This window comes from Helianthus annuus, chromosome 11 (assembly GCF_002127325.2).
Source record: "Helianthus annuus cultivar XRQ/B chromosome 11, HanXRQr2.0-SUNRISE, whole genome shotgun sequence".
Taxonomy (NCBI): Eukaryota; Viridiplantae; Streptophyta; class Magnoliopsida; order Asterales; family Asteraceae; genus Helianthus; species Helianthus annuus.
In genome coordinates, this window is record NC_035443.2 from 66,648,563 (window position 1) to 66,720,651 (window position 72,089).

The 72,089-nt window shown below is 37.8% G+C and overlaps 1 protein-coding gene and 3 long non-coding RNA genes across 12 annotated transcripts; 2 read left to right on the top strand and 2 right to left on the bottom strand.

Annotated features, from left to right (window-relative positions):
- Positions 1–17,048: 17,048 nt before the first annotated feature.
- LOC110876718 (disease resistance protein RPV1-like) lies at positions 17,049–19,106 on the bottom strand. Its single transcript, XM_022124880.1, has 2 exons — positions 18,562–19,106; positions 17,049–17,559 (listed from the first exon to the last, which is right to left on the bottom strand). Exons 1-2 carry the CDS (start codon positions 19,104–19,106, stop codon positions 17,049–17,051), a joined length of 1,056 nt encoding a protein of 351 aa, XP_021980572.1.
- Positions 19,107–22,679: 3,573 nt separating this feature from the next.
- Positions 22,680–35,631, bottom strand: LOC110874912. Of its 2 annotated transcripts, XR_002556330.2 has the most exons (4): positions 35,596–35,631; positions 33,686–33,743; positions 23,340–23,397; positions 22,680–22,857 (listed from the first exon to the last, which is right to left on the bottom strand). It is a non-coding gene; the product is annotated as an uncharacterized LOC110874912 (long non-coding RNA). The 2 variants fall into 2 exon arrangements; XR_002556328.2 differs by lacking the exons at positions 33,686–33,743; positions 35,596–35,631 and adding an exon at positions 25,247–25,306.
- A 2,732-nt stretch (positions 35,632–38,363) lies between these two features.
- Positions 38,364–41,059, top strand: LOC110879483. Of its 2 annotated transcripts, none has more exons than XR_004871655.1 (3): positions 38,364–38,906; positions 38,990–40,454; positions 40,586–41,059. It is a non-coding gene; the product is annotated as an uncharacterized LOC110879483 (long non-coding RNA). The 2 variants fall into 2 exon arrangements; XR_002558708.2 differs by lacking the exon at positions 40,586–41,059 and having other exon boundaries at positions 38,383–38,745; positions 38,841–38,906; positions 38,990–39,786.
- Positions 41,060–42,029: 970 nt separating this feature from the next.
- LOC110879484 lies at positions 42,030–44,851 on the top strand. 7 transcript variants are annotated; one of them, XR_002558716.2, is made up of 9 exons: positions 42,033–42,283; positions 42,355–42,456; positions 42,564–42,607; positions 43,013–43,053; positions 43,150–43,355; positions 43,591–43,667; positions 43,769–43,874; positions 43,954–44,040; positions 44,613–44,851. It is a non-coding gene; the product is annotated as an uncharacterized LOC110879484 (long non-coding RNA). The 7 variants fall into 7 exon arrangements; XR_002558711.2 differs by having other exon boundaries at positions 42,034–42,283; positions 43,946–44,040; XR_002558712.2 differs by having other exon boundaries at positions 42,030–42,283; positions 42,545–42,607; positions 43,591–43,874; positions 43,946–44,040.
- The last annotated feature ends 27,238 nt before the right edge of the window (positions 44,852–72,089 follow it).

Below are 72,089 nucleotides of genomic sequence, written 5' to 3' on the forward strand. Positions count from 1 at the left end.
TTGGACGAACCACCGGTGAAACTGTTGCATTGTCACTCTCGAAAAACATCCTAGCCGCAGCATTTTCTTCAACGGCTTCAACATTGATCGAATTGAAGAAGTCATCATACTCAAACATCCAAGGTTGACCCGGATTTTTGACTGGCAAAGTGTGCCTCTGTACTCTGACCTCAGACCATTCCTCGACCCTTTTAGTCTCTAGATTCCAGACTCGTAAGTTAGGGGTGGCATACCCAAGAAAGTATCCATCAATTGCTCTTGCCCCAAACTTTCCGTTAGGATCGATGATTGTGCATGGAGCTCCAAACGGTTCTAGATAAGACAAATCTGGTTTCCGTTTTTGAAGAAGCTCAAAGCAGGTCTTGTTGTGCCTTTTGACTGTAAGAACTCTGTTCAATGTATAGCATGCAGAGGCCACAGCTTCAGTCCAGAATGGAATGGGTAACTGTGACTCTACCAACATTGTCCTAGCAGTCTCGATCAATGTGCGGTTCTTACGTTCAGCGACACCATTCTGTTGAGGAGTATAAGCTGCACTAAACTCATGAAGAATACCCTTTGAAGTGCAAAACTCCGTCATGGAATGATTTTTAAATTCAGTACCATTGTCGCTACGTATCCGCCTAACCTTCAACTTATACAAATTCTCAATCTGAATGATCAAGTTTTTGATAATGCCAAAGGTTTCACTCTTGTGTGCCATGAACGCAACCCAAGAAAATCTTGAATAATCATCAGTAACCACGAGGCAGTATTGATCACCCCGAATACTCTTGTGCTTAACAGGACCGAACAAATCCATGTGCAAGCGTTCAAGAGGAACTGCCACCGTGTTGATCTTCTTTGTAGGGTGCTTCTTCTTTGTTTGCTTTCCTTTCTGGCACGAAACACAGACGTCTTGAAGATGGAAATTTTTGAGGGGAACACCATTCACCAGTTCATTTGAAACCAAATGATTCATTTTTCGTAAGTGAATGTGACCCATTCGTCTGTGCCAAGAGATAGTGTCTTTTTCTGTGGCTTTGGAAACGAAACAAGTTGCTTGTGCAGACGTAGTAATAGCTTGGCTCATGTCAAGGACGTACAAATCATTTATCCTTGGAGCCGACAAGAGAATCCATTCTTTTGGAATTTTGAAGCCGGGCTTCAGCACATAACATCCATTAGCATCAAAGTGTACTGAGAACTGCTTGTCACAGATTTGAGAAACACTAAGAAGATTGTGATCAAGTTGTTGCACAAAATTGATCTTGTCAAAGCTGACAATCCCGTTAGATATCATCCCTTCACCCGTTATATATCCACCCTTATCTCCAGCAAAAGCAACATAACCTCCTCTAATAGATTTAACGTCGTAGAGAAGCTTCATGTCGCCTGTCATGTGCCTGGATGCCCCACTATCAACAATCCAATGACTACTGATAGTTCCTCCTGAAGCACCCTGCACATGAACTCAAATGAATTAGTTGGAGATGGGGACCCAAGCCATTGTGGTCTTGGGTCTTCCATTTTCATCAATGACAATAACTTCTTGTCTTTGATGGTTGGTGAATTGTGATGGTCCCCCTGATTCAGTAACCGATTTAGGTTTCCATGTCTGTTTTGTTTTACCAGTGTCTTTCTTTAAAACTTTAACTTCTTGATTGTTTGAAGTTGTAGAATTGTCTGGTTTTACAGCAACAGATTGTTTTTGAACCACATCGATTTTAATTGCTTTTTCAATTTTCTTGACCTGTTGCCTTTTCTGTTTCTTTTCCCTTTCTTTTACAAGTCGGGGATCTTGTTTTGTGGAAACAGTTGGCTTATGGTCAGTTTTGCCACGGGGATCATCAACCTTTCCTTTTTGTTTATGAAGATATGGACAATTACGAATAATATGTCCAATGGTTCCACATTCAAAACATGATCTTCGTTCTACAAACCCCGAAGTATCATGTGATCGCTTAGCCGATGATGTTGAACTTTGTGAACCCGAGGTACTAGGCTTTGAACTGCTTGGTTCATTTCTTTTCTCGACAATAGCTTTCTTGACAAAATCTAAGTTAGATTGATTTTCAAACTTTTCAATTTTGTCCGTTCCCGTCGATTTCACAAAGTTAACCTTTTTCTTCTTCTTTTGGTTCGGCTTCTTGTCAGCTTGAGCCGGTGCTTTACCTTTGGGTTTGGTGTGATTTTGCTGTGTTGGCACTGTTGGCAATTTCTTGTTGCCAAATTGCTTTCGGATTTCAGCTTTTGGGATAGGAGGACACTGTGTGACTGTAACTCGTGGTCCTGTCTTTCCCAAAAACTTACTTGTCGAATTTTCAAAGACTTTACAGATTAAGGATTGATTAACATTCTTAATGGGAAAATCTTTGTCTGAGTAAATTTTATCATCACCAACTAGAGTGTACAGCAAATTCACACTCTCCGGCTCTTCTGCAGATGAGGACTCAGTTGCAACAGTCTTAGCGGTTTGTACAGGGGGATCACATAGAATGTGATTCTCAAGAGGTATGTCCTCATTTTTGGCTACCGCATCAGACTTTGCTGGGACAGTATCATCAGATTCATCATCAGACAAATCAGCATCCTCAATCACAACTGGAGGATCTTGATTCTGTTCAGCACTTACAAATGTATCTGCTGACACATCTGAATCTGAGGATACTTCCTTTTGGTATCCGAGTCCTGCAGCAAATTCCTTAACATCTAGAGGCACAGACGGTTCAAAGACTACCCTGTCCTCTTCATCAGGCATGGCATCATAATTATGTCTCACTGGTGGTGGACATTTCTTGTAGCCTATGCATGTGACATCTCTCTTTTCCTTCTGAACATCAATGATGTGATCTAACACATAGCTAGAGCTCAAATAACTGTCTAGCTTGAGTTGGATAGCATCACTTTCGGTTTTCACACAAGCCATCTCTTTTTGCATAATCTCAAGGCGAGATATATACAAATTAATATCAGTTTGTTTTCTAGAAACCATTTTAGTCAGTTCAGTTTTATCTTTCTTTAATGTTTCAATTACTGACTTAAATTCTTTTTCATGGTTTTCATAAAACATGTTGGCTTCTGTGCATTTAGAGAGATCCACAGTCAACTTCTGATTGTGGATGAATGTCAAATCATATTTCTCTTGCAAAGCGTCATGCTTACTTTGCAAGTCACTCATATTCTCATTCACAGTAGTATGTTTGTCTTGCAAGTCAAACAAACTAGCTTGTAAAGCATCATGTTTGCCTTGCAACTCAGACATACTTTTCTCCATTTCAGCGCATCTAGCATGCAACCTAGTACATTCATCACAATTAACAGCAGTGGGTTCATCGACACATACCTGACTTGATGAACCGTCGACATTAGCCATAAAGGCTAAATGGAGAGAAGACGAAGTATAAGCAGCTTGATCCACCAAAATAGATCTTCTTTGAGTTTCTGCTGCAGCTTCCTCCAAAAGCTCATCAAAGTCAGCATCATCCGAAACATTAGATGTCTCACCCACATGATCATCACCAGAATTGGATGATTCTTCATCAACACTTCTGCTGTACCCAGAAGAGTCTTCATCTTCAGACGATTCACCACCACTGGCAGAAGATTCTCCACCACTGGTGTGAACTAGCTCCTTCACAATCTGAGCAAAACATGCTGTTCTATCAGGAGCATCACCACCCAACTGGATTGACCAGTCACAACCTTCATCTACCTGAACCGCAAGTGCCCGATTGGTTTGGTTGTTGACAGGTACCATGGCACGATCATTGTTTCTGTTCTGCCGGTTGCCTTGGTTTCTGAAGGGGTTTTGATTCCCGTGTTGAGCTGGCTTTGTGCATTCCCGTTTAAGGTGACCCCGTTCACCACAGTTGAAGCACTTTACAGCTTGCTTATCGAACCCATACTTGGTGTCTCGCTTACTTTCCAAGCTGGTTCTGCCAGTACTTTCCATCCAATCCTTTGCTCTTCTCACAGCACTCGCAAAGGCCCACTTGATGTCCATCAAGTCCATCTCTTCTTTATCAATCTGCCGGTAGTCTTCTTGTGTCAGATTAATATTGCCAATCTGACCTTCTATCAACCCACGGTACGCGCTCACTACAGTGTTAAGTAGCTCCATGTGTTCCTTAGCTATTTCTACACTGACTTTAGAAAAGCTTGAAGTGTCGAGTTGTACGGTACTTGGCTTTGATTTTTGACCTGCAGATGATGTTCCTCCATAACATGCACGTTGTTGTTGAGCAGGAGGAGGTGGAGGTGGTTGGATTGGATTTCCATACATGTCTGTGGTGGGAGGTGGCTTAACAGGAACTTGTATTGGGTTGCCAAAACAATCTGTGCTTGTGACAAACGCTGTTTGAAGTGGAGCATGTGAACCGGTTCTTGCAGACGAAGAATTGGAAGTTCCACAGTACATTTCTGGATTCTGTGGCAATGGAACTCTCTTCGCCTTCAATGTTTCCTCCTGATCCTTGTTTTCCAAAAGTTGCACGAATTCGTTGATATTAGTGGTTCTCAACACTCCGTTGTACTTCAGGATTTCCAAGAAACTACTCCATTGAGGAGGCAAAGCATCAGCAAACTTCTTCACAACTTCAGCTTGAGTTGTCACTACACTATAATTATCCAATTCCGTAAGCAGATGATAAAATCGGCTTGTCATATCTCCCAAGGACTCCTTATCCATACAAGTGAAACCTTCAAATTCTTTCTTGAGAAGATCATGACGCATTTGACGTGTTGCTGCATTTCCCACTCCTCTGTTTTTCAATCCGTCCCACAACTTCTTTGTTGTCTTGAAGCTGACAAACTGATGGTAGATATCCTTGCTCAACGCCTGAGTGAGAATGGCGTATGCCTTCTTTTCTAGATCATAGGTTTTCTTTTTATCTTCTGGAAGATCAGCAAACGTAGCAGAATCTGAAGCAGCAACCTCTATGGCTTGATCGAAATCTGTGGTGAAACGTATCCACAGTTCGGTATTTTGACCAAGAACATATGTTTTAAATCTCTCAACCCATCCTGGATATTCATTCAAATGCATCAACTTTGGAGGTCGATTCAAACTTCCTGTTTCACTTTCGCTTAGTAGAATACTTTGAATGCTCGGAGTTTGATTCGATACCAAAGCCCATTGATTTCCCTGAGAAGAAGTTGATACCGGCGACTCAGCCCATAAAGGAGATGACCTTGTATTCGTGTATTTTCCATCGTCTGGAGCCGGTGTACCCCACCATGAGGGAGTGACATTTGATCTTGTATATTCACCATTATCTGGAGTCGGATTCCACCAACTCGGATTCATGATAGATAAGCAAAATAAATGCTAAGTAAGAATTCCGAAAGATAACACAGCCGAAAGATCCTGGTCGAAAGATCTGAAATCACAGAAACTTGTTAACAATAAACTGACCACAATCGAAAGATCAACTATTGTTCGAAGGATCAACAGTACTCGAAAGATTACTGTTGAATCTCGAACAATAATTTCGAAAGATTCAAGAACTCGAAGGATTCCCTTTTGAAAGATCCTTATCTTTCGAGTTAAATCCTTATCTTTCGGACACTGTCTTTCGAATAGATTCCTTGGTCGAAAGATATGTTTCGGACTTCGAAGGATGTGTTGAAAGATGATGATCTATCGAGCCTTCCTTGATCGAAAGATGATCTTTCGATGTCGAAGGATATCTTTCGAAGTCGAAGGATATCTTTCGAATGTGCACTGACACACTGACACAGATGTGACGGGTTGGTGAAAAGATGATGGGTTGGTAAGTCAACTTTCGGCAAAAGGGTATGGCAGGCTGACAACTTTCCCACCAACTAAGATTTTGAAAGATAATTTACCCAAAAAGGAAAACCCTATCTGCAAACCAGTCACCGGAATATTTACCGGAATATGGCCGGAAATCACAAAGATACTTAAAAACAATTTTTAAGTTACCCAACCCACTTATGAACACTCCCGGTAAGTTTAAAACACGTTTTCCAGTTTAAAGGTGTAGAAAAACCAACAAAAACGGGTGTTAAACCAAATGTTCAAACACACACCAAGAACTTGAAAAACCCGGTTTTAAACAAGGTAAAGAGCCAAGCTCTGATACCACTTGTAGGTCCCTTTTTGTCGGAGGATGACGAACCTCAAACCTTGTTATACTAACCCACTAGCGAGTGCGGAATCCAAGCTAGCAAGCAAACCGGGATGAGACAAGTAAAAGAACAAACACACACGGGTTCACCGATTAACACAAATTGTATTAATGCAAATGAAGGTTTCGGTTACAAGCACAATGTTTACAAATCTAACATGTAAACTCTCAAAGTGTGTGTGTGAGTTCCGGACAGAATGCTCTCAAGAAACTCTCTATCTTTCGGTATCTTTCTGTCTGTGTGTCTCTAACAAATCTTATGAACTCAACACAATGCATGGGTATTTATACCCATACACAGCAGGTCATGTCCGAAGGATCCGATAGATGGTCCGAAGGATCATCTATCGATGACAAGATGTTCGAATGATCAGCAATGACCTCGAAGGATGATCCTTCGAGGTCTAACAATCGAAGCATATCTTTCGATTACCTCGAAGGATCAACAGTATCCTTCGAGGAGCTATCCTTCGAGACAGACAACTACTTTCTAACTGTTTGACCAAGTCAAACCGGAGGATGGTTGACTTGGTCAACTTACAGACTTAGAACATCGTTTATATACAGACCGAATACAGACAAAGTACAGACACAAGTGCACCAACATCAACCTCAAGGATATATCAAACCAGGAGAAGAAGCCAAGGTATGTCATCTAAAACGAGCTCTATACGGTCTAAAGCAGGCACCAAGAGCCTGGTACAGCAGAATAGATACATATTTCATACAGCATGAATTTAAAAAATGTACATACGAACATACATTGTACATCAGAGATGCCATTGACGGAAAGCTGGTAATATGTCTATATGTGGACGACTTAATCATAGCCAGTAACTCTATGAAGTTAATATCTGAGTTTAAAAATGAGATGAAGAAGGAATTTGAGATGACAGACATGGGAAAACTACATTACTTTCTTGGCATGGAAGTTTCGTATGAAGATGGCAATATAATCCTATCACAAAAGAAATATATGAAAACTTTACTTGAGAAATATAGAATGAGTCAATGCAATACAGTTTCGACTCCAATGGAATACGGGTTGAAATTATCAAAGGAAGATCCGGAAGAATTCATAGATGAAAGCATGTATAGAAGCCTAGTAGGGAGTCTGATGTATCTGACAAACACTAGACCAGACATAATGTTCGCAGTAAGTAAAGTAAGTAGGTTTATGGAAGCACCAAAACGAAGTCACTGGGAAGCAGCAAAGCGTATACTCAAATATGTGAAAGGAACTCTAGATCAAGGGGTTACATACTCTAAGGGTGGAAAGCAGAAACTGATAGGATTTAGTGATAGTGACTATGCAGGAAATGTGGATGATAGTAAAAGCACATCAGGATACATCTTTCATCTAGGATCAGGACCTGTATCGTGGCAATCAAAGAAACAAAAAGTAGTTGCTCTATCTTCAACAGAAGCAGAGTATATGGCTCTTACCTTAGCCGGATGTCAAGCAATATGGCTAAAAGGAATACTAGATGAATTACAAGGAAAAGGCAATTATCCAATACCTATTTATTGTGATAATAAGTCCACTATATGTCTGGCCAAGGATCCAGTATATCACGGCAAGAGCAAGCATATACGCGTCAAATATCACTTCATAAGAGACTTGATCAAGAGAGACGATGTAACAATAATGTTCTGTGCAACCAAAGATCAATTAGCAGATATTATGACCAAAGCACTGCAGCCAAAGGATTTCTTACGTTTAAAGACTTTACTGCGCATGATGCTCTGATGATCTAGCTTACGGGAGGGTGTTAGACAAGTATGGTTAAATATATATAAGCTAGATATAATACATATTTATGTTACATATTAGATTAAGTGTTAATTAGGGTAGTATGTTTTATTTATTAATTTGAGGGCGGTTAACACATGTACGCTCCAAACATATATATACTTCCGAATGTATCTGTTTATGATTATCAATTCATTTTATGAACAATCCAAGATCTACAGAACCCTAATTACGTTCGAACATCACAAGGAATTCCAACAGGTTGTTGGTGATTTTGCGGCCCAGGAACACCGGCACGGCTTCCACCTGGGTGCGGTTCCTGCTGACATGTCGGAACCATTGGCATGTAAAAGTTCGCCATTGGACCTCCATCTGAGCTCATACCTGGAACAAGAGCCTGACCATCAAACGTTTCTTGACCTAAACATTGTGGGAACATAGGCATGAAAGGAGCTTCAATAGGTGCCATTTCAGTTGGACTCGTTTGTGAACACTGTGAACACTGTGCCTACATGGATAAAATGTAAGAAATTCAATCTTTTTCGCATTGTGTGGTTTTAAATCATGTAATCAGAGAGGGGTTTAGGTGTTGAAATGCACCTGAGACCCAACTATTTCAGACTTCTCTGTGGAAAAAGCTTAAAAAATCACTTCCTTTTCTGAAAGAAAAAAAAAAAGATAATTTTTTTTTACATTATTTATTTTAGCTATGATCTTACAAAACATAGTAATACACAAGACTTGGCTAAATGTTATATAGAGAGACGACATTTACCCTTATTGCTGCCTTCTTCACCAATGAAAGGAGCATAAATTTCTTCATGGGAGTCCTGTGTAAATTTCCAGTTACCTAGGTAATATTCTCCTGTTGTAAGTTGAAAAGCAGAGAGGTCTCCACCAATGATGTGATTCCATGACTTGTAATAACTCAACACATCTTCTTCTTCTTCTTCTTCTTCTTCTTCTTCTTCTTCTTCTTCTTCTTCTTCTTCTTCTTCTTCTTCTTCTTCTTCTTCTTCTTCTTCTTCTTCTTCTTCTTCTTCTTCTTCTTCTTCTTCTTCTTCTTCTTCTTCTTCTTCTTCTTCCATACTACCATCATCATACACAACACCAACCCCACACTCCATTTTACGGTCACACTCTATTGTAATGTTATCACTAGCTTTCATCTCATTTGGCCCAAACATCCAATGGCTTAACCAACTAAAGCACTCCTTTCCACGTACCCAGGCGTGTCCACTATAATGATTATAAATCCTGGTTTGCTTTTTTGTAATATTACTAGTTTTGATCGTCGGCATGGAAAAAGAATCACTTGTAAATGGAGGCCAATTCACACAACAGAAATTCAATCCTCGGAGCTTCTTAGTAGATGATGGGATGATAAATGATATTGATGAGCCCCAACTTCTACACCTAATCCACTCCGGCATCCCTTTGCACCAATAAATGGTGTTGAATATTCCAAATTCATAATGCATCTGCAAAATAAATACAACATTAATCACCTTTCATAAAATACACCTGTACACACAAAAGAGACAATTAAATAGAGGATACCTGGATGTCATGAGTTAACAAGTGTCCTTCTTTAATAAAGTCTGACCTTTTCCAGCCCAAACTAGGTAATAACTTTTCCTCAATATCTGCCATTGGTTGAATTTTGATTATGCCTTCAATTTCAACCGGCAAATGTGATGCCAACAAGGGAATTCCTCCTAATTTGAGTGGAAGAAGTTCTGGATCAAATTTAATTTTCCTAGTTGCAGATCGAAGAATATTTGTGTACATGGAGAATACTCTTAGGGTACGTGGAAGATGCTCAACTGATATCACATCATTACAGCGGTTAATGCTAAGTTTCTCAATCCTTGGAAGGGTTCCCACACAATTCGGTAGTGAAACAATTGGATTTCCATCTAGATATAATTCTTTTAACATGGCTAGACAACTCAAATCCATGGGAAAGGATTCGTTTGACAAATTATTATCTACAAGTGACAAAATTCTCAACCAGCTTGGTAAAAAAGTCATAAAGAACTTGTAATCACTTGGTATAGCCTCCCTTATAATGGCTGATGAAGTGGTTTGTGAGCTTATGCTAAGATATGATGAATCCATAATGGCAGATTCAGATAAATTACAACCATTTAGCAATAGTGTTTGAACCTTTTGTAACTTGCCTAGGGATATTGGAAGCTTTTTAAGCTTGTAGCAGTAACTCAGATCTGTTGGTATCATCGTCATCGGAAACCCAGGACCAGTCAGAACGGATTGAGTTGTGACCACATACACAATCACTTTCGAACAAACCACAACCTTTACAATACTTCATCATGAATCAAACTAACAGAACTTGCTGAATGATAATAACACTAAGCGTAAACAAATCTGAACAAACTTGAACTTCTAACAAACATAAACTTGCATTACAGATATATTATAGAATGAGGATGGAGCCAAGTATTTATACCGAACGAATGGGTGTGAGTGAAAGGGTGCGACGATTAATAGAGGGGTACGTCTCTTCCCTCAATAACCGTATAAGCGGTTATACCTTCTCACTCACGCCGGTTCATGTAACATGGCCCAAACCTCATATGTCCCAAACCTTTAAACCTACTGGACTACTAATTGTTTGACCCATATACATCACGTGGCCTCCGGCCCAAGTTCTAAACACAAATAATAAAACAGTAAACTATTTTGACCCATTAAGCAAAAACTAATAAACATAAATAACTACCGGCCCGAAACCGGATTCATTCGGATGGACTTGATTATTCTTTGATCTTCATTCACCGCCCTAAGCAAGAACATCCGAATCTTCAGCCTTGATTACTCCTTGCAGTTGTTGGTGACCTCTATCTTGACCACCACTTCGTCATCACTTGAATCTTCGAGCCAACCGTTGTTGTTAGAATTTCCAGCCATGATGTTTGCCTTTTTCCCACGCTCTTTCCTCATGAAGTCGAAATACCATTCGACTAGTTCCAAGTAGTAAATGTTGGCAACCTTTACTTCGTATGCATCATCCGGCTCATAACCATACTTAGCCGCAATCACATCCCATAAATTCTTTTCCATTACTTCCTTGAATCCCCCGTTAAGCTTTACAATTCGATGTAACAAGATTAGACTAAGTTCACGGCCATCAATCAACTCGGGTGGCATTGCCTTTTTACATACGATTCCAAGAAAATCTGAAATGAACCAAATCAAAATCTCTTTGAATGGAGCATCGAAGAACCTTTGATGATTCTTTAATTCTTCGTGCAAAGTTATGAGATCTTTCGGTTCTACACAACTTTCAATGATCATGTTCTTTTCGATAACGTCTTCCTCGAGTTGTGAAAGAATTAACGCTCGTTCCCGGAGCGTTTCTTTTGACTCATACGGATTATCCTTTTCACCTTCGATGTATATTAAAAACGCCTTCTTTGCTTTCTTGGAGTAAACGATATCTTTCTTTCTTGCCCTCGAACTTTCACCGTACGCCTTTTTCTTGTTCCTTTCCTTTTCGAATTCCCTTTCGTAGTAGTCTTCCAAACATTCTTTAAATTCCTTCTTTTCTTTCTTGTACCCGTTATCAACACCAAGATTATCATAAAACGTGTTGAGATAATCTTGTTCTAAGTCGACCTCCGACTTATCTTCATAAATATCAAACCCTTTCGAGCGACTTCCAAACATCTTCTTTAGTAAACATGTATCCCCCATTGTAATTGTTTCAATTCCTTGAAACAACAGTTGTTCTAGACTTAACACGTTCTTGTCTAGACTAGGAGCGTAACTTACACATGGGATTGTTTTGTCTTTACCATCCACCGGGACTCTAACTTCTCCAATACCATGCACAAACGAGAAATCCTTCCTATTCTCGTTTGTCACTAACCCAAAATGCCTTTTGAAACATTTGAACACATTCCAGTTTCCCGTCATGTGTGTTTTGTATGTAGGATCAACAACCCAAATCGAATCCCATTTACTGCCACATGTATCCTTAACCATATAATCACTTTCAACCGGTAATGGCGATAAATTAACATACTTACTTGGGCAAATCGAGGCGATATGACCAAATTGCTTGCACTTGAAGCAACGGATTCCCGGTTTCCTTGGTCTTCCCACCGGTGCACTTGCCTTCATCCCGGACTTCTTCACAAACCCTTTTGGAACCATTTTCTTTGGAAACTTCTTCACCGGTGACTTCCCGGTTCGTATGGTTGGCTTCCCCTACGCGTACTCATTCATCTCTTCCGCCGCTCGGCCGCACTTTCCACTACGAACAACATCTACACCGTAGTCGGTCTCAACCGATTTTCCCTTGTCTCCTCGTAAATGGTTTCCATCATTGTCACAACCCTTTCCTGTTCCTGTTAAACCTTTGGCTCTGATAACAATGTTGGTATCATCGTCATCGGAAACCCAGGACCAGTCGGAATGGATTGAGTTGTGACCACATACACAATCACTTTCGAACAAACCACAACCTTTACAATACTTCATCATGAATCAAACTAACAGAACTTGCTGAATGATAATAACACTAACCGTAAACAAATCTGAACGAACTTGAGTTCTAACAAACATAAACTTTCATTACAGATATATCATAGAATGAGGATGTAGCCAAGTATTTATACCGAACGAATAGGTGTGAGTGAAAGGGTGCGACGATCAACAGAGGGGTACGTCTCTTCCCTCAATAACCGTATAAGCGGTTATACCTTCTCACTCACGCCGGTTCATGTAACATGGCCCAAACCTCATATGACCCAAACCTTTAAACCTACTGGACTACTAATTGTTTGACCCATATACATCACGTGGCCTCCGGCCCAAGTTCTAAACACAAATAATAAAACAGTAAACTGTTTTGACCCATTAAGCAAAAACTAATAAACATAAATAACTACCGGCCCAAAACCGGATTCATTCGGATGGACTTGATTATTCTTTGATCTTCAAGATCAATGTGGACAAGTTCAACACATTGCTCGACTGATTCACACACCTCTATCAAACTTATGCAGTTTCTAACTATTAACTTCTCAAGTGCAGGTAGTTCAAAAAAACCACCAACACTATGAAGCTGTTGACATGTTCACAGAAACTCAGATTTAGAATCTTCAATGATCCAAGCAATGGTTCATGTTTTGAGCATGATCCAACCAACTGGTGAAACAGAGATAAGTTAAAATAAGTAAAACATGCATTTACTCAATATGAAAGAATAATAAGCGTTATCTTGTGTGGCGATTCTAGTGTCATCAGTCAAGTTAAATTATTGAAATTTACGTGAGACCATAGGATCCTAGTGTCGGTGTTTGGTTTTATACCTAAGACCTGAGTGTGAATCTGAATCATCTGATTGTGATTACATGTAAGCCTAGGAAATTCTTGGGTTAAAATACTACATTGTAATAGCTTTATCATCACCATTCAAAGTTTATCCAAGCGGATTATTGATTATTCGGAATCTCATATACAAATATCTAAAATCTTACCTTTTGCTTCTTCGCAGGTGGTTGTGGATCGCTGTATGACATGTCAAAAGATTCAATATTGCTGCAAGACATGTCAAGAACAACCAAATTCTCCATTGGTAGGTCTAAATGAATAGACTTTGAAGGGAACCCATGCATAGACAACCATCTTAACGCCTCTCCTCTGGAAAATTGCGGAAACACTCATTTAATTGCACATAATGGAGTTGTAGTAGCTTTAGATTATTCATCTGACTAAATGACTCTGTTTTCAGCTCAAATGATCCACGCAACTTCTTTTTGTCAAGCATCCTCATGTCAAGGGCAAGGCCTAGAGTATTTTGGGTTCCCTACGAAGAAAAGGAATACAAACAAAATAATATATAAAGGTTATATACATGTATATAGACAATAATAATACTCAGAACATGCATTACTACTTTAATATAAATGGCCTCTTACTTTTCTTCGTTTCAACACATCGAATGACTCCTCGTGACACCATAATCGACTCCTCTCCCATGGCTTGTTAAGTGATTCTTAACGTACTAAATCTCTTCCCATCTCTTGAATCAATGAATGCATCAACAATTTATTATTCCATCTAATACGAAGAAAGCATTTTTCCATGAGATTGAAAACATAATCTCTTCACATCCTATATAAGTATTAGGGTTCATTATGTAATTAGTAGATAGATAGTTTAGATTTATTATTAAGTGGCGGTTACAAAGTTGAAGGACCAAAGTTGACAAGATGGAAGTTTGAAACTTCCCTCAATAACCGAATGGGTGTGTCTCCTACACACACCATTTCCGAACCGGTATCAAGGCAACAAGGAAAGGACGCGACTGTTGATCATGCGGACGACATCAACACACCTTTTCAAGTTCCAATCACAACCACACATCCAAGAGACATGACTTTTCACGAAGAGACACGTCTATTCACTCGTACCCGTAGGAAACTATAAATAGGATAGATTGATTTCATTTGTAATTGCTACTCTCATTCATTCACTTGTACATATTCACGATTTGTATTTATTCAGAAATAAAGGTTAGTTTACGTTTATTCGTTCATTGTGATATTCATTGTTCGTTATCAAGATTCTGGGCAACAGTGGTATCAGAGCCTAGGGCTCAAATTCGTTTCGGGAAGACAGTCATCAGGCGGGTGGTTGAATTCCCTAACAATTCTGATCACGCAGGAGGCGTTGATTGGGTTGTTCTTTGTTAAGTTTTAACATCAATCGCATCAAGCGGGTACGATTGTTGTTCATTCATTAATCGTTCATCAGGAGGGTGTTCGATTTTTTATCTGATCATCACTGAGGGTGTTCAGATTCTGAGTTTTTTGTTAATTCAAATCACGGCAAGAGGCTACGATTCGGGTTAAGAAGACGGAAGCAAATCTGAGAAGTTTGTATTCCGGTTTAAGGTTTGAAGAAGCAATCGCAAATCTGAGAAGTTTGGGTTGTTTGAAGTTTGCAAAAGACACAAAAATCTGAGAAGGTTTGTGATATCAAAGCATCAAGAGAGTGTTCGGTTGAGAAGTTTTGTCGCAAATCAAGCGGGTTTGGGGCTGATTTTTTGGTTTGTATTTAGAGAGTCGCGAATCAAGAAGGAAGAAAAAAAAACGCAGCCAAGAGGGTTGTTAAGAAAAGTCAGAAACCGTGCGGAGAATCGCGATAAGAGAAGTCGGTCGGTTCGCAAATTCCAGGTTCTACGTTCTATTTTTTTCTGGAATTTATATAAGATTTAGAAATTGGTTTGATTCCGTTAGAAAGTTAGTGTGAATTTTTTGGGAATCATAGACTTCGGTTTTAGGAGAAAACCAAAGTATAGAAAGTGAAAATTGTTCGAAAGGAAATTATGGCGGATTCGGGAGGAGCCTCTCCGTCAAACGCGGTAGTAATTAGAGAGGGTAGTTCGTTCTCCCAGTTTGAGTGTCCTATTTTAAAGTCTACAAATTATACGGTATGGGCGATCCGTATAAAAACCATTTTGAGGGCAAACGGATTATGGGAAATGATAGAACCAAAAGAAAATACGCAAGCGGATGAAAAGAAGGATATGATGGCGACCGCTTATTTATTTCAAGCACTACCGGAAGATATGATAATACAAGTTGCAAGTTGCAAGAGTGCAAAAGAAATTTGGGATGCATTAAAGACTAGACACGTCGGTGCAGATCGAGTGCAAAAGGCACGTCTTCAAACGCTCAAAACAGAGTTTGAGATGTTAAAAATGAAAGAGGAAGACACTATCGATTCGTTCACTGCAAGACTAAATAGCATTGTCACGAGGGCAAGTGGTCTTGGATCAACTTTTGATCAACCAACTTTAGTACGGAAACTTCTGAGTTCTGTACCAAAAAGGTTCGTTCAAATTGTTGCAACCATTGAACAATTCGCTGATTTAGAAACAACGACGCTAGACGAGACAATTGGAAGATTGAAAGCCTATGAAGAAAGGACCGGTTTGGTGGATGAAAACCCGGTATATAATCAAGAAAAACTTATGTATACGCGACGCGACAAGAACTATGGTCGTGGAAGGCGTTTTGGGAAGAATGGACAAGGATGGTTCAGTTCATCACAAGGCAAGTGGCGTGATGGAAAGTTCAAACAACAACAAGAAGAAGATGATGAAGATTCATCACATGATGCTTACAAGAGTAGAAGCAACCAAAGGAAGTTCGGGAAGGATTTAAGCAAGATAAAATGCTACAATTGCCAAAAGTTTGGTCATTATGCCTCAGATTGTCCTGAGTCAAACCAAAGAGAAGAAGAAACAAATCTAGTACAGGAAGACGAGGAACCAACTCTACTAATGGCAATCAAAGAAGACTGCAACGATCTACTACAACATGCTCATGATAAAAATGGAGAAGTGCAGGATGGCAAGCAAGACATGGAGAAAGATCAAGGTGCAACTTAAGGATGTTCGAGATTAGGGGGGTGAATGAAAACATAATCTCTTCACATCCTATATAAGTATTAGGGTTCATTATGTAATTAGTAGATAGATAGTTTAGATTTATTATTAAGTGGCGGTTACAAAGTTGAAGGACCAAAGTTGACAAGATGGAAGTTTGAAACTTCCCTCAATAACCGAATGGGTGTGTCTCCTACACACACCATTTCCGAACCGGTATCAAGGCAACAAGGAAAGGACGCGACTGTTGATCATGCGGACGACATCAACACACCTTTTCAAGTTCCAATCACAACCACACATCCAAGAGACATGACTTTTCACGAAGAGACACGTCTATTCACTCGTACCCGTAGGAAACTATAAATAGGATAGATTGATTTCATTTGTAATTGCTACTCTCATTCATTCACTTGTACATATTCACGATTTGTATTTATTCAGAAATAAAGGTTAGTTTACGTTTATTCGTTCATTGTGATATTCATTGTTCGTTATCAAGATTCTGGGCAACAGAGATTTGTAATCCCAGATGTTGTGTTTATAGCACATGTTTTTAATATTGTTTCAGTCAGATCCCTATCTTCTCCCACAAAGAAACAAGCAATATGCTTAAACAGCTCCTTATCATTTTCGGATGACAAAGTGTCAAAGCTTAATTGTAATGCCCTTTTTGCCTTTTCTATACCAGAAAGAGGTTCTTTCTTTAGCCCCTTTATGCGCTCTTCCCAATATGCTACATCTCGCTTATGTAGAGACCCACCAGAACTTCTAGAGCCAATGGATGTCCATCACAATATTTCGCAAGCTCTATTGAGACATCTTTATAACCTTCTTTGGGCGTATGGCTCTGGAATGCATGAATGCATAATAACTTTAGTGATTCATACTCATCTAACCCATCAAGTAAGACCTCAGTATGCTTGGGATGAACTTGTGTCTTGAATAAGTCACACCTTTCTGTTAAAGATGAATCCTTGGTTGTAATAATGATTTTGCTTCCTGGATGTAAACCTTTTTTTCCATGTAAAGCGTTCAGCTGGTCAAGACTACCAATGTCATCAAACACTATAAACACCTTTTTACGAGATAACACATCCTCAATTTTAGAGGTGTACTCGTTGACATCATTAACATGTAAGTCGAGTTTTTTTTGAAATGTCTCCGTGAAGTTGCTTTTGTAAATCAAGCAATCCATTATGGCGTTCTTCACATCTTGTATTGATACCTTCGATAAAGCTGCTTTTCTGGAATTTACCAAAGGGTAACATGAAAACATACTTAGCCAAAGATGTTTTTCCAATCCCACTGATGCCTACAATTGTAAGAATGTCAACAGTATGACAGGATCCATCTGTCAACCACGAATTAATGAATTCAATGTCATGGTTCCTCCCCGTAAGGGATGGTAGAGTATTACTTAAGGGTCCACCTAATCTACGATGGATGTTCGTAACAACTTCTTCAATCAGCTTTGTCTCCTTCCTGAGAATTGATCACTAAATGAGAAATATGAAATAGCAATGTGAAAACTAGACAACCTGATAATAGAAGATCGAAACCAAAAATCCTTTGCGTCTCTCTCTTAAATCAACTTGTACATGTCAGTCCCTCTGTTTTCACTAACTATTTAAGTCTATTATGATTTTAATTTTTACACCTTTTATGTTACATTTTTCTATTAGTTTTCATGAAAGAATCAAAATACCCTGATTATTAAATGCATAATAAATAAGACCCCAGAAACCCCACCTCTTTTAAAATTAGAAAAAAGAAGAATAATTTAAATATGGATCCACGTTAAATCTATTGTTATAAGACGTGGGGGTGTGGTTCGGGAGAAAGGATCGGGAGGCTGATGTGGAGGTCTTCCCCGATCGGGAACACCCCCCCCCCTGGAGCGGTGATCGGTGCACTCGATAACTCCTTCCCGATCGTCCCGAAGAGAATGAAGGTGATGTTGTGATGGAAGGGGAAAGGGGAATGAAGGGAACCACACCCAACATATGGGGGAGTAGTGATGATGTGGACTAGAAGGTGATGTGGAGCCTAGGTGGCCATGGGAGAAGGGGGAACCATACCCCATGGTCTAAAAACGTGTCATACGTGTACCAAGTACAGAATGTTTATATGTCTGTCTTTATGTCAATGCTAAATGATGCTTCATCAATTAGCATGTACAGAATTTTGTTGTGTAATGAAAAGATTCTAATAGCTTGACATCTAAGTAATTTAAGTAAGTGATTTACCTGCCATTTGCAACTTGTCCTTTTAAATCAGCAACTTGTGTGAGTGCCCTCTCCCATAACTCCATCTTTCGACCCCGTTCACTTCTTTTCTGTGCATTGGTTTCCAGCTCCATCCTCTCTTTATGCTTCGACATTGCTTCCCCTAAGCTGCTTTGTTGCTTCCTGACATCCGTGGGCTCCACATCATAGAAGATGGGGATAACAATTTGGTTAAAGCTCCTCTGTTGCTCAAGGATTAATACCAATTCATCTAGGCACCATGTGGAGGAAGCATAATTCTTGGACAGCACAATAATAGAAGCTCTGGATGACTTAATCGCACTCTCCAGTTCTGGTTTCAGTGGCTCTCCAGTTTCAATCTCTTCATCATCCAAAAACGTGTTAATACCGGCTTCCAAAAGGGTGTTGTAGAGGTGATCAGTGAAACCATTACGAGTGTCGGCACCTCTGAAACTTAAAAATATATCATATCTCTGATTATGATCATGAGCTGATGATGAAGATGAGGATCCAGGTAAAGATTCATGTTCAGTGAGAACAACCATGTATAACTATGAATTATTAGAGGAAGGTTTGAGTGACTTGAGTAAAGAAGATGAGGTGTGAAACAAATGTATAAGGGGAGGAGGGGTGGTCACTAGTGATAGATTTCTATCACTCCAACTATCCAATCAACTCATGCCATGTCATCACCCAATATTCTATCACTAGTGATAGAAATGTAGGGGGGGGGGTATCACTAGTGATGGAATTCTATCACTCCCAAATTTTTTTAATTTTCATTTTAAAATTAGAAATTTTTAATTTTATTTTAAAACACTAAATTATAAATTTCACTAATTTTTTTTATTTTTTTATTTTAAATTAGAAATTAATAATAAAACACTAAAATTAAAAATTTCATTAAATTTAAAACATACTACTTCAATCTAACATACTAGAAACATACAATTTAAAAAAAAAAAAAAAAAAACCTACTCCTCGATCATGAAACTCCAAACCTAGAGAACCTACTAGTTCGATTAAATCGTATCTCAACTGAAAGTGAGTTTCTTCGTTACGCAATTGTAGATGGATATCTTGTGAAACTTGAACTTGTGTAGGAGGATCCGGCACCCAATCCGGGGATATTGCACGTCCGTCTTGTTTGATCAGCATATTGTGCAATATGATACATGCATACACTATGCTATGTATTGATTTCTTGCTCGTCGCACGAACCGGTTGGTGTAGTATACCTCATCTACCCTTTAAAACACCAAATGTCCTCTCAACATCTTCTCTTGCCGATTCTTGCAATTTTTTGAACGCTTTTTCTTTAGCCTCGACATGAAATGAGGGAGCTTTCAAAAAAACAGACCAAGACGGGTAGATACCATCCACAAGAAAAAAGCCTCGTCTGTAATGTCGACCGTTAACATAGAAAGGAGAGGAAGGTGCGGTACCATCCGTTACGCTTTGGAACAATGGCGACGTGTGCAACACATTGATGTCGTTGTTTGAACCTGGAACACCAAAATATGAATGCCAAATCCATAAATCATTCGTCGCCACCGCTTCTAGTATGATGGTTGGTCTTTTGATGTCTCCCCTAACATACGCCCCTCGCAACTCTCTTGGACAATTTTTCCTCTCGATATGTGTACAATCGATGCCACCGAGCCTCCCGGGAAAATGCCATCTAGCTTCATGTGCGGCATAAATACGTGAGATGTCGTGGCTCGTCGGTTTACGTAAAAACTCGTTCGCATACAACTTAATGACCGCGTTGCAAAAAAATTGCAAACATTCACGTGAAGTTCTTTCCGACATAGCTAGGTATTCATCATATTGATCGGGAGGGTTACCTGTCACTAGTTGGCAAATGGCGGACGTGCATTTTTGTATCGGCGTGAAACTTGGTTTGCCCCTCGCATCGTAACCTTCTTGAAACCATTCCTCGCTTGTCGGAAGACGACTCGGTATCACTATCGCTAGACATCGGAAACGTCGAATCTGTAGGGAATTCCATTTGAGAAAGATATAAAAATTGTGTGAAATGGATTTATGTTGTGTGTAGAAATATATAAAGGTTTAAAGGTTTTTTTTTATAAAATGTGACCGTTATTCAACGGATATATACCGACGTTAAAAAATCGACCACATTTCAACGCGTTATACACTCCACGCGTTACAAAAATAACGCGTTATACACTTACCGGCGGCGGTGTTCCGTGATTGTTTCACGCGTGATCAGGGTGGTATAACGGACCACTCCGTGTGCTCTAACTATGAATTATTAGAGGAAGGTTTGAGTGATTTGAGTAAAGAAGATGAGGTGTGAAACAAGCCACGTGAAAGGTTTTAACTTTTAAAGAAACAAGTCTTCGATCAATGAGTCAACACCTATTTTTACTACAATTGCCTTTAACTTTCAACGTTGAATGTCCAGAAAAATATTTATCATAATTATAATTGTTTTAATAGTTTATAGTGTTCACGTCTTTAAAATTAAAAGTTAATAGTTTAAAATATTTTTATTATAATTATAATTGTTTTAATAGTCATTGTTTATCTAGTGTTAAGGCCTTGCGTTATGTGGGTACATGAAAGCTTGAAAAAAATCTAGCGTAACAGTAAGTTTCATGCTTTAGTATTTAGAGTTAGAATGAACGAAAGTATACGTAAAAAACGTTGAACCACGATGGTGTGTTAATGCGTAAAATTTAAACCGAAAAATAAAACATATAAAAGAATTACTGAGTTGACTTAGGACCCGTACGTTGCGATGGGAACATTAAACCGGATAAACATACGTAAAAATGTTGAACCACGTACGCACATTGCAGCATCTTAACTCCTAAAATTTAGACCGTAATGATAACCGAATAAAAATGTAAAAGATGAAAACTATAAGAGAACAAAGTTAAAAGTGGAAAAATGTTGGGGTTAAAAATAAAAAATGCTTTTACGAATTTTTCTAACAAATGAGAAAGGATGAAGTAAACAAGAACTAAATAATATTAATGTTACTTGTGGGTGTTTAAAGAAAAACATAAGTGGGTTTCCAATAACAATCAATATAACATCCCTCCTAAAAATATCTAGGACACTCCTAAATGTCCCTAAATATACCCTGTACGTGAAAACCGAACCCGTTATACCTCTATGCTTGTAAAAATCAACAAAAACAAGATCCACCAATCGCTCGCGGGGCGCTACGGAGACCACCCCGGTCTGTCGCGGGTCGCGACTGCTCTTGTTTGCTGGACAAGTCATAGTGCCACGTGGCACATGACTTAGCATACCTACTCGATGACTCAGCGAAGCTACAACCGCATTTTCGAACCTCGCGGGCCGCGAAGGCCAAGGCTATGGCTGTCGCGGGGCGCCGATCAGCCTATAAAAGGGGGGTCAAGGTTCATTTATCAATCGTTTCAGTTTTCTTTTCTCTCTCAATTTCTCTTTCTCTGATAGTAGAATTTCTGCCCGAGCATAATACCCACTATATAGCGAACCTCTGCCTCGTTGTAAGTACTATAACCCTGCTATTACCCTACACGATCGACTTAGGATTCCGTAATGCATGTCGGCTCTGTCCGGCGCAGTCATTAGAATTCTGTCTCGTGTGTACACCGATTGATTTAGAATTTTCGTAATGCATGTCGGCTCCGCCCGACTCAATCATTGGAAATTTGTCTCGAGTTGTATGGTTAATTTGAATTGGGTTATTTTACTAACACGTGTGCATTATTTGATTTACTAGATAATAACCAGGAGATTCTCAGGAAGCCTTAGTATTATCTAAACTTGCAATATGAGTAATCCTCTTTTTGTGAAACCTTGTTGTAAACTATTTTTACAAAACTTCAATATTTTAAATTATATTCAACAGTGATTGAGTATTTGTATTCTGCAATTATCGTCATTATGTTGGGGTTTTGTATACAAAATTTGTTACTACACTGTGAGTAGTAACATGACCACCAGTCATGGATTGACAGTACCGTGGGTGGTAATTGTCACACCCCGATTTTCGGTTTGTGCGGAAGCGTATGGCGAGGTGTGACGAGAGCGGCAATCGTTACAATCAATCGAGTAAACAACACATTTGAAACATAAAAGATGTTTATCCATACATTTGATTCGAAACCATAATTTACATTACATATGTCTTGTTTGAAACTTGAAACAACAACAACTTTAACTACATTATTCAAAGTTCAAAACATAACAACTGAAAACGGATGACATCACAAAAGCTTGCGTTCTTGATAACCACTTGAACATATTTTTCCAAAGCCGTCCACTAATCTCCTGTAATACATGTTAATTTTGAAAACGTCAACAAAAGTTGAGTGAATTCATATTATTTTGTTTTCGCATCAAATGAGTCTCCAAAACATTTGAAGTAATAAAATTCGTTTTTTTTGTATAGTATGATAAAAAAAATTGTATGATCATTAGTGTGTTGCAAGGACACTAATATGTATGCGAATAGGAGGCAACCAAACCTTGACAATTTATCGTGTGTGTCAACGACACTAGTTTGGACACAAAGGCACTCTTGACGATCGTGGTTATCGTTGTCGTTAAGAGTGGGGCTTGCCAAAACCCAAATAGATCTATCTGTTTGTTCCTCGGTACTTGTTTATTCATTAATGGCCCCTTTATTTTAACACCTATCCGCATGTGATCAAAATAGTTTCATTGTATTATCATACTATTTGTAACATGTATACATCCCCGAAGTTTAAAACTATAAACATTCAAAGTAAAAGGGGAAAACATGAACTCACAGATTTGCGTTCCGTGCAAATCTCTATTCGATTCCTTGTTCGCGGTTCGTTTCTCGACCTACAAGTGTTCTAATCTAGTTAGACACTTAGGTTTGTTTTTGTGTATCGTACAAATATTCTATCTTGTATTTTTTTTGTGTTTTCGTATATATATATATTACTTCCTTGTATATATATTTATTCTATTTGATTTGTGTTTGAATGGCCTTAATTTATGTTTTAGAATTTAACTCCATTTTGGGTATTTGGTGCTTATGGGCCTAGCCCAAATAACTTTGTTTAAAAAATATGGGTTAAGCCCAAATTAATTTGTAAGAGTGGGTCTTAGCCCAAAACATTTATAAAGGTAGGCCTAGCCCAATTTAGTTTATAGTTGTGGACTTAGCCCAAATAGCTTGTGTAATAATGGGCCTAGTCCAAATTGTTTTCTAAGATATATCTAGTCCATAATAATTTGTAAATATTGGGTTTTTAGCCCAAGTATTTTGTAAAGTGGGCTTTAGCCCAATTTTAACTAAAAATACATTTTAGTCCATTGTTTTGTAAAAGTGGGCCTAGCCCAAATTTTATTTATGAGAAATGGGCATTAGCCCAATTTTTAATTTATGGACTACTTTTTAAAATGCAAAACTTTGGGCTAGTGAAAAATAATAATAGTAGTACTTGTATTTTTATAAAAATCTAATTTTTATAAAAATCATTACTTATGCCATAGTTGAACATTTTAGTGCATAAACTTGTGTGACGGTTCGTATTTTATTCTAGTCATTTACTACTTGTAGGTTTTATTTATTCGTACCGTTTGTCCGGTTGTGTTGTCCGTCACGTTTTACCATTTGCTTTGTTTGTGCCATTTTTGTTTGTCCGAAAGTCCATATAGTCCAATAGTGTCCAAATCTGTCCGTTTGTGTTTTCGTGTCCAAGGATGGACATTTTATTTCGTTTTCAAGTTTATATATATATATTGTAATTTTTTTATGGATGTGTAATAATTTTGCATTTGTTCCTACTAGAACTAACATATGATGTACACATCAAAATATATAAACTTATGATACTTGATGAATATTTTGTAAGTACACATTTTATCCAAAAATATATACTTGTCATTTTTGTTTAGAAATCTTTTTATAAAACATGGATTTATGACTTTGTCCAAAAATTGTTTAACCATGTTTAAAGACCTCAAATAATAATTTTAGTCGCAAACTTCTTTGTTTAACAACTTTTAATACATCACAAAATTTATAAAAATTTGCCATAGTTTTATTTGAAACATGGATTTTTCCCCAAGTTTATACAAAACTTGTTTTCAAATTATTTCAATACAAAACATCATCAAGTATCAATATCTATCAAAATTTGTCAACAAAAGTAGCATGAACATGATATTGTTCTTAACTTTCCCAAAAAGGAAACTTTATTCCTTATTTTTGCCAAAAATTTGTAAAACAAGATTTTATGAAAAACTCTTGTTTTAGATGTCTTACAAAGTCATCTAAAGCATAAATGTGCATTCAAAACGTTTACTACCAACATATTTCTTGATTTTGATCCTTTCCAGAAATGGAAATTTTATCCAAGAAATATTTCGAAAATTTATTTTCTTAGTTTTAAATGGTTTCTCATATTTTACTAACATGCATGTTCATAAAAATTCATGTTCATTCCTTTGTTGATGAATCTTGGTTGATCCTACATGCATGTATGTAGATCATATTTTTGAGTAAGAATAACCGAGATTCAAATTTATTAGTCTAGATTTCTCCAAGTTCATCTCATAATCATAGAAAAATCATGGTTAAAAATAATGATTTTTAGTTGTTTCTTGTTGTTTTTCTTAAGTGATTATGATGAACTTGTAAAAGAAATCAAAAATAAAAGTAAGACTAGTGTAATGTTCTTACAATTTTTGCTAGGAAATAAGGATGAAGATAAGAAAAATCTTGATGATCTAGGGCTTCTAGGTCCACCAACAATGCTCCAAATAGCTTTACTAAACTCCCTAGTATCTTGTGTCATCCATGAACTTCCATATTTGCATGTGTTCTTGAGTTTGGATTATGAAAGAAAGTGATGTATGAGGGTGTTTGGCCTTGAACGATTTTGGAGAGAGAGAGAGAGAGTAGGAAGTTGTAGTGTTTGATGGTTTTGGAAATAATGAAGAGAAGGTGGAGTGTAAAGAAGGATTTAGTTCTTGGAAAATACACTAATCAAGCATTTGAAGCTTCCAACACACCATCAACAAAATGAGTAGGCTTATGGGGCCCACATAATTTCGAAAATCAGCTTAGGGGGAGGAAAAATGGCTGAATTTTTAATAAAAATATTGTCTAAACTATAAAGTTTAAGCATTTTAATAACTTTGATATTTTATATAAAAATATCTACAAGGTTTTAAGCTCTAATATTTTAAAGTAATGTGACACTAGGTAAAACTAGTTCACCAAAATTTTTAGTTTGTAATTCGGGTGAAAAAGTCGGTTCGGGTCCTGTACCGGGTTAAATACTGACACCGTGTTCCGTTTGGATAAATACATAACAAAAATTATTTTTGCACTTGCTTTATTATCCAAATAATTAATCCACTTTTTGGACTAAAAATTTTATTATTTTTGACACGGTTCCGGTACCGGCTTTGCTTACTGGCAGTTTACTGAACTAGCCGTGCAGCTTAACGCAATAAGATTCGATTACGGATTTTGTGTCGTTTTTAATACCTTTTATATTATTTATGTCAAATAATATTTATTTATGGGTTTTTCGGACAGTTACTGTTTCGTTCTACGAAATGCTGTATATTCCGCACGATTGCTGTATTTTTCTGCGGACTTGGACAATTTGATTTAATTGGAATTTTGTAAATGATAAAGAACATATTATTTTTGGACAAAGCTTTTTATAGAATATTTGTGTAGACATAACTGTATATCTTGTTTTCATTGTGTCAGACTGTACCGCGACTAGGCGACTAGTACTGACAAGTATCGTTTATTCGCGTTCCTATTGTTAGTCTAGGATATTGTTTCTAATCGCAACGGATTCGTTATCATACTTCACTATGATTTTAGTAATTCCTAGACTCTCAAGACTTTAATTAATTAAAATTAAGTCAAATACGCGAAAATAATAGTCGAAATAGTTGTTCAAGTTGTACGGAATTAACGGAATTTTGCCGTTTGTCACATTCTCCCCCTGTTAAAGAAAATTTCGTCCCCAAATTTTAAATCTGTGTCCCTTCTTAGTTGGGACTTTCTTAAACAAATGAGGGTACTTCTTTTTGAATTTTTCTTCTCGTTCCCATGTGAACTCGAGTCCTCGTTTCGAGTTCCATCGGACTTTGAATAGTTTGATACGACTTCTCCTCGTTTTGTGAATCTTTGAAACCAGAACCTCAACAGGTTCTTCGATGAAATGGAGGTTGTCGTCTACCTGGATTTCGTCCAGGGTAATAATAAGTGTTTCATCCGAAAGATACCTTTTCAAATTCGACACATGAAAAGTGTCGTGAACGCTACTGAAAAGTGTCGTATGGTCTTATGTATCTCGGGCTAAGCTTCCCTTGCTTACCGAATCTAGCTACGCCTTTCCACGACGAGACTTTTAGCAACACCTTGTCTCCAACCTCAAAAGACAATGGTTTACGACGTCTATCCGCGTAGCTTTTCTGTCTGTCTCGAGCCGCCTTGATACTGTCTCGACTCCTGAATATCAGTAGTTTCTTGAACTAACTCAGGACCTAACATTTGTTTGTCGCCTAGTTCCGCCCAACATAGCGGAGATCGACACTTACGGCCATAAAACGCTTTGAATGGTGTGGCTTTAATACTCGCGTGATAACTGTTATTGTATGAGAACTCCACTAACGCCAAGGGAGTATCACAATTTCGACCTAAGTCCATCACACAAGCACAAAACATATATTCTAAAGTTTGAATCGTGCGTTCACTTTGGCCGTCAGTTTGGGGATGAAAGGTCATGCTCAAATTTTATTGGAATCCAAAGGCCTTTTGAAAAGACTGCCAAATCCTTGATATAAAACGACCGTCTCGGTCAGAGATTATCGACAAAGGTACACCATGTCTTGCTACAATTTCTCTGAGATAGATTTTAGCTAACTTCTCAGTACTATCTTTCTCACGAATAGGCAAGAAGTGAGCTGACTTGGTTAATCGGTCGACGATTACCCAAATCATGTTGTGACCACGGGAAGTTCTGGGTAATTTAGTTACGAAATCCATAGAAATATGTTCCCATTTTTAATTAGATATTTCGGGTTGTTGTAGCAATCCATATGGTTTTTGGTACATTTTTCCAACATATGTCGCAATATCACCTTTGATATTAGGCCACCAATAAAATTCCTTGAGATCGTGATACATCTTATCTGTTCCAGGATGTATCGAATACTTGGATTTATGAGCCTCGTCAAGTATTAGGCCTCGAAGACCACCAAAATAAGGAATCTAAATTCTATTCAGGAAATATAAGGCTCCATTCTCTTGCGACTCTAATTGTTCTTCCATACCTCTAAGCATTTCTGCTTTGATATTTTCTGGTTTTAATGCTTCTTGCTGAGCATCAAGAATTCGAGAGGTAAGGTCGTTATGAATTGTAAGCCTTAAAGATCGCACACGCAAAGGTTTAACTCGTTCTTTTCGACTTAGAGCATCCACGACAACGTTCGCTTTGCCCGGATGATATTTGATCTCACAATCGTAGTCATTCAACAATTCGACCCATCGTTTTTGGCGCATATTTAACTCTTTCTGGTTAAATATATGTTGAAGACTCTTGTGATCCGTGAATATCGTGCATTTAGTACCATAAAGATAATGACGCCAAATTTTTAGTGCAAATACCACTGCACCTAACTCTAGGTCATGGGTGGTATAGTTCCTTTCGTGTATCTTTAGTTGGCGTGATGCGTATGCAATAACTTTTTCCCTTTGCATTAACACGCATCCTAACCCTTGTCGTGAGGCATCACAATAGACTACGAAATCATCCGTACCGTCTAGGAGTGACAGAATTGGTGCATTACAGAGTTTGTCTTTAAGCAGTTGAAAAGCTGCTTCTTGTTTCTCTCCCCATTCAAATTTCTTAAATTTTGAGTGAGAGAAGTAAGGGATTGCGCAATCTTCGAGAAGTTCTCAATGAATCTTCGATAATAACCAGCCAATCCTAGGAATTGACGGATTTCGGTCGGTGTCTTTGGTGCACTCCAATTCTTTATGGCCTCAATTTTCGATGGATCAACATGTATGCCTTTCTCGTTGACTACGTGTCCGAGAAATTGAACTTTGCGAAGCCAAAATGCACATTTGGAAAATTTCGCATACAGTTTCTCCTTTTCCAATAACTTAAGAATAGTTCTAAGATGGTGCTCGTGTTCACTCTTGTTTCGTGAATATATCAATATATCATCGATGAACACTATCACGAATTTGTCAAGGTAAGGCTTGCACACGCGGTTCATTAAGTCCATGAACACTACTGGTGCATTTGTTAAGCCAAACAGCATAACAAGGAACTCGTAATGGCTGTAGCGAGTTCGGAATGCCGTTTTCGGAACACCTTCTTCTTGAACTCTGAGTTGATGGTATCCTGATCTCAAATAATAGCTCGATCCTTGAAGTTGATCAAATAGATCGTCAATCCTCAGTAATGGATACTGATTCTTGATTGTGAGTTTATTTAACTCTCGATAATCTATACACATCCTAAAACTTCCGTCCTTCTTCTTCATGAATAGGACTGGAGCTCCCAAAGGTGAGTGGCTTGGTCTGATGAAACCCTTATCCAACAACTCTTGAAGTTGTGTGGACAATTCTTGCATTTCTGAAGGAGCTAATCAGTATGGAGACTTTGCCACAGGTGCGGCTCCTTGAATTAAGTCTATTTAGAATTCGACTTTTCGTTGTGGAGGTATTCCCAACAAGTCTTCTGGAAAGACTTCAGAGAATTCCTTCACAACTGGGATTTCCTCAAGTTTTAGCTCCTTGGCCTTCTTGTGAACAATGTGCGCTAAGAATGCTATACATCCTTTTCGTAGGCACTTTCGGGTTTTCATACAGGAAATAATTTGTAACGGTATTTCGTTTTTCTCACCGTGACAAGAAGTTTCTCGTTATTAGGAAAGGGGATTCGAATGATCTTGTCGTAACATACGACTTCGACTTGGTTGGTGGGTAGCCAATCCATTCCAACTTACAATATCAAAACTACCTAGTTGAACGTGTATTAGGTCAATTTTGAATTTTCGTTTTCCTAGTTCTAAGGAACATCCTTTAACTATTTTATCGGATTCAGTCACCTTTCCATTCGCTAATTTGATAGTGAATGAAACATCTAGTTTAGTTGACTTTAGTCCAAGCATATCTTTAAATTCTAAAGATATAAAACTAAAACCTGCACCGGTATCAAATAAAATAGAAGCGAAATGATCGTTGACAGGGAACGTACCGGTGATTACGTTGGGATCCTGTTGCGCTTCTTTAGCTCCAACCACAAAGGCTCGTCCATGACCTTTGTTTTCTTTGGGACAGTCCTTCCTAAAGTGTCCCATTTCACCACCGTTATAACAACCGTGGTTATTTCCTCGTCTGTTCCCATTACCATTGCCTCCATCTTTCTTGCCTTTGTTTTTATTCCCTTTGTTGTTACACCAACAATTTTCAGTGCAGTAACCCATTTTCCCGCATTTATCACACTTGATGGTTCGGCATCCACCATAGTGGTGATATCCACACTTGTTACACTTAGATGTATTTCCATTATATTTCTTACCACTCGTTTCAGTTGTGGCAACGAATGCCTTGGTTTTCTTAGTCGTGGGGGTTTTCTTACGTTTGTTGTTCGCTATAAAATCTTTCTGGAAATACTAATACTTTCTCTTATTGTTACCCGAAGAAGACTCCACATACGTCTCCTTTTTCACCGCACCTTTATTCAGTTTTTCCATCCTTACTACATCCTCGTAAGACTTAATGCAAGACTTATAGCTTGAGCAATTCTCAATATAGTTCCTCCAATTCCGCTATTGTTTGAAGTGTGGTTTGCTTCGTGTTGTACGATTGCTTCTGCAACTCGCTGGTTCAGTAGAGTATCAAGCTCAGCTCGTGTTGTAGGTAAAGGTTCCGTTTGGGCTTAAAAAGTGTTACTTCATTCTGGTGCCATGATCTTCATATATATATAAAATATATATCGAAGAGATTAGACACGAACGAAAATAAAAACACATCGTCATGCACTATGATCATAAGGTCAAAATAGATCATAATGATACATATGCTAATCTTTCGCACCATATTCATCACATCCTTGCAGGGATGTAAAATATATTACAACAATGTGTCAATAAGAAAATACCAACTTATATATGCCATGTCACCTTTTTACAATTATTTTAGTGAAGAAAACAAAAATAATCTCGGAGTTACATCACTTCGGTCGATACACGACATATGGTAATATATAAAATAAGGTGAAGTCTTTTCTTCACATTGTTCCTGATTGATATTAAGTCTCCATGTCTTCAACAGTCTTTAGTCTTTCACAAAATCGGGTATACTTCCCAAAAGTTAGTAATTGAACATAACAACCGTGGTGTGGGATGTGTAAGTGAAGACTTAGAAATTAGACCGTGAAGGCACGTAACCTCCTCCTCGAGACCAAAAATGTGCCTAATGGTGGCAGTCGAGTGGTTCTCAAGGGTATGAATGTGTTCCTCAGATGATAGAGGTGCTTTGTTGAATGTAGAGTGTGGAGGTACTGATAGGGGGAAAAATGATAGTAATGGGGCATTCCGGGGGAGGTCGAGTAGCAGAAATCTGAGTCTCAAGATCATGGACTCATCAAAAAGGAATACTAAGATGAATCTTGGAAGATAAAACTCATAGTTTATAGTAATAAGCGGAAAATGGCATGGACGATAAGGATTAGATGGGCTCATGTCCGGTGGTGGAGGTTGAGAATGTACATCGGAATAGTAAGGTGGAGAGTCGTGGGTGATAGAATGTATGTGTTGTCCATATGCCTAAGCAGAACAACCATCTGTTCAGGAGGGGAAAACCAAGCAGTTGCCTCTATCCTTACAGTATGTATTCCATACTCTATGGACCTTGGTCGTCCAAAGTAAGGAAAGTCCTCCGTCGCATTAACTCATGTGACGAATACATTGGTATTGTTTGAGCTCAACAAGTTCCAACAAAGTTATTATGATTTCTATAGATGTCGAATGGAATATGGTAAGAGACTTGCGCCATGGCTCGTGCCATATTACCATTTGAGACCAAACGAATGTCAAATAACGGATTTTATCGCAATAACTCCAATAAATATGATAAGGTGTTATAGGCATCGTGAGATTAACCCAAATGTTGGAGTTTTAGAATGTTTGAGGAAAATCCTTCCTGGATGGTTTTCCTAATTTGTTTGCTTAGATGACTTGTCTCAACTGACTTGTGATATAGATCGGATGCTAGGCACGAAATCAATACGTGTAGTTTTTAATGTATTATAGGGAATCATAGTAATCACCTTAGTTAGCGTTCTAAGAAATGGAAAAATTGAATTCTTAAGTAACAACTCAAGAATTTTGAACAGGTAGTGATCATTAGTCTGACCCGCAGGGCCCACCAGGATTCCCATCCACTGCAACTTATTATTACGTGGGCCCCCATAATAATAAATTGCCTCGTATGGTCACCCTAGCGTTCCCTCGTTCAAAACAGACGATCAGTCGGAGAGGGGGACATGATTGTCTAATTACCTTTAACATAGAATGGACCTTCATGATGGTCCACGCGTTAATACTTGTAGCCATCGCTCGCGGAATGGCACGAAGTTAAGAAATAGAAGTAAGAGGATTCATAACAATAATGGCTGAATGGGTACCTTCAAGATGAGTGTTTCATCTTCCTTGTCTTGATAAGAATGTCACCAATCATGATAAATATGAACCATAGGGACCTCGTTCCTACTAATAGATTATTCATCCAAGGCTACCACCTCCACCTAATTGTCATCATCGAGGTCAGGCATTTTCCGTATCTGGGGGAAAACAACCATCTTTTATGGAATGTCGAGCTTAGGGTTTCACTTAGGGACTACGCCCTACCATGAGCTCATCAACAGATGCGAGATCAATACGCTTGTTATGAGAGTCCAGAATAACAATAGAATTTGAATACTAAGATATCATGGTCGTGGCAAAATAATCCGTACAATGTACACATGTGAACAAATAATAAATAATCGATTTTTGGACAATTGTACTTTTGTTTTCATCGTTGTTTATATCGTATATCGTTTCCAGTTCGACTTATTGTTATCGTGTCTAAACCCCATAGACTTGTACCAAATAACTAGTCTTTGGTATCATCGTTTCGAACTATCGTTTAATACTATCACATAGTATCCTTGCATTATCGTTTTGTATTAGTGGACGCTTTGTAAAAATATAATGTAGAACGCTTGTTGTAAAGAACATCGTTTTGAAATTGTAGACCAGACTCAAAAAGAATCTTAGTTCACTACAATTGATGCTCTGATACCAGGTCTGTCACACCCCGATTTTCGGTTTGTGCGGAAGCGTATGGCGAGGTGTGACGAGAGCGGCAATCGTTACAATCAATCGAGTAAACAACACATTTGAAACATAAAAGATGTTTATCCATACATTTGATTCGAAATCATAATTTACATTACATATGTCTTGTTTGAAACTTGAAACAACAACAACTTTAACTACATTATTCAAAGTTCAAAACATAACAACTGAAAACGGATGACATCACAAAAGCTTGCGTTCTTGATAACCACTTGAACATATTTTTCCAAAGCCGTCCACTAATCTCCTGTAATACATGTTAATTTTGAAAACGTCAACAAAAGTTGAGTGAATTCATGTTATTTTGTTTTCGCATCAAATGAGTCTCCAATACATTTGAAGTAATAAAATTCGTTTTTTTTTTGTATAGTATGATAAAAAAAAATTGTATGATCATTAGTGTGTTGCAAGGACACTAATATGTATGCCGAATAGGAGGCAACCAAACCTTGACAATTTATCGTGTGTGTCAACGACACTAGTTTGGACCCAAAGGCACTCTTGACGATCGTGGTTATCGTTGTCGTTAAGAGTGGGGCTTGCCAAAACCCAAATAGATCTATCCGTTTGTTCCTCGGTACTTGTTTATTCATTAATGGCCCCTTTATTTTAACACCTATCCGCATGTGATCAAAATAGTTTCATTGTATTATCATACTATTTGTAACATGTATACATCCCCGAAGTTTAAAACTATAAACATTCAAAGTAAAAGGGGAAAACATGAACTCACAGATTTGCGTTCCGTGCAAATCTCTATTCGATTCCTTGTTCGCGGTTCGTTTCTCGACCTACAAGTGTTCTAATCTAGTTAGACACTTAGGTTTGTTTTTGTGTATCGTACAAATATTCTATCTTGTATTTTTTTTTTGTGTTTTCGTATATATATATATAACTTCCTTGTATATATATTTATTCTATTTGATTTGTGTTTGAATGGCCTTAATTTATGTTTTAGAATTTAACTCCATTTTGGGTATTTGGTGCTTATGGGCCTAGCCCAAATAACTTTGTTTAAAAAATATGGGTTAAGCCCAAATTAATTTGTAAGAGTGGGTCTTAGCCCAAAACATTTATAAAGGTAGGCCTAGCCCAATTTAGTTTATAGTTGTGGACTTAGCCCAAATAGCTTGTGTAATAATGGGCCTAGTCCAAATTGTTTTCTAAGATATATCTAGTCCATAATAATTTGTAAATATTGGGTTTTTAGCCCAAGTATTTTGTAAAGTGGGCTTTAGCCCAATTTTAACTAAAAATACATTTTAGTCCATTGTTTTGTAAAAGTGGGCCTAGCCCAAATTTTATTTATGAGAAATGGGCATTAGCCCAATTTTTAATTTATGGACTACTTTTTAAAATGCAAAACTTTGGGCTAGTGAAAAATAATAATAGTAGTACTTGTATTTTTTTAAAAATCTAATTTTTATAAAAATCATTACTTATGCCATAGTTGAACATTTTAGTGCATAAACTTGTGTGACGGTTCGTATTTTATTCTAGTCATTTACTACTTGTAGGTTTTATTTATTCGTACCGTTTGTCCCGTTGTGTTGTCCGTCACGTTTTACCATTTGCTTTGTTTGTGCCATTTTTGTTTGTCCGAAAGTCCATATAGTCCAATAGTGTCCGAATTTGTCCATTTGTGTTTTCGTGTCCAAGGATGGACATTTTATTTCGTTTTCAAGTTTATATATATATTTTGTAATTTTTTTATGGATGTGTAATAATTTTGCATTTGTTCCTACTAGAACTAACATATGATGTACACATCAAAATATATAAACTTATGATACTTGATGAATATTTTGTAAGTACACATTTTATCCAAAAATATATACTTGTCATTTTTGTTTAGAAATCTTTTTATAAAACATGGATTTATGACTTTGTCCAAAAATTGTTTAACCATGTTTAAAGACCTCAAATAATAATTTTAGTCGCAAACTTCTTTGTTTAACAACTTTTAATACATCACAAAATTTATAAAAATTTTGCCATAGTTTTATTTGAAACATGGATTTTTCCCCAAGTTTATACAAAACTTGTTTTCAAATTATTTCAATACAAAACATCATCAAGTATCAATATCTATCAAAATTTGTCAACAAAAGTAGCATGAACATGATATTGTTCTTAACTTTCCCAAAAAGGAAACTTTATTCCTTATTTTTGCCAAAAATTTGTAAAACAAGATTTTATGAAAAACTCTTGTTTTAGATGTCTTACAAAGTCATTTAAAGCATAAATGTGCATTCAAAACGTTTACTACCAACATATTTCTTGATTTTGATCCTTTCCAGAAATGGAAATTTTATCCAAGAAATATTTCGAAAATTTATTTTCTTAGTTTTAAATGGTTTCTCATATTTTACTAACATGCATGTTCATAAAAATTCATGTTCATTCCTTTGTTGATGAATCTTGGTTGATCCTACATGCATGTATGTAGATCATATTTTTGAGTAAGAATAACCGAGATTCAAATTTATTAGTCTAGATTTCTCCAAGTTCATCTCATAATCATAGAAAAATCATGGTTAAAAATAATGATTTTTAGTTGTTTCTTGTTGTTTTTCTTAAGTGATTATGATGAACTTGTAAAAGAAATCAAAAATAAAAGTAAGACTAGTGTAATGTTCTTACAATTTTTGCTAGGAAACAAGGATGAAGATAAGAAAAATCTTGATGATCTAGGGCTTCTAGGTCCACCAAAAATGCTCCAAATAGCTTTACTAAACTCCCTAGTATCTTGTTTCATCCATGAACTTCCATATTTGCATGTGTTCTTGAGTTTGGATTATGAAAGAAAGTGATGTATGAGGGTGTTTGGCCTTGAACGATTTTGGAGAGAGAGAGAGAGTAGGAAGTTGTAGTGTTTGATGGTTTTGGAAATAATGAAGAGAAGGTGGAGTGTAAAGAAGGATTTAGTTCTTGGAAAATACATTAATCAAGCATTTGAAGCTTCCAACACACCATCAACAAAATGAGTAGGCTTATGGGGCCCACATAATTTCGAAAATCAGCTTAGGGGGAGGAAAAATGGCTGAATTTTTAATAAAAATATTGTCTAAACTATAAACTTTAAGCATTTTAATAACTTTGATATTTTATATAAAAATATCTACAAGGTTTTAAGCTCTAATATTTTAAAGTAATGTGACACTAGGTAAAACTAGTTCACCAAAATTTTTAGTTTGTAATTCGGGTGAAAAAGTCGGTTCGGGTCCTGTACCGGGTTAAATACTGACACCGTGTTCCGTTTGGATAAATACATAACAAAAATTATTTTTGCACTTGCTTTATTATCCAAATAATTAATCCAACTTTTTGGACTAAAAATTTTATTATTTTTGACACGGTTCCGGTACCGGCTTTGCTGACTGGCAGTTTACTGAACTAGCCGTGCAGCTTAACGCAATAAGATTCGATTGCGGATTTTGTGTCGTTTTTAATACCTTTTATATTATTTATGTCAAATAATATTTATTTATGGGTTTTTCGGACAGCTACTCTTTCGTTCTACGAAATGCTGTATATTCCGCACGATTGCTGTATTTTTCTGCGGACTTGGACAATTTGATTTAATTGGAATTTTGTAAATGATAAAGAACATATTATTTTTGGACAAAGCTTTTTATAGAATATTTGTGTAGACATAATTGTATATCTTGTTTTCATTGTGTCAGACTGTACCGCGACTAGGCGACTAGTACTGACAAGTATCGTTTATTCGCGTTCCTATTGTTAGTCTAGGATATTGTTTCTAATCGCAACGGATTCGTTATCATACTTCACTATGATTTTAGTAATTCCTAGACTCTCAAGACTTTAATTAATTAAAATTAAGTCAAATACGCGAATTCGAAATAGTTGTTCAAGTTGTACGGAATTACCGGAATTTTGCCGTTTGTCACAGTAATTAAAGTAGAAATTAAACAAATGTAATTGTGAGATCGCCCTCAATACTGTAAAATGATAAAACCTGTTTTGATTAAACTGGGATTCACTCACTAGTATTTCTTGCTGACTAAATGTTTTTAAAATGTGTTCCAGGTAACATAATGTGAAAGCCCAATAAAAGTCAGCTGGAGAGCACTGAAAGCTTGGAGTAGTGGCTATAAAAGTTACCTAAAATAAACAAGACATTTTGTTTTCAATAATTAGTGTTTATCCTTATCAATGTATTGTCAAATGAACTTGGGTTTTATTCCCATGAATTATTCTTATAAAAGTTTGGTGTTTTACTTTGATAAAAATATTTCCTAACTACGGTCCTGATGTATTCCGCTGCCAAATTAATAAACACCGATATGACCCGCTCTAAGGCTCGCGGCCGCCCACTCCTGGTAGGGGCCAGGGGTTGCGACAAAAGGTGATATCAGAGCTACAGCCACTAATTTAAGCCAAAGAAGTGTTCTGCTGACACTGAAATTTCAAATTATATATTAGGAAATAAATTATGTGATTATGTGTTAGTTGACTATTTGTTAGTTTACAGTATAAGTGATCAAGGAACAGTGGACGCTTATCGTCATTTAGATAGTTCACAGAAAAATGAGGGAACATCATCCCAGCCTGATCCCTCAGGATATTTAGCCGATACCGAAGAGGGAATATTTATTTTTAAGGCGCAATCAGAGGAACCTTTTACTACTGAGAAAAGAGGTTGGTTTAATAGAGGAGCCCATGAAAGGAGAAAAGGAATGAAAAAGTTACAGCAACAGAGAGCAATAACCAGGGCCAATAGGGAGGCGGATGCACATATCCAGGAAGTAACTAGTAGACCACCTTGGGAGGAAGAATTAGATAGACAATTGGCTAATTTTCACATGTTAGCCACTACAGCCGTAGATAACAACCAAAACCAAGAAGTCGAACCTCCATTATCACCAGACCAACCAATGCTAGAATCCAACTCTGAAAACCAACTCCCGATACCTGCATTTAACCCAGACACATCACCTAGAATCCTAACTCCACGTCCTCTAGGATATGATCCATGGTTTGATGACAATAGGTCATATTCGGCCTTATACCCACCTGAAGAACTAAAACCTTTAGAATCTGATCCGTGGAAGGAAATAGATAGGACATTTTTCGAAATGAATAGCGGAGACCCCTACGAGGAACCCATACCTCCACCTAAACCATTAGATCCACCAATGAGTAGACAACAGGTGCAGGAGCTCCATCAGTATAGTATATAGTATGGAGAAGATTTAGTAAATGAAGGGAATATGATCAGACAGATAGGGGAACGACTAGTTTGGAAATATGATGAGCGGGAAGTACAATACTGGATGAACGACACTTAGCACATAACTAGATATACGTGTAATTTTGTATTATAATATATATATATATACTATATATAAAAGCATATTCGAAGGGCAGAAATGGTCATTTGCCATTTGTACAAACATTTCAAGCACATTGTACAAGCATGTTAAACACAAATGTGTTGAAAGTCCTTTAACATCTTTTCAACACACGCAGGCAATAAACAAAACCCACCTTTCAAATTTCAAATCCTTTTCTCCCCCTCTCTCGAATTCCTAAGAACCTAGATCCAGATTTTCTCTCTCTTTGTCTTTCTGTATTCACCCTTAAATCAATGAAGAAGAACATTGTTCCATTTGCTGATATCGATTCAAGCCTAAATCACCACAATTTCTGTTCTTACATCTTTCTCCTCGATCTAGGGTTCAGACCATAGACCATTAAAGGGGGCCGACTAAACTAGGGTTTCGACTACTGATCTATTTCTGCACGTATGTTCTTCAGACAATCAAGGTAAGGTTCTTTCATTTTGAGTTCGTATTTCCGGTGATTTTGTGGTTTGGGGCACATATCTAGCAAAGGCAGATTCATGTTATTTGGGTTTTAAGGTTGTTGAGGACTAATGAGGCGATTCCATGTGATGGTATGGTAGAGAAGTAATACATCTGCTACAGGTACACTTTCTGATTTTAGTTAGGGTATTTTTACTAATTTTTATCTTCTTCATGTGGTTTTTATGTTTGTACACTTTTTACAGGGTATGGAAAGGCTACTCTGTTAAGAAAGGTCTTAATTATGCCCCAAAAAGAAGGAAGCCTGCCACCGAAAGAAGAGAAAATCTGCAAAGATATTATAATGTCTTATTTTAATTAATTAAGTGATGGATGCTCTTATTATTAAAGGAAAAACAAGATGCTCGAATGCTTATGATACTTGCATCTTCTTATTTCATTTTGTCCGTAGGCTGTTTTGTTAATTGTTTCCCCTGTTTACATAATCTCAAGGATGACTGGAGACATATGGGAGTTTTAGTTTTTGTCTGTGTATTGGGGATCAACACTAGCACAGGAGATATAAGGCAGGCTTGGTTTGGGAGGATGTCTTTTTGTTGGTATCCCCATTTGCACCCTACTCCCAAACCAAAACCTATAGGATTTAGAAACTGTGTCTGTCAAATAAAAATGTGGTTTTTGTGTACTGTTATGGGTATGGTTGCTTTGGGTTGGGTCACAAATCACAGGTGGAATACTCGAAAAAGGGATTCCTTCATGTCTTGGTGTGTTTGGATGTACTGCATATTAGAGGTGATGTTGCTGGATATCGGTTTATTCTTTGTAGCAGTCTTAAGAAGTTCCAAGAGCTGGCCACATCACTTGCAAAAGCTGTGCAATCACAAGGACTATTATACCCCTCTTCATTCGAGTAACAGTCTTAGGAAACTTAGCAGGCTGATAAAGCTCCTTCTGGTTTTTAATTGACCTGTTTCTTATAAGAAAGAATTTCTAAATTCTGTCATTTGACCCGTTTGGCAGTATAATATACTCCACTTTTTCATTTTCGCACAACTTGGAGGCCAAAGTCTCCTCTCAAATTTACACATGCACCCTTTATAAAGATAGGATGAAATTGTAGTTGAACTAAAATAAGATTTTATGACTCGCTGATAGACGGAATATAAGAAACTCCACTCAAATTTTAAATCTTAAAATTCAATCATCATATATGATCGTTAATCTAGAAGATGTTTCCAAAAAAAGTTGAATGATTGGGACTTGAGCATGCAAACTGTAAAACCTTAAGAATTTAATGATTGCCATACATCTTGGAATCTCGGATTGCGATTCATCCTTTTATATGTCAAACGCCAGTTTGATTGAATTGAAACCTAGACAATGCTAATGTGATCCTTGCTAATTTCATCATAAGGCGGGTTGCTTGAATATAATACTGAAACAATAGGAATGAAGACCGAGCTACTGGTAGTGATTGCTGGAAAGCAACCAGAAGTATGGCAAAGGTTGTTCATTGAACCGTGCTACCGGTACTGATTACTAGAAAGCAACTAGAAGTGCGGTCCGAGGAAGCAGGTGGATGCGCATTCGGTCAAGGCAGGTTTACAATTTTCGGTTGGTAAAGTTGGCCAGTACCTTAAGAAAGGACAGTATGCTTTGTGAGTTGTACTGGTGTACCTTGATGCGGTTCTTGAGTACCTTGTCGCTCAAGTAAGTAACTGATTTTCTGAAAGTAGCCATATTTCTAAAACTCTGTCTAAAAATTTCAATTATCTGTCATAATGGATTGGACGGGTTGTTTTCCCGGCAACGACCACAAACTTTAATGACAAATGTTGCAGGCTGTTCAATCAAGTGTTTTACCCAACATGTTGAAGAGCACTTGTGAAGCTATTGCCAAAGGAAATCCCATGTGGAATAACTTATCAGTCGAAGAATCCAAGCTATACTGCTTGCTAAACTTTGGTGACAGTCATGGTTTTAAAAAAACGGCCGAGGCGGTCGTACTGAGGCGCGCCTCAGTTCGAAACGGAGAAAAACCGTATATGAGGCGGCGCCTCAGGGTCAGAAATTATAGCACGCCTCAGTGGAGTGAGGCGTAAGTTTCAGATCTGAGGCGGAACGATTTTGGAGAAAATATAGACCGTCCATTGAATAAGTGTTGAAGAGGTTAGAAAGAATTAGTTGTATTAAAACCAAATTGGTCTAAGTGAGTGGTTAGGAATCATATGACCTGGTTTTTTTACTAGATTAGTTATGAAATATATGATAATTTGTTTGTGACCAGCACCACTATTGGCTTTGGAATACTTGTATGCATGCATGTGTATAGTTATAATAGATGGGCTACTGTTAAGCACTCTGTTTGGGCTTACCAGTTACCATATGGTAACCTATTTGAGAAAAAACCTTTTTTTATCCGGGCTTGGGACCGGTAAAATAAACTAAAAGGTTTATTGTTGGCGAATTTAACTTATTATTTTATGTATTTTTTATATATTTTTTTGTATGTGTAAAGATAAGTTTAGCCCAAACCAAATATCATATATAATTTTTTTTTAAGTTGGAGACCCTATTGATTTGGATGCCTAAAGCTCAAGTCTCAAAATACTTGGGTTTGGGTTTGGGCCGGGCCCTGACGGGAAGGTAGGTTTGTATTATCACATATTTCATCATGGCATAATATCATATCATATGCATTATTTCATCAGTTTTCTAAATACAAGTGTTTAGTTAGTATATTGAATTTGTTAAAGTTGCTCTTTGTGTTATTGTATCATGGTTGTGCTTTTGTTAGCTTGGCGTAGTTCGGTTTATTTACATTCTTTTAAAACACTTTAAATCCACATGACTGGTTTGAAATACCGTAACTGAAAATTTGGATTTTAGTTATGACCCAACTGAACTGAACCTTCTCATGCACACCCTTAGAATTACTAACAAGTGTTGTGTTTTTCGTTGCATCGCGAATTTGGTTTTGGTTATGGCTCAAAGCCGAACCGACCCGTACATAGCCCTAAACTCACCAACCTATGTGATATGGTTCCCGCCGCATCGCGAGGGTAAACGACTATCTATTACTACTTTAAAAAGCATATCCGAAGGATAAGATTGGTAATGGAAAATGTACTTAAAACATACTCAATGCACAATGTACAAGACTTAAAGCACCATGAAACACAAAACTTTTACCCTTCACCCGGATCCATCATCGGCAGTCCATTTTCTTTCAATTCTTCACACGGATCATGATCTGACGGATGATTTTGTTTTCACACGGATCCACCTTTCCCCTTCCTTCTCTCTCATCTCTCTCACAACTCACAACTCACAACTCACCAGATCTTTTCATCAACCTTCTCTCTCTGGCGACTCAAGCACATGCCAACGATTAGGGTTTCGGTAAGAACCTCCACCATCATGACTCTGGCAGCGGCTGCTTGTGGTGTTTGATGTGTAAATTGTTGATTTGAACTTAACGGCGGAGGAAATGTGAAAAATTAGGGTTCCGCTAGAGCCTCAGGCGACGACGACATAAGGTATTCTTCTAATTCTGTGTTGATTTACATTTATCAGTGCTGAACGAATCTGTTTGTTCATACTTTCATAGCAACAACAAGCAATTGACTCCGACGATGAAGAATACCAAGACAATACGTCCACAAACAACCCCTGTCTGGTGAGATTCGGACTTTTAAAATGTCTTCTCAAGGTCTATTCTTTCACTCTCTGATTGTGTTATGTTTATTTGTAATGTAATTAGGTGTGATTGTTACGAATAATGACTAATTATTGTTTAGATTAATTGTTTGTTATTAGGTTTTGGAGCATTTGAGTGTTAAATCCCCTGTTTTTTTCCAAGGGTAAGATCCATTTTACACTTAATTTTGTTCTTCTAAGTATATTAGAAATCATTCTTTTTGTTTTTTTATCAAGAAGTTAAATGCTGCATTGTTCTTGCTAGATGAGTTGCTATATCATTAAGTTATTGATAAGCTTGTTTTCTAGAAATGGTTGGTACCCTTTTTTTTATCAAGAAGTTAAATGCTGTACTTTGTTTACTGTTTGGTGTAATGTATTTTGGTTTATTTTTTCCAAATGAAGACATTACTTTCAAGTAGAGGAAATTCTGTTATTTATTATTAAAAGGTGGAATTTTCAGTTCATTTACGTATGAGTTGGTCTCTAATAACGCATATAACCTCTTAAATCACTTTATTTAAAACTCAATAACATTACTTTTGTTTTGTGTCGCACCATATGACCAGTTTTGATTCGGTATTCAAGAACATATTGATCTGGGTATCAAGTAAGTCATCATCTCTTTAAATCCAATATTATATTTTCACTTTGTCTTTCTTGGTTAGATAAATGAATCGAGGTTTAATTCGAACCTGTTTTGCAGTATCATATTGACTGGTGATTATGCATCTACGGCTCCATGAGTTGGCTTTGTCCATTAGAGGGTGCGTCTTGCTATGCCGATCACTATAGTTATTTGTACTTCCAGCATTGGTGAGTTCAAAAGGCGCCTTCAACATGTTTATGCCTTCCATGGCCACATCAGAAAAAAGAGGGCAATCCAGCAACTTGTGTCGTTATTCAACCATGGTAGTAATTCTGGTCTACTTTTGTGTTATTGCTTACTTTCAGCTTTTCAAGTGTTTATATCAATTTTATTTTAATAATTCTCATCACCTTGTGGCCCAAAAGCTTCTTGAACAAGGCGTTACGGGTCGATGGTGCTTCATGTTTTTTTAAGCTTAATATTTGAGTTTTAGTTATTGATTTATGCTCAAACTATTTAGGTTTATTTGTTTTTTTTGTGGGCTTTAAACACTTGCAGGTCTGGTGGATGTCTAAAGAAGCTCCCAAAGTGGAATTATGATCGGTCCAGCTCATGGCAAGCCCGTCGGGAAGAAAGTGAAGTTATTTTATAAATGTTTTTAGTATAATATTCAAATTTTATCTTAACAACATATACTTGCAGTATAATATTCAAATTTTCTTTTTAATTTATTTAGCTGTGGAAAATTGGGTATGAATGAGAATGAAAAGGAATACAAATCTGGCCTTCACATTGCTTCAAACGCCAGCTGTACCACCCATTGCCTTACCCCTCTGGCCAAGGTTCTTGTTCATTAATCAATAATCAAGTCAATGTTTTATTGTTAGTATTTGATCCTTTATTTTTTCGTTAGCTACACAGAAGACTGCAAATGCACCACCAGCCAAGGACCGGAGAGGTGGAAGGGTTGCATTCAACATCATTCCCAACAGTACTTGTAGTGCTAAGGTATTCAGGAATTTAAGTTTCAAATTCTCCTAATTCTCAATTTGTAACATTTTTGTGCAATATGTAACATTTAGACTTGATTTTGGGCAAGTTTTGGTGTCTTATTTGTTCTGTTACACTGTGAATGCATATCCATTGTTGACAATTAGGGGTTAGGGTTAAAACCTGGTAAAAAATCCGAGTTGCTTCTCTTCTATAAGATCGGGCTAGAAGTTCAGAAGTACATTATTATTTATCGATTATTTTATACTATGTTTGAATTGCATAAAATCTTGTGTTTTGGTGTTCAGTCCCCCCCCCCCCCCCCCCCCCCCCGGTTTATTAATCTGCTTCTAAGCTGGTTGATAATTGTAAATGGGGCATTTTTTGCAATTTTATGCTAATATTTAAGTATTAGGGTATGTTGAAGATCAGGAGCAAATCATTCTATTAATCATTTTGATCTTGAAAATTTAAGTTTTGACCCACAATCATATTAGAGGAGACCACAGTTTTTAAGATTTTTCATGACTTTGGTCGGTTCTTGATGTGCTTCTTGATCTGTAATGCTAACTCATTTGTTGATGTGGCAGGTGGCAAGACAGCTTGGTGTGCTAATTGAGCCAGAAAACTTGCAATTAATGTCTCCTTTGTCAAGTGTAGGGGAATTTTATTGATGTGGCAGGTGGGGGTTGGGTGTGTTACTCCCCCTGAGGTCAAGGGTTCGAGCTTTGTCGAAGGCAACTTTAGTGTAATTTAAACCGGTCAATATATATTTATGGCTTTGCTAATTCATGTATAATGCATTATGACTTTGACAAACATTTGATTACTGGCTTTGCTAAAAACAAGGTGATGCTAAACGTAAAAAAATTGAATTTTTCAAAAAAAAAAAAGTATTCACAGGAGATAATCTTTATGTTCATTGTTTTACTTTTTATAATGATACACACAATTAGACGGTGCCTCACTAAGGCTAAAGGGCAGGCTAAAGGTTGTGGTCATGACCCACATGACCACCATGACCCTTTAAATAGGCGTCCTGTCACCCACCTCTAATCCATAATTCGAAACCACTACCCTAAGGTGTGGTCATAACCCAAACTATTGTCTCCGTTCATTAACTTTCCATTATTCTTTTCACAATTTTAGTAATAACTTGTGTCTACTTCGAATTCATTTCCATTAGCTACGTTTGACAATCTACCTTAGTTTGAATCCTTGTCATTTAAGTGATTGGCTATTTTGACCAAAAGAGCCCGTTCTATGAATTCTTATACGGATACTTCTTTATCAATCACATATAAAATTTTAGTTCAAAGTACCTTTTTTAATATTTTAGTTATAGGCACCATTATGTTTACGTTTCTACCTTTTTTTTTAGAAATTGGTCTGCCCAGAGTCCCGATTGATAAACCAACATATCACGAATAAGAAAACTAACCTAAGTACTATACAATATATCATGGGACGACTAATAAACAAACGGTAAACGAGTATCCTATTGTAAATCGCCACCGCCGCCGCATCGCGCGGGTAGCCTTAACCGAAAATTTAGGTTTTAGTTATGACTCAACTGAACTGAATCTTCTCAGGCACACCCTTAGAATTACTAACAAGTGTTGTGTTTTCCTTTGCTTCGCGAATTTGGTTTTGGTTATAACTCAAAACCGAACCATCCCGTACATAGCCCTTAACTCACCAACCTAAGTGATATGTTTCCCGCTGCATCGCGCGGGTAAAAGACTAGTATATATATATATATATAATATAAGTAGGGATGCATAGTATTTTTCATTTCCAGTTGTAATTTGTAATAGATGCATATATATATATATATATATGAAAAAGAGTAAAAGTCGCAATGATCGACGTTTTTTGACCAACTTGTTCGTGTGATGGTGTATAAATAATTGTATTCAATTCTATTATGTGATAACTAATATCTGGTAAATGTTTACAATTCAGATGGACAACGCAGTAAATCAAGAAAACCAGAATAATGAAAATAACGGAAACCAAATAGATAACAGTGCCATTCAACATATAGTGGCACAAGGAATTATAGATGCCATGCCTTATATTATCAAAACTGTTAAAGAAGCAGATAAATCTGCAAATGGCAGTAAACGTCAACACACTGAACCCAGTGTGAATAATGACAATGGACCTATTATCCAAGCTCCAATCCCTAAAAGAAGAAGAACCGCTCCATACGGTTGTTCTTTTAAAGAATTCTTGGCCTACAAACCTATAGAATTCTCAGGCAATGAAGGAGCCATTGCAACCTTACGTTGGAAAGAAAAGACAGAAGCAGTCATAAAAATAAGTAAATGTGCAGACGAAGATAAGATTGTGTTTACTTCTAGTCTTTTCAAAAATGAAGCTTTAGAATGGTAGAATACTATTCTCTAGTCTAGAGGAAGTGACAGAATTTATAATATGGAATGGATCAACTTCAAGGAAATGGTTGAAAGAAAATTCTATCCTCCTAATGAGAAGGAACAAATAGCCAATAAGTTCCTAAATCTCAGAATCTGGAATAGACTGCAAAGGTTACACTACCCTATTCTTCGAATATACTAGGATAGTACCATCCTTAGCCTCACCTGAACCAGTATTAATCTCCCGCATTTGGGGATTAATTAGTGAGATTAGACATGTAGTCAAGGCAGCTAGACCGCAAACCAAAGAAGAAGCTGTAGAATTAGCCAATACCTTGACTGACGAACTGGTACGCACATAAGAAGAAAACCAGAGGAAGAACCTAGCTCAAAAGCTTACGTAGGAATTCCGTTCTAGTAATTCCTACCATGGGAAGGGAACAGGTTCTTCTGCACCCTACTATAAGAATTGCAAAAGAAAGCATTTTGGAAAATGCTCTACTTATTGCAACTTTTGCAAAATCTCTGGACAAAAGGAAGAAGACTGTAGGAGAAAACCCAGCAATAGAATATACTTTAATTGTGGAGAAAAATGACATATTAGACCAACCTGTCCGAAACTAGCTCTAGCCATGCCCAACAATACTAAAACGGCAGAAGCACCCAAGAAGAATGCCATAGCCTTTGTTCTGACAGCTGAGGAAGCCAAGATGATTCCGGATGTGATCGCCGGTATGTTTTTAGTTAATGACGTATTTGCCAAAGTATTGTTTGACTCTGGTGCAAACCAAAGTTTTATCAATACTTCTTTCTACCAATTTCTTGACCAACCCTTAGTCAAACTTCAACAAGACTGTCTGGTAGAAACGGCCAACATAGAATCTGTTAAGATAAGTGAAATCTTGCAGGGAGCAAGAATAGAAATCCTAAACCATCATTTCTTTGCTAACCTTTACCCAATGAATTTGGCTGGTTTCAATATTGTATTAGGAATGGATTAGTTGGTAGCCAATCGTGCCAATATTTTATGTGATCAAAAGTTAATACAAGTAAGTATACCAAGTGGTGAAAAGATCACAATTAAAGGAGATAAGCTAACTAGATCGACAAAATTCATCTCTGTGATGAAAGCTGCAAGTTATGAAAGGAAAGGAGGAATAATATATATGATTTCGGTAATAATTAATACTAAAGGAGAAGAATTAAAAGATATTCCTGTAATATCTAAATTCGCAGATGTTTTTCTAGAAGAGTTACCTGGATTACCGCCTGATAGAGAGGTTGAATTTAGAATTCAACTAATACCAGGAACGACGCCGATTGCCAAAGCACCATATCGATTAGCACCAACGGAAATGCAGGAACTGAAGAAACAATTGGACGAACTTCTTAACAAAGGTTTTATACAACCAAGCTCATCCCAGTGGGGAGCGCCTGTGTTGTTCGTTAAGAAGAAAGATGGATCGATGCATATGTGCATTGACTATCGAGAATTGAACAAAGTCACGATTAAAAATCGGTACCCACTACCGAGAATCGATGATCTGTTCGATCAACTTCAAGGAGATCGATTCTTTTTTAAGATCGATTTACGCTACGGATATCATCAATCAACTGAAAGTACAAGAAGAGGATGTTCCTAAAACTGCTTTCAGAACGAGATACGATCATTATGAATTTACCGTCATGCCATTTGTTTTAACCAATGCCACAGCCGCATTTATGGACATGATGAATAGGATATTTAAACCATACCTGGACAAATTCATAATTGTCTTTATAGATGATATTCTTATTTACTCTAAGAGTAAAGAGGACCATGCAGCCCATCTACATACGCTCCTCACATTATTGAGAAAAGAGAAGCTTTATGCTAAATTCTCAAATATGAATTTTGGTTACAAGAGGTACAATTCCTTAGACATCTGGTTAATCATGAAGGAATTCATGTGGATCCCACAAAAATCGAGGCGATTACTAAATGGAAAGTCCCTAAATCACCAACAGAAGTACGAAGTTTTCTTGGATTGGCAGGATATTATAGACGGTTTATCCGTGACTTCTCTAGAATAGCTATTCCATTAACTAAACTGACCTGCAAATCAGTTAAGTTTGAATGGGGACCAAAACAAGAAGAAGCTTTTAAGATTCTTAAGCAGAGGTTAACCAACGCACCTATACTTGCATTACCAGAAGGAACTGAAGACTTTATAGTCTATTGTGATGCATCTAAGTTAGGATATCGATGTGTGTTGATGCAACGTCAAAAGGTTATAGCCTATGCCTCTAGACAACTTAAGAAACATGAAGAGAATTACACAACCCATGACTTAGAATTAGGAGCCATAGTTTTTTCCCTTAGGATTTAGAGACACTATTTATATCGAAATAAATTTGTTGTCTTCACCGATCATAAGAGTTTAAGGTATATTTTCAGGCAAAAAGAATTAAATATGAGACAGAGACGTTGGATGGAAGTTCTTAGTGATTATGATTGTGATATCCAGTATCATAAAATTTCAGGACGAAATTTCCGGAAGTAGGGGAGACTGTGACAACTGTGCTCTGTAATCGATGTACAATGTGTCACACCCTGGCTTTGCGGAAGCGTGGTTAATTTGGTGTGACTTCTTAATACCATAGCTTAATCATAACCAAGCTATATGAAAATAAAACCATGCAAGATCATCCATTGATTTAAGTTTTAAAACATAAGTAACACAACATTGTCTTAAGGCGTTGACTCATACAACGGAAACTACAACCTGATAACATAAAACATTGTTCAGAAGACACAACATCAACATGAAATAAACGCAGTTTAAGAACTGTGACTCGTCCAGGAAAAAGTCACATCCCTTAAACTTGGATGACCTCGTAACTCTTATGCAGCGGGAAAACATAACATACCGCGCCAGATCTTTAATTCCCTGAAATACATGTAAGTTGGAAAAATCAACAAAAATTGTTGAGCGAGTTCATGTGTAAGTGAGTAATAAAACCTTTGTATGTATAAAATCCTGGTATGTAGCAAATAAGGAAAAAGAGATCTCCAATGGTTTGCAAGGCCATTGATATGTGTGAAGTGCAAGTAGGAAGACTCAAACCTAGCGGATTTGGCGTTGGGCACAAAGTCACCCCGAGGTCCGTTACGCTGGGCCTGGGGCTGGGCTCGCTACACCCAGATAGATCTACCGCTACTGTCCCTCGGTCCTACAATGAGGATTAATGGCCTCAAGTTGCGCCTACCCACTCACATGATCTAAGTAGTAACCCTCCTTACGCTAACCATACCATGTAAAAAGTACTTGTAATCATAGTAACATGTATTTCACCCCCGCAGTTTAGAAAACTGAAAACAGTTAAGAGAAAAGGGAGACATGAACTCACAGTGGTGCGTCTCTATCAAGTAAATCTCCTGATCAATCTGCGGTGCGACAACCTACACGTACTAACTTCTATTAGACGGACGACCGTGCCTTAGCTTAAGGTTTAAGTTTTTGGGAAATAGTTAGACAACTATTTTCGTGTTTACACCTTGCAAATATTTGGTAAATATTTTCCTTCCCAAGGATGGGGGCTTTAATACATGCGCGTTTCTGTATCTTAGGAATATATTATTAAGTCTCACTTAAAAATATATGTTAATCCTTTCTCCCAAATATAAATATTTTTCCCAAAAATATTATATTTCATTACATATAATTTTCCTTCAAAATAATACTCTTGTCAAAATACGCGTTCATTAGTATCTTTCCGAAAATGCGTAAGTTACATTTAAAGATCGGGTGGTATTAATAATACCGTTGTAACTTAATATTTATTGTGAAGGCGTTCGTATTATTTTGGAATCGTTAATATTTGGTAATATTATTTTACCCTAAAAATAATATTTACGTAGTTCACAAAATAATCATAAAAATCCCACAAGTGTTGTTATGAAAAATATATACTAAATATATATTTATCAAGTTTTATTTTGTGAAAATCCCACCTCCGACACATAGAAATTTTGTAAATAAAATCGTGGTGAAACTTACATTTTTGCAAACAAGTTAGAAACATATTTATAACACTTGTGGTAAAAATATTTCCAAGTGTTAGATTTTTGGAAAATTTCGCCAGAGTTTCCCCTGTAACTGGAGGTGGCCACGCTTTCAAGCGTATCATTTTCTTTTAAAATTCAAATCAACAATGTTCCCAACATTAACAAACAATATTCAAACCGTCAAACTAGTCAAAATAGATATAAATCGCAAAAATACATGAACTTGTGGTTTATCTAAAATATGTAGTAATTTCCCCATATTTTTAGTAGACCTTTTTATAAATCAATCCGGTTTCTTGAAAGTCTCGTTTTTAAAGAAGTTACATCTTTACAACTTCTTGTCAACATTTACAAAAATAGTCCTTTTGTCAAAACTTTGTGTTACACAAGTGTCTACACACTTGTGTGTTTACAAAAATCACTCTTGTTCATGTAAAACTCGGTTTTATAAAACATGATTTCTTTGACGCTTGGTCCTTTGAAAATACCACTTGTAGATCCCTAGATCTACTAGTTTACAAGTCTATTTCATAAGAAATATTGTTTTTACACAAGTTCATGCTTAATGGGTAGTAGTGTTCATCATTTAACCCTTTTCACATGTTAACATACTCTAGGTCATGTTACATGAACATGACTTAGCCGGGTTAGATGACGATCCGAGCTACTATTAACATAGATCAATACTAAATAATCACAACAAAACAAGTCTTACAAGTTTTACACAACTTCATAGCTTTTATCCAACATATTTATCACTTTGTAAACTTTTAGTATGTCATCTTGCATGTTCATGATTTTTAACCGACAAAGTTCATTTTAACCACTTTAGAATAGATCAAGAAGGCGTTTAGAGTCACTTACTACTAGCTCGAGGCTAGGGAAGAAACTAGTCGAAAAACGAGTGGATAAAAGCAATGTAGCGAGGTCCTTCACAATCCGAGTGCACCGGGCTTCCTTATACGCAATCCTTAAACCTTGTATATACTTGGAATGTCTTGAATGAGATCAAAAATTGGTGGTGGTGGTGCTTGGGGTTTCGGCCGAAATGGGCAAGAGAGGAGAGAGTGGAGTGATTTTCTAAGTATGGTTGTGAAGTGAATGGTGTGCTAAGTTAGTTACTTATAGACATTTCTTGCTTAATTGTCCAAGGGTCACTATGTCAACTCGATATTAAGCAAACAAGATTATAATAATCTTGAAAGTACAAGGGGTGTCCCCTTGGGGACGATTTCGTTGGAGGGGGGGGGGGGGTATTCGGTTCCATCTCAACTAGATGGTTAGGATCCTGTTAGTTAATTAGGAGGTTAAACCAATTTGTAGTATGTTATGCATTATAACGGGTGTTAGGGTATTCGGGGACCCTAACAGGCTTAAGCAAAGAAAAACAATGTAGATGGCAATATTTTTATGTTCCGGGTATAGTCCGGTTGTTTGGTTGGATACGGATCCGTTAAAGTGCTTAACAAAGCTTTAAAGTGTCGTTATTACTATTTTTAGTGACACAACTTATTCCCGACACTTTGGAAAGTGTCTAATATTATTTTTCTCATGTTTTGGCACTTTATTAGTTAGCTAAATGCTGAATTTTTGTTTTAAAGTGCTGAATTTTGTACTTAAAGTTCGTTTTAGGCACATCCGGTCACTATAACTTATACCTAGTGACGCAGTTCTACAACCCTCATATCCCTACACTCTCTACTAGTGTAGTGATCTATTCCTGGCTCATACAGGCCTTAGAGGCAGTGCCTGCCTGGTGCTAGCTATATCAGCATGTTTAAAAAGGTTATCCGTTTATTGTGCTACTGTGCTTTTGTGCATCAAGGTTGTCACTAAAGTTCTGTATGTAAATAATGGAGTGACAACAAATAAGGTATGATGCAAGTATGTACATGTATCAGTATTCAGGTAGCAGTTTATCCATAATTTCAAGCAAGCACAGTAATTAAGCAGTAATTAAATATTAATTAAGTCGTACGGATACGATACCTGATTTGGTGAGGGTTGTCACACGATGTAAAACAATGTTGATTATTAATTAAACAATGTGCTTTGGTGTTATTATATGTGTTTTGATGTTATTATGTGTGTATTTGTGTTTGGTGATTTTTACAATTCGATTCGATTCCAATTTCAAGCTTTAAATCGCTTTCTAGAAAGTTATACGCGAACTGGTGCGTAAACGCAGTCAGTATAACGCGACAAACATTCCGGAATAGTGACATAGGCTTAACATACCTTAAATAACCTCCACATAACTTAGAAATAAGTTTTGAATGGTTTGGTATGTTAAAATCAACTTTGTTCGATCGCAGGGACTATTTGTGACAAACTGCGAAACTATACTGATTTGTATAGTAACGAACATTCCGGAACTTGATCATAAGTTAAACATACCCTAAATATCCTTTACATAGCTTAGAAATAGGCTTTGAGGGGTTCGGTATGCTAAAATAAACTTTATTAATCAATAGGGACTAAAAGCGTCAAAAAGTGCACAAGTTTGCATTTTCGCGCATATTTTACGTTCTGAATATATCCGGACATCCAAAAATTCATGTAATCATTAAAATATTATGTTTTAGTGTGTGGCATGATAAAATTTCATTCGTCGCTTAATTTGGATCGTTTTTGCGTTTGTTACGACTTCCGTCGTAATTAACCAAACAACGCAACCGAACGACCAAACGAACCGACATCCGAGATATTTTTGAGCATGTTTTGAGTTACCTATACTTTAACATCATTTTAGAGCCTTGAAAAGAGGTTAACAGGGCTTAAACGTGTCAAAAATGAGTCGAATTGCATGATTCTGAAGTGCAGGGACCTGTTTTGACATTCTGCCAAACATCCTTACACGGGCCGCGTAAGAGTTGATGTATATCTTACGCGGGCCGCATGGCAATGTCAGACAGAAACTTCAGAATCAGCAATCTGGGCTAAATTCAGGGGTTTTAATGTAATATTTGCAATACCTGGAGCTGGTTTTCGACTCCCATTGTATTCTAATACCATTAACCCACATGTATGGCCAAGATTACTCCCTCAACCCACTTGGAATCATCCTATTGATCCTAACTTCCTATAAATAGCAAGCTTCCTCATTTGGGTTCTTCACACTTGATCTGAATTCAGCTCTAAGTTGGGGTGTTTACACTTCATACCTGAGCTATTTTAGATCAAACATCCTTCTTGGACCCTTTGTAAGTTCTCTTCTTGCTTGTTCTTGTATTTCAAGCATGAAGGTCAAACAAGTTTGACTTTCAGCTTTGACCAAGTCAATCGTCAACACAAAATTCCGTTGAACTTTGCAACGTGAGCGTAATCACGATGGTTATAGTCCCTTGTGACTGTACCTACTGATTACCACGTTGACTAGGCGTAGTGACGAGTCATAGTTTCGGCCAAAATGCGTGTTTATGCGTATTTTGTAACCAAACTACTCTAGGGTATCAAAACCGTTTGTTTTGATATCAAAACCTGTTTTCTAACTTAACCAAACATGTTCTAGCATGTTTAGCTCGTCACTCTTAGTTTGGTGCTTGTGTAGAGTCGTAAGTCAAGCGGACTAAACACCCGCTTAGACTTTCGAACGCGACCCGTTTGGTCGATCGTTAGGATCTGACCAAACATGTTTAGTGACCATAGTAGCATAGGGAATAACCTTTCAAGGTTATACCTTATGGTCACTTAGGCTTAATCAATCGCATGATAAGTAGTTTATATGCCTTTGGTAAATTACCAAAATGCCCTTTTCATACATAATTGGTAATTACGCATATATAACCTACATTTTTGTCACATAACTGGTTATGCAACATATTTAAACATGTATGGGCATATAATACTTGTCATGGGACTAGTTAGACGTCTCGAACGCGCTTTTGCGCGCACGACGCGTTAAAGTAGCGTGAGCTAACTTAATGGGTCGCAATGGGTCGAAAGCACTTAGGTTAGGTTTCAATTTAGAATGTAGGCTTTTTCAAACCATATCATAAGAGTTCCAACACTCATTTGGTTTACAAGACCTCATTCTGTCCGATCTTCCGATTTAGGCGTCTATTGTTTGACTAGTGGTTCGATTACTAGGTGCTGTTTGATTTCTCTGGTTTGCTCGAGTTTGTTGAAGTTCTATTGATTGAGGATACTTTGCACTCCATGTGAGTACATTGTTCCCCTATTTTACTGTTTTTAAATGTTTTGGGGTGATTCATATGTACGGAATGTTTTCAAGGTTTAAACGACGATTTCAAAAACGATTAAAACGATTTCTACTAAACTAATAACGATTTCAATAATGTGAACGAAACTTGATGGTTGTAGTTACATAACAAATGACATTCATTAATTTTGGCCCAACCGACCAGTATTAGGTTATGGTACCATAGGATCTGACAAATCCGGTTACTTTACTACACCCATGGTTATGTGTGGGGGTTGTGGGTAGCGACTGAATCTGATGTTAGTTAACTTACCCTTTGGTGGTTTGTTAACTCGAGAAGCGATAAACGAGGTGATCGAGTCACGAAGGTTTGAATGTTATTAACGAGACGACCATATATAAGTTATCACAATTAAAACGAGGACGATTTAAACGATTTAAACGAGTAAACGATTTGGAAACGATGTTAAACAATCTGGGTAAACGATTGGTTTTTGGCTAGTGTTTAGATAACGGGACAAGTGTAATGTGGTGAAAACATGGTAGATACGCCGCTGGTACTTCTTATATATAAGTGTTTTCAACATATTATATACCGTGGCGTTATTTAGTTCACTTGGGTAAACGATTTTGGAACGATATCACACAAACAAGGTTTTCGAAATAATACGAGTTTTATTAACGAAATTTTATTAACGATTTAATACGAGATGTTTTACAAATTGCTTTACTAAAACAAATGTTTTTGGGTTAAGAATCATGGCTACGAGATTTTATAAACTATAACCCGCTTTATTTGAGTTGGTTAATTAAGTTGCAATATTACACTCTTTTCAAAACAAAGTTTTTAAATGAAGTATTGCAACATTTAAACTAGCCATGAATCCGACACTCCTATAAAACCTATGTACTCGCCAGCATTTCCTTGCTGACTAAGTTTTTACATATGTTTCAGGTGTTGTTGCTTGATGTGGTTTCTAGGATGCATGCGTCACATAGGATCTGGACAAGGCCTTAGTGACATAATAACAATGATAGTCGATATTTAACGTGTTTGTTATGTGTCAAGACAATGTAATGTTAATATTTTTCAATAAAACGAAACTCTTTGTGTATCCATGGTTGTGAAACAATAATTCTGTTGCAACACTCCCCGACGTTTCCGCCGCGGTTTTGTTGTTTTAACGCGGTCGGGGTGTGACAATAAGGCTTGCAGACGCGATTCATGAGATCCATGAATGCGGCAGGTGCATTAGTGAGCCCAAAAGGCATCACTAGGAACTCGTAATGACCATAACGAGTCCTAAATGCAGTCTTGTGTACATCTTCATCTTTGACCTTCAATTGATGGTAGCCTGACCTCAAATCAATCTTGGAGAAGTAGCTTGCCCCTTGCAACTGATCGAACAGATCGTCGATCCTGGGCAAAGGATACCTATTGTTGATAGTGACCTTATTAAGCTCACGGTAATCGATACATAAATGCATCAATCCATCCTTCTTCTTGACAAACAAGATCGGTGCTCCCCATGGAGACGAACTAGGTCTAATGAATCCTTTGGCTAGCAAATCATCTAGCTGCGTCCTTAATTCCTTCATCTCTGTTGGTGCCAACCTATAAGGTGCTCTTGCAACAGGTGCAGCTCCGGGGATGATGTCAATTCAGAATTCCACTTGCCTATCTGGTGGCAAACCAGGTAGTTCCTCAGGAAAAAGACTTCAAGGTATTCAGAAATGACTAGGATATCTTCAATCTTGGGCTTCTGCTCATCAATGGTCACTTGTGCCATATAAATGACACAACCATTCTTCAAACACCTAGATGCCTTGAGCATAGACACTTGCTCAAGCAGCCCATACTAGGTATCTCCCTGAATGGTAAGTGATTCACCAGACGGAGTCTTGATCACCACTTGCTTCTTGTTGCACACAATCTGGGCTTGGTTATGCGATAACCAATCCATGCCTATCACTATATCAAATCCGGCTAGCTTAAAGGGAAGCAAGGACAAAGGAAAAGAGTGGTCCCTAATGGATATGAAACATCCATCTAAAACGGTTGAGGCAGTTTCTAAGGTACCATCAGCTAATTCCACCTCATACTTCACACTTAAGGTTTTAACAGGCAATTTCAACAACTCACAAAACTTATTATCTACGAATGACTTATCAGCTCCTGAATCAAAAAGTACTCTTGCATATACATCATTTATGAGGAAGGTACCTGCGATCACGTTGTCGTCCTGAATTGCCTCCTGTACGTTCATCTGGAAGACCCTAGCATTGGTCTTCTTGGTTTCCTCAGGCTTCTTGGAGTATTTAGGGCATTTGGGCTTAATGTACCCTTTCTCATTGCAGCCGTAGCAGGTAGCATCTTTAATCCTCTTGCAATCTACAGTCTTATGCTCTTTCGACTTGCATAACCCACATGCAGGCGATCCTGACTGAGACTTGGTCTCAAGCCTGCATTTCCCAAAGTGGCGTTTTTGGCAAGTCGTGCACTTTGGCTTCTCCTCTGTTCGCTGATTACCTTTTCCAGACCCAAACTTCTTGGAATCAGTGTTTCCCTTGTGCTTCTTCTCTGACCCTCATGAGTTATCATCCTCACGCTTCCTCTTACTTTCTTCAGAATTCTTTAGCGATCTCAACCTGACCGCATCTAAAGTAAGGGACAGAGAGAGATCAACTGCTGACGTAAACATAGCAGGTCTTGAAGCCTTAACACTGGCTTTGATTTCTGGGGCTAAACCCCCAATGAAGCAAGCAATTCGCTTAGGTTCTGGTGTCACTAGGTAAGGAACCAGTCTAGGCATTGTATTGAAACTGGTGAGGTAAGCTTGACAGTCTAGGTTTTTCATAAGCAATGATAAGAAATCTGATTCAATCCTTTCTACCTCATGCTGTGGACAATAATTCTCTTTAATGAGAGCAACAAACTGATCCCATGACATATTGTAGAGTGGGATCTTCCCAGCAGCTTGAATGAGAGACTTCCACCACGCTAATGCCTCTCCCTTAAATGATTGGGATACATACTTCACTATGTCCCTTTCAGCACAACCGCTGATATCAACAACTGTGTCCATTTCATCTAACCAAGTCATACAGTCAATCGCCCCTTTCTCCCCAGTGAAATCCCGGGGTTTGCAGGAATCAAAGTACTTATAGGTACAAGACTTGGTACGAGGTTCATTATCAAACACTATCCTCTTGGATGGAACACTGTGTTGATTAGATGAATGTCGATCATCATCTTTCTTTGGTTCATCTTTCTTAGAGGGTGGCTTGCTGTGAGCTTCTGAACGAGTCTTAGGAACATACTTAGAGTGGGGTACTGAAGAAGTTCTACTATGCGTCCCACTAAACTCCCTGAATTGCTCCTCTACAGCTTTAGATACAGTTGTATCAATCAGTGTATGGAGCTCTCCTCTGGTTATATTAATCCTATCATCGTCGTGGTTTTCCAGAGGATGATTGTTCACTTCCTCTAACCTAGCCATGTAGCTTTAATTGCTACATAAAATCAAACAAGGACAAGGTTTATACGGAAGCTTATACAGTTTTATCGTTTTAAACGATTTATTAACTATGGTTTTTAATACACATTTTAGTTAATCTGATAAGTAGATAATTATTCAGGATCTTTATCATAACCCTAAATTAAAAGTTAATAATAGCACAAAAAGGCCTAGTCACGTAGACAAGTTTAATTTATAAGCCCTGATTTTATGGAATCGAGGCATTAAGGTTTGAATCAAAGTTCATTACCTTTTCTTGATAGGGAGTTGTAGGCTACCACTGTCTTTAGTCCCAGAGGACGTTAATTATAGCCCGTGGGCACTTCATCCTTAAGGTATGATTATTTTAATAAGGAAGATTGGAATAATCCAATTTAAGAATGACTTATGCGATTTTATCGAATCACATTTTTCCATGAATGTTAACATACTTCAGATGTTAACAAAGATTTGAATCTTTTGGATAGGTTTTACCATCTTGGCCATGTCTGCAATGACATTTAGGCTAGGTTTTACCTTTAAGATTCTTTTTAATATTAAACGCAGAGCAATCCTAATTGAGATGTTAAGAAGGATCTTAATCTAATTGTGGAACTACCATCTTGGCCCTGTCTTAAGGTGACATATGGCTAGGTCTTGTCCTTTTTAGATTTTGCCATTTTATTATAATGGTAGATCTTATAATAGGAAGGACATTTTAACTTTAATCATTCCACTAAAATTTAAACAAGTACATGGTTGCCCTAAACGGGACTTCTAACTGAAATGACTTGCCCATGCAGGGGCTAAGCAGAAAAAATTAAAGGAAACAAAATAAAATGAATTAGGATTAGTCCTATGTTCTTGTCTAGACTCAAGAATGTGCAACTGTGTAACTGAGATTAAACACAAAAAGGCTAGTGTTTAATTCACTCAGTGTTGGCTCTGATACCAACCTGTCACACCCCTATATTTCCACGTATCACCGGTGGGCCTGGTGGGGAGTATCGTGACGTAGTTGATATCATCATAGTCAAACAACACAAATTTAAAATGCACAACAGAAGCAAAAGATAGATTCATTTCAACTGAATAAATTGTAATATTAAGTATCACAAAATAGTTGAAACAGATCCACAGGCGGATCAAATAAAAAGGAAAATTGTTCAACAGACTTTGACATCTAGAGCTTGCGAGACTTGATTATTGATGCCTGGAGTAGCCAGCCTATTACGTATAGTACCTGCACTTAGCCTTTTTGGAAAATATGTGTTTACACTGGTAAATACAACTTAACTGACTCATTTTGAAAAAAAGTTTGAAAATTGATTTGAATGCACTTCGGCAAAAATATTTTTATAACTTGGGACAATTATTTAAAAATAATCTTGTATACAATTTTACTTATTTGTCGTCCGTCAGGGCCGGTTTGTAGGGCCGGACTTAAGTTAACTGACACGCCACAGGTATAATGCCCACAAGGTTGATTCCTTTTGTAAAACCCGTGAGGATCTCTCAATGATATCAATCTAAACCTTGTGAGAGCGCGGAAATCAAACACAAGGTGATTCAAGAACAAATATTAAGATCAAACAATAAGCAATAGATCAAAGACAAACTGAAACTTGCATTCAACGATAACCGATGACTGATACAAGATTTCGAGTGGAACTCGGTTCCAATGCTTGTGTCGCCTACACCTTGTCACCACAATCAACAACCTCTAATCTAATGATTAGGGTTGTTTATATACTAAACACATAGGGCCGAAAACCAACCTAGGCCCATGCGACACTTATCTAGCCCAAACCACAATGATTAACCCAAAACATAAAGAACTAATTACAAAACCAATTGTAAAACCCGTGAGGATCTCTCAATGATATCAATCTAAACCTTGTGAGAGCGCGGAAATCAAACACAAGGTGATTCAAGAACAAATACTAAGATCAAACAATAAGCAATAGATCAAAGACAAACTGAAACTTGCATTCAACGATAACCGATGACTGATACAAGATTTCGAGTGGAACTCGGTTCCAATGCTTGTGTCGCCTACACCTTGTCACCACAATCAACAACCTCTAATCTAATGATTAGGATTGTTTATATACTAAACACATAGGGCCGAAAACCAACCTAGGCCCATGCGACACTTATCTAGCCCAAACCACAATGATTAACCCAAAACATAAAGAACTAATTACAAAACCAATCCCTAAACTTTGCTAACCTACATGAATAAACCTTGGGTTCCAACAATCTCCCCCTAGGTTTATGCATGCAGGTTCTTCTGACTTCAGCTGCCTTGATTACCACCACTCATATTGTCTTTGTATCCACCAAAACCCTTCTTATGAATATGCATGACAGAGGCTACTGCAGATGTCCAACCCTTAGCAATTTCTTCATATTTTTCAGTGGCTCTGATTTGGTTGCTTGCTAAGACTTCAAGATCTTCCACAGCAAGATTCAACAAATCGATCTGATCTACCAAACAGTAACTTGCATCACCATCACAAACAATTACCGCTTGACCAAGACGTTCATCATACGCCCAAAAGTGCAATGTCTTCAATGCCCCTTTTGGAATTTTTCTCACTAACGGAATCGTCTTTTCTTTATCAGTAGCTGGCCAGTGGACAATCTTCATTCGCTTGTTCGTATACGGATCCCTAATCCCTTTTGCAGGTTTAACAATAGAATCCGCTGTACGCATCGAGGGAAAACCTTTTGCAACTTCCCTTTTCAATCTCTCGAAGAATGCATAACCAGGACCATTAGGCTTATCATCCACATAAGTTTTATTTGTCAAGTCTGTCAAATCTACCTTAGTGAACGACTGAAATTGTCCTGAATGTTTGTACCATTCGACCGGTCCAACTTTCCTCTTGATCCACCATCTGTTACGATCATGATCATAACCCCAGCTGACTACACCAGATCGATTTCCTTTCTTATCGTAGAGAGTTTCACCAACATCCATTAAATGATGTGTAGCACGTGCATCTTCATCATCTGGATTAGCATTCTTGTTCTTCAGAATCACAAACTCTCTTTTCTTCTTCAACCTCTCTGCTTTAGCTTTCTCTGCTTCTGGATCAGTAATTCTTTCAAAATACTTATCCATAGCAGCATTCCTTTCAGCATTATCTTTCTCAAAAGCTTTCTTTCTGTTTTCGACATCTGTTGGATCAGAAAACTCTTGTCCGAATTTCTTCTCAAGCTTTCCTCGTAGATCATAAACAATATTGAACAATAGACCAACGTCTCCTTGAAGTTGCCCAATTTGTTGATCTTTCTTCACAATTGTATCTTCAAGCTGAATAATCTTTGCATCTTTATGAATTGAATCTTGTTCAAGCACAACCAAACGTTTCTTCATCTCTCTCATACTTATAAACTCATCATCATCACTAGAATCACTGTCAAATGGCATTCTAAGTGGTTCTACAGGCCTTTTACCACTTGAACTGCTCGGTTCTTCATGAATAGTACCAGAAGGTCCAGCACTAACAATTCCAGAGGGCCCAGCTTCTACGTGAGCTTCAACATTAGGCACAACTTCATTTTGAATTTCAACATTCGTCATAACTATATCATCACCTTGAGTATGAACACCAGACTCAAAGATATTCTCTGTAGTGGTAGTTGTAGCATCGTCAACGTACTTTTCAAAATCGAAGTCATACAAACCTTCGGTATCATCAGCAACAGTCACGGATTGATCTTTTCCTTGTTCGATAAACATTCCGGGTCTAGGATCCCTCCTTTTCCTTTTTAACGGAATAGAATCAGAATCCCTTGGGCTTTCTTCTGGCTCTTCAGTAGATACTGACAGATTGGGAGGAGGATTTCCCATCGTGTCAGTCACTTTCTTTATCAGCATTGCCAAACTCTCAGCAGAAATCACTGGATTAACTGTAGAAACAGCATCAGTATTAACTTCAGGAGGAAGTTCTATGTTATCATCATCTGAATCACACGTAATCTCAACACCTTCATCGTCAGAGTTAATAGTGATACGCTCTGGCTCAGGCTCATTTTCAACTCTCCTTTGAATGTCATGTTCTTCAGCAACAATGGCACGTGTAGGTACGGCTTGTGCCATGACTGGATTCTCAACAATGTCTTCGGTCTCTGCAAACTGACCAAACTTCTCCAACTCGATCAAACCCTCAAACTTTTTCTATGTTCCCTTCTTTGTAGTGAGAGTACCAAAGCATGAAGGACCCATGGGCTTTAACTCCAACGTGTTACCAGATCTTTTCAATTCAGGATAACGCTCATTTAGAATCATCTGCACAAATCTAGGATACATCAAAAACTTATCCTTTCGAAGCCCAATAGCATTTCTCTTCATTGCTTCCAGAACATATCTTGAATAGTTGAACGGCTCATTCGTAATCACGCAAATCAATGCAGCCGTTTGTGTTGTGTTTAATTGATCAATTCCCCCTCGGTTTTCTGTCATGCACAACAGAAACATGTGCAATAATAAACGCCAGTATGGATGAACAAACTTCTTAACCAAGGGAGGAAATTTTCCTTCATAACTCAGTCGAGGCAAAATTGCTTCAATGGTTCCAGCAACAAGCTCGATTGGATCCGTTTCCTGATCATTGAACTTCAACACATCTCTGATAATCTGCTCCGTCACAATAATCTTCGTCCCGTCGATCTCAGCAGCTATAGCTCCCTTTCCTTCAACGATTTCCACCTTTGCAGTCTTCCAAAAATCTCGAATAAGACTTTCATACACGACCGGATTTTCACGAAGAGCGTGAACAATACGGCATGTACTTAGGCCTTTGATCAATGACGTGAACAGCTGCTTGTGCTTCACAGGTGGAGGTGCCAAATATGCTACTTGATTGTGAGATGCGATAAACTTTAAGTCCATTTTTCTACAAATAACACAAAACATATAAGTTTCCAACCTTAACAGTGATAAAAAATTAAAAATAAAACAAACACTGTTCACTCGAAACCATGAGTCGCAACCCAAGGTTTCGAGTCGAAACCATGAGTCGCAACCAGGAAAACTGAGTCGCAACCAGAAGATTGCGAGTCGCAATCATGAGTCGCAACCTTGAGGTTGCGAGTCATAATTACTGGTTTCGAGTCCCATTGTTCTTGATTGCGACTTAAAGCTTCATCGGAAACTTCAAATATTCATCGGAAACTTCATCGGAATCATCAAATGTTTGCCGGAATCTTCAAAAGTTCATCGGAAACTTCAACAGATATTCAAACTTTCTGCAAAACTTGATTACTGACGTCATTTTACCTGATGATGATCTAATCGGATTGCGAGTCGCAACCGGAAGTGAGTCGGAATCGTGATTGCGGCCGGAATAATGAGAGAGAATTGAAAACTGATTTCGAGTGAATAATGAATCTGACTCGTAAAGACCCTTTTATACTTTCACTGTTTCTCATGGGCCCAAGTCTTTTGGGCTTGGGCCTTATGAACAAGGGCTCAAAATGATTTTCAATAAACATTTTTAATAAACTCAATTCAAAAATCTGATTTAATAAAAATTACCCATTAACCTTTGAGCATTTGTTTTGCAAAATAAAAAAAAACCTAAAACAAAAATAAATAATAATAAAAATTATTTACAAAAATAAAACAGGAAATTTGCATAGATGCTCAGGGATCAAATCACAGGGTTTCGGGCATGACTTCACTTATCGACACTGATCTATTTTAGAATGATCTAGACAACTGCCAGTATATTTGTCCTCTTAAACTCATCTCCCTAGACCTTTTCCATATAACTGCCTGTACTTCATTTTATCATGTTTTGATATTTTAACCATGAACACCCAAACAAATACTAATCAAATCCCGGAAATATAAATAGCACACTCTATCATGCAAGTATCTTCCCTACCACATATTTCACAAGTCCAATCCAGATTTCTGAAATCTTAACTGGGAGTGGATTGAGAAGAGAACAGAATAGATCTTTTGCGGAGGTGATATAATATACAGATCAAATGAGTTTTTCTCAATTTGATATAGGTTTGTTTGGGTTTCTTTTGGGCACTAGAGGGCCTCTTTCGGGTGTTTAGATCTACAGCGCGACAACAGACAGCTAGGTCAGCATGTATCTGGATGCAGCAGAAGCTGTCGTTGCCTAGCACCTCCAGGTCAGCATGTATCTGGATGCAGCAGAGGAGGTACACGACTTTTTCAGATAAGATTTCAGAATCAGATCAAAATTGTGTGTATCGGGAAATCATACAGACATTCAAATAGACATGAGCTAATTCCAAGTGATTTTCTTTTCTGAGGTCATGTACTAATTTAGTTCTGGACAGAAACAGCTAATGTTTCCAATCTTAAGGATAGAGCCTACCAACACATCATACTAGAGTCAAACTATTTTGATACTGGTCTTACATGAGTCAGCCCTCGACCATAAAGTAAAAATTCATTTCATTTCCCAGTCCAGCCACACTTCCTGTTGAAACTCTTTTTGTATTTTTCAATTTTTCAATGTTTTTGTATTTTTCGATTTTTTAATGTTTTTGTATTTTTCGATTTTTCTCCCCCTAAATTTGTGCATAAATAAAAACTACCTAAGAATAGAAAACTTTATGAACAAATTTACCTACGAAAAACAAAACATGCTCAATCAGTAAAACGGATCATTTTTAGAAAATCCACAAGCACTCTGAATTTCGAGCTGCTGACAGGTTTGGTGAACAAATCGGCAGCATTTGCATCTGTGTCGATTTGTTCAAGAGTAATCAGACCTCTGTCAAAGCAGTCTCGAATGAAATGAACTTTAATATCAATGTGCTTGGTTTTGGAGTGAAAAACAGGATTTCGAACAATTTGTATTGCAACATCATTATCGCAGTAAATAGTAGTGTTAAGATAAGTCAAACCATAATCCTGCAATTGATGTTGCATCCACACCACTTGAGAGCAAGAAGCAGAAGCAGTAACATACTCAGCTTCAGCTGTGGATATCGCCACTGTTTGTTGTTTCTTGCACTGCCAAGAAATGAGCCGATCACCCAAAAATTGACATCCCGCAGAAGTGGATTTCCTGTCACTGTCAGTACCTCCAAAATTGCTGTCAGAGAAAGCAAACAAGTCAAAATTGGAATCTTTCGGATACCACAGGCCAAACCGAGGTCGGCCTTTAAGATACCGAAAGATCCGTTTAACAGCAATAAGATGAGAAGTTTTAGGATTAGCCTGATAGCGTGCACAGTTGCAAACAGCAAACATGATGTCCGGACGGCTAGCTGTGAGATACATCAATGACCCAATCATGGACCGATATTGACGTTGATTTACAGACTCTCCTTCTTCATCTTCAGTCAATAATGGTCTCTCAGCCATAGGTGTCTCAGCAGGCTTTGCGTCCGTGAACTTGAACTTTGCCAGCACATCATCCACATACTTCCCCTGATGAATCAGAATTCCTTGTGAACTCTGTTTGACTTGTAAACCCAAAAACAGTGTCATCTCCCCCAGAGCACTCATTTCAAACTTTTTCTTCATAACTCTCTCGAATTCCTTGCAGAGATCCTCGCTTGTAGATCCGAAAATGATATCATCAACGTAGATTTGAACCAAAATTTGATCACGTCCTACCCTCTTGATAAACAGAGTCTGGTCTATGGTGCCACGCGTGTACCCATGAGCCAGCAGATGCTCTGTTAGTGTGGCATACCAAGCTCGAGGAGCCTGGTGTAACCCATACAACGCCTTGTCTAACTTGTAGGCGTACTCAGGATGATCTGGATGCACAAATCCTGGCGGTTGCTCGACAAAAATTTCCTCCTTCACGTCTCCATAGAGAAACGCGGTCTTGACATCCATCTGATAAACAGTGAATCCCATGTATGACGCGTAAGCCAAAAAGATCCGGATGGCTTCAAGTCGTGCAACCGGAGCATATACTTCATCATAATCCAGTCCTTCGATTTGCCTGAATCCCTGAACCACCAGCCTTGCTTTGTTTCGAACTATCACGCCTGCAGAATCCTGCTTGTTTCGAAATACCCATCGAGTTCCAAGCTTGGGTTTTCCTGCAGGCAACTTGACAAGCTTCCATACTCCAAGTTTTTCAAACTGGTTCAGCTCTTCGTGCATAGCATCTACCCAGCCAGGTTCCTGCAAAGCTATATCAATGGTTTTAGGTTCGATTTGAGAAAGATAACAAGAATATAAGCAAGTGTTAATGGTTCCTGATTGACTCCGGGTCAAAATTCCTGCATTTACAGGACCAATCACATTCTCGATTGGGTGATTGCGTTGAACACTTGTCGGTATATCCAAATCAGGTACAATCTCTTCATCAGTGGTGGTGTTGCTAGACTCCCCCTCATTAGGTGCAATTGTAGTGTGAACTACAGGAGAAGTGACAGTACAATCCTCAGGAATTGGATCAGGAAACAGTGAAGTTCCTGAAACACTGGGTGAAGCACCACTTGTTGAAGCACCTTCAGGGGAGTGATGGGACATCTGTTGTGGTGAAGGGTGAGGAGTAAAAACTATCCCCGGAGGATCAACAGTGTGGCTTTTTGATGCGTTTACAGCTTGTTCTTCCATCTGTGCTTCGTCTTCTGTATCTTCAAATGACAATGGTTGTTTGGGAACAGACTCACCTGCAACTGAAACATCACTTGACAAAATGTTAAATGATTTAAACAGAGCAGAATAATCATATAACCAATCTGGACCGACTCTAGCGTCCGCAGCATTCTCTTCAAGCCATTCGATGTTGCACGACTCAACAACTTTTCTAGTTACTTTGTTGTATACCCTATAAGCAGAGCCTTTAGCATATCCAACAAAGTAACATTCGTCACCTTTGACTTCAAACTTTCCATTTGAGTCCATTAGTAATAATACACATGGACAACCAAAAATACGAAAGTGTGAAACCGAAGGTTTACGTCCTTCCAGAATCTCATAAGGGGTTTTCATGTGACGTTTATTTACTAAAGCATGATTCTGGATATAACAAGCCGTGCTAACAGCTTCAGCCCAAAAGAAGCTAGGAAGCTTTGAATCAGCCAGCATGGTACGTGCCGCCTCAATTAGAGTACGATTCCTTCTTTCAGCCACTCCATTTTGTTGTGGAGTGCGAGGCGCACTGAACTGTCGATCGATTCCCTTTTCCATGCAGAATGTATCCAAAGTAACATTCTTGAATTCTGTCCCATTGTCTGATCGAATAACCTTCACCTTAGTACTCGCTTGATTTTCAGCCAATGTAATGAATTGTTTCACCAGTGCAGCAGTTTCATTTTTGTGACTGAGAAAATACACCCAAGTGTAGCGAGAATAGTCATCGACGATTACCAGACAGTAAGCTTTCTTCCCAATACTCAGAACATTTACTGGACCAAAAAGATCCATGTGAAGTAGTTCGAGTACAGCTTTTGTCGAGGAAACTGGTTTAGTCTTGTGAGGTTTTCGATGAGCCTTCCCTTTCGCACAAGCAACACACTTTTCCACCAACATGAAATCCTTGATCGGAAGATCTCGTACCAATTGACCTTTAGCTAGACGGTTCAGATTCTTCATATTCACGTGCCCGAGTCGACGGTGCCACAGTAGACCATCATGCTCTGAAATCTTCGAAAATAAACAAGTGATCTCTTCACACGGCTTCTTGTTCATATCAATGACGTAAGCATTTCCTTTTCTTTCAGCTGTCATCAAGAACCAGTCTTCTGGAATAACAATCCCAGGCTTCAGAACATGACATCCCTTCTTCGTAAAATGAACTGAATTCCCTCTATCACAAATCTGCGAAATGCTTAACAGATTGTGTTTCAGTTCTGGAACATAATTGACATTTTCAAAGCTGAGAACACCGTTTTGAACAGTTCCTTTCAAAGTGATTCTGCCAGATTCACCTCCCGCAAATGAGACATATCCACCATTAAATTCTTCGACATTCACAAGTTGGGATAAGTCTCCTGTCATGTGCCTGGAACAGCCACTATCCATGTACCAGAGGCGCACGGTAGTCCTCCACAGCTGTTCCTGCACGAGTAGCGGGATTAGTTAGATTTAGGAACCCAGCCCATAGTGGATCTGGGTTTTCCATATGCATCAATGTACGTTACTTTTTGCCAAATCAGATTATCTTTATTCAAAAATTTTGATTTATCTCTGTTGACAAAGGAGTTTGCATTCATGTTCGACTGGGCTGCCTTTACCTTTGGTCTCCAGTGTTGATAGGACCAATTAGAACAATAATTATCAAAAACATTTTGGTTGTGTCTTTGAAAAAATTTTTGATTCTGTTGGTTTCTTCGTTTGGCTGCATTCCAGTCTAAATCAGAAGACTTGGTCCTTCGACTGTTATTCTTCATTGCCTCTGTCTTTGTGACGTTCATAGGCTTTGAACAACTAGTTCGATTTGATCTATCCTTCTGATTTTTGAAGTCTTTGTGCTCAGGTGACTTCTTTGGGGGATGGATACAATTTCGTGCAATATGTCCCGCAATTCCACAATTGAAACAAGTTTGTCGTTTTAATGTGTGGAGTTTCGGGTTTTTCTGAAAATTGTTCCTGCTGTGCTTTTCAGGTTTGGTGATTTTTGCTGGCTTTCGTTTAGAGCGATCTGGGTTCACCTGATTTGACGTTTCACAAGCATGTGATGTATGTTGCGATTCAGACACGACTTTCTTACTGTGATTACCTTTTCCTTGAAAATCTGACGATTTGAGATCAGTTTTATTTGGTAAAACATCTGTTGAAGATTTTACGTTCAAATTACCATTTAATTCTTTGTCGATGATTTTTGATTCAGTTTCAATTTCAGAAGCATTTGAAACTTCACTAACACATGCTTCTTCAACATGTGTATCAACGGTTTCCAATGGGGTCCCACTAGATTCAACATTAGGGACTCCCACTGAGACCGATTCAGAAGAAGAATCAGGACATTCGTGATTTTCTTGAGAAGAAGTGTCAGTGGTTTCACTGAATGTATCCTGAGGGACCTCACCTGCAACACTATCATCTGACATATTAAAACCATCACATTCACAATTATTAACCGAAGAAAATTCATCACCAGAATTAGTGTTCACAGTTTCAACACAAACATCATCAGTCTTGCCCAAAACATCAGGCCCATTAGCAGCTAAAGAAAGACACATACTAAAAATATTTTGTCCCAAAATCACATCAGGATGATTTTCATCAAAATAAGGTTTTTGTGAATCAGAATCTAAAACTTGTTCTCCCCCAAGAGTATCTTCACATTTCAATTCAACTTTTTCTGCACATGCAAACGACTGGTTAGGATCAACATTTCCTTTTGAGACAAAATTCATTGAATGACCTGGTTGTTTATCAGCAGATTTGCTGTTGATTGATGACTTATCGGTTTTTGGACCGTAAGTCATCTTGCTCTCATTAAGTAACTCCTCTTCCGTGAAAGGCATATAAGTGTAGTTATGATTGTATGGAGGAGGAGTTTTTGTGTATCCCAAACCAGCCCCTTTCTTTTCTTTATACTCTAGTTGTATGTCACAAATGTTCTTGACCAAATTACTAGAGGTGTCAAATTTTTTAATATTGATTTCATTTATCTGATATTTGACTTTCAAGTCCTCTAATTCTTTGGTCAGGTCACTAATTGTGGCTAGAGCATCCAAGAAATTACAGTTTTTAGCACTGAGGTCTTCTTTTAGCTGAACTATATCCTTTCTTTGGGCCTCAATTTTTTCTTTGTAAAGTTTTTCATTTTTGGCCAAAGTAAAGTTTTTATTCTTAAGATCTTGATAATCTTGAATAAGTTCAGCATTATGTATTCTATAAGCCTCAACTCTTTCTCTGCATTCAGTAGTACAGAAAATAGAACGTACCTCTTCAGCAGTGAGTCCATGAACAGGAGCTGACAGGATTTTGGTCATGAATGCAATGTTCTCAGCTTGAGGCTCAGCATCTGGCGAAGAATCCTTTTCCTCTGAAGTCATGAAAGCTATGTTTTGAGCAGCACTCTGGATTTCTGGTTGAGAGATGTTCAGGCGTTGAATTTCATCATCCCAATTGAAATCTGCACTTGGTTGAACAACAAGGGCTGAACTCTGAGTTCCTTCACCAGCAACAGTTGAATCATTTGTTGTCACAAGAGCCCTTTCAGGATTTGGAGGAGCAGGATGTGCAGGTGTAAAGTCTTTGTTGTTGTTGGGCTTAGGACAGTTTCGTGCCAAGTGACCTATTTCATGACAGTTGTAGCAGCGTAACTTCATTGGAACATTAGCAGAATTTGAAAAAGAAGAGCCCCATCTATTTCTGCCAGTCTTATTTGCAAATTTTTGTGCTCTGAATGCTGCCATCGCCATTTGCCAGGTGATATCCATCTCCTCCACATCATCAGGATCATACTGATATAGATCATTCAACGACCAGTTGGGAGGTTGTATTTTACCTGCAACAAAAGCATTTAAACAATTTATGACAGAAGCTGCGACCTCCAGATTCTCTTTCGATTGCTGAGTAAAGAAAGCAATGAGCTCGGATTTTGCTGAAGGAGGTGTGGCAATTTTTGCTGCAGACGATGAAGAGCTTGAGCTAGAGTAATGCACAGTAGTGGTTGACCCAGAAGTAGCCTTTTTCAATCCATTCTGTGAAATAAGTGCAGTGTTGTCATTGCTTGGATTGGTAGAAGAAACAGAAATGCCTGCGGCTAACAAACTGGACTTGTGATTATTCTCCCGTTGCTTGTCATCAAGTTCACATGCTTTGATATGAGAAATCATTTCAGTCAAGGTGCATCTTGCGAGATCTTTCGTCCGCTTGATCATAGCAACGTGATTATCCCAACTCTTTGGCAAGGCATTCAGAAGTTGTCGATTCTGAGCAGCCTTTGAAGGAAGGATTTCTTCTAGATCCATTTGAGTAATGATCTTTGAGAAACGCTGAATCTGATTCTCAATGGTTTCCCCATAGACGTAGTTGAAGTTATTGAAATTTTGCCTCAACAGGTTCCTTCTGCTTTCCCTCATGTCTTCATTCCCTTCGTACACATCAATCAATGCTTCCCACAGTTCTTTGGCTGATTTGCAAGTGTGAAATCCCATAGCAATGTCTGACCCCAGTCCCATAGTCAAGTATGCGATTGCTCGATTATCTTCTTCGACAATAGCGTAATCTTCGTCAGTATATTCAGCACGAGGTTTCTTGACTTTGACTCCAGGGTTCGTCTCCCTCTCATACATGATTTCTCTAGGACCTCTTTCAATAACCCTCCAAAGCTTGGGCTCCTTAAACTTGATATGTTGCTCAAAACGCCACTTCCATTCAGGAAAGTCATTAGCATCTAAGAGCCTAGGAATACGAGAGCTGGTTCCAATTTTTGAGTCCAACTCTTGCTGAGCGTTTGTGACAGCTAGGTCATTAACAGTTGACATGTTTGCTTAAAGTTAATTAATTGTATTAATTAAGGTCCAACAGTCCAATAGTCAACAGTCCAAAAGTTCAACAGTTCAACAGTCCAAAACACGAGTTTCTGTTTGACGTTGCGAGTCGTAAACGGGGTTGCGATTCAATTTCCTGATGTTGCGAGTCGAAATTGACAAGGTTGCGAGTCAAAACTTCAGTGATTACGAGTCGTAATGGCAAAGGTTGCGAGTCAAGTTTGTTGAGGTTGCGAGTCGAAACTGGAATGGTTGCGAGTCGTAACCAAACAGGATGAGCCGAAACCAAGGTTGCGAGTGGAGACCAAACTTCTGGTTGCGAGTCGTAACTGAACGTGATGAACCGAAATCAGCAATGTTGCGAGTCGTAACTGGAACGTGATGAGCCGCAACTGAGTGATTGCGAGTCGTAACCTGCAAAACAATAAGTGATAAGAACTGTTTACTCGCAATCCCGACTTTTCAGCAATTTCCAAAATTCAAAGATATTGTAATCTTTGAATCTGTTGACCACCGATATCCCGAAATTTCAGCAAACACCAAGACTGAAATCAACAAACCAA

What these genes read in the sequence shown, in the direction of transcription:
- LOC110876718 (XM_022124880.1), bottom strand. Translation starts at nt 19,106, where the DNA reads ATGGTTGTTCTCACTGAACATGAATCTTTACCTGGATCCTCATCTTCA. An exon ending in GGACAAGTTGCAAATGGCAG is followed by an intron (nt 17,560 to 18,561) that starts GTAAATCACTTA and finishes GGTAAATTCCAG; the next exon opens with AAAAGCAGCTTTATCGAAGG.